The 50,945-nt window shown below is 40.5% G+C and overlaps 2 protein-coding genes across 5 annotated transcripts; one reads left to right on the top strand and one right to left on the bottom strand.

Moving 5' to 3' along the window:
* Window positions 1–8,349: 8,349 nt before the first annotated feature.
* On the top strand, window positions 8,350–24,345 carry LOC139766530 (uncharacterized). 4 transcript variants are annotated; one of them, XM_071695307.1, is made up of 7 exons: window positions 8,350–8,432; window positions 9,816–9,910; window positions 12,492–13,103; window positions 13,975–14,268; window positions 16,035–16,163; window positions 20,638–20,737; window positions 23,621–24,345. In XM_071695307.1, exons 1-7 carry the CDS (start codon window positions 8,414–8,416, stop codon window positions 23,650–23,652), a joined length of 1,281 nt encoding a protein of 426 aa, XP_071551408.1. In that variant the 5' UTR covers window positions 8,350–8,413; the 3' UTR covers window positions 23,653–24,345. The 4 variants fall into 4 exon arrangements, with proteins under 4 accessions (XP_071551408.1, XP_071551405.1, XP_071551406.1 ...); XM_071695304.1 differs by having other exon boundaries at window positions 20,638–24,345; XM_071695305.1 differs by having other exon boundaries at window positions 8,393–8,517; window positions 20,638–24,345.
* A 3,724-nt stretch (window positions 24,346–28,069) lies between these two features.
* LOC139766529 (amidophosphoribosyltransferase-like) lies at window positions 28,070–47,372 on the bottom strand. Its single transcript, XM_071695303.1, has 10 exons — window positions 46,626–47,372; window positions 43,989–44,110; window positions 42,751–42,899; window positions 39,816–40,068; window positions 37,944–38,032; window positions 37,316–37,520; window positions 35,736–35,863; window positions 34,224–34,445; window positions 30,796–30,916; window positions 28,070–28,997 (listed from the first exon to the last, which is right to left on the bottom strand). The coding sequence occupies exons 1-10, from the start codon at window positions 46,895–46,897 to the stop codon at window positions 28,858–28,860; spliced, it is 1,701 nt and encodes a 566-aa protein (XP_071551404.1). The 5' UTR covers window positions 46,898–47,372; the 3' UTR covers window positions 28,070–28,857.
* Between the last annotated feature and the right edge of the window lie 3,573 nt (window positions 47,373–50,945).

The following is a 50,945-nucleotide window of genomic DNA, read 5'->3' as shown; positions in this document are numbered from 1 at the left end:
CCATGTTACGCATGACAACGGGACAATCATGGGTTCATCATATTCCATGAAGGCCTTCATGCCCACGATGCAAACTACCATGAACAAGACACCGAACTGGCGCCATTACCTTATGACTTGTGTGGTGTCCCGGCCGGGGGACTTAAACTACGGCAGGAAGTTCACATATGTCAATGGAAAGGTCGAGGGTAGTGTGTCGCACGCGGAAAACCTGACGGGGCTGACGAAGGGTGACGCCGTAACGCGAAGGGTTACATCACTCCTTCAAGGGGCCTTACGCAGGCAAAACGTTTATTGTCGAGACCAATAATAAATAACCCACCAGTGATGGGGGTGAGGGAGGGAGGGTCATAGTGAGTGAGTCAGGCTCGCGTGAAGCTGACTCTCGCCTGCTGCCGGTACCGCCACCCAACCTTTCCTACGGCATGACGTCATCCGAACGCCCTACGTAAATACGTTCGGGAGTAGCGTCGCTGCTGACGCGTGACTGCTGACGTGTTCCAGCTCTTCTTGTGATGTGGCAGACACGGTACTTTTACCGTGATACGCTGAGGTACCCCCAATGGTAACCTCACCTCAGCTAGGGTACTGTGGTAGAGCCAGGGTACTGTAGTATTTACCGGTACTTAGGTTACTGTGGTGTATACCGGTACCTCACAGCCAAGGTACTGATGGTACAAACTGAAGAACAAAAGAGTACAAAAATAGATGTAGTTCCAAAATTACAGAAAATTCATAGATGAAAATATAGAATAAAAAAAACTGAGCACAGTTAGAAATGATGATATATAGATATATGACCTTAAAAATTATTTCTATACATAAAAATGATTTCTATTTCTATGTCAATGATACATAGATATATGATCTTAAAAATGATTTCTATACATAAAAATGATTTCTATTTCTATGTCAATGATGATATATAGATATATGATCTTAAAAATGATTTCTAAACATAAAAATGATTTCTATTTCTATGTTAATGATGATATATAGATATATGATCTTAAAAATGATTTCTATACATAAAAATGATTTCCATTTCTATGTCATTAACCCTAACTCACGCCATAGAAACTTTGCTGTGGCCAGCACGTTGTAGAAGGCGATTAAAAGGGGAGGGAGCGGGGGACTGGAAATCCTTCCCTCCAGCTTTTACTTTTCCAAAAGAAGGAACAGAGAAGGGGGCCAAGTGAGGATATTCCCTCAAAGGCTCAGTCCTCTGTTCTTAACGCTACCTCGCTAACGTGGCAAATGGCGAATACTATGATAAAGAAGGCGACTAAAGGGGACGGGGGCGGGGGGGCTAGAAACCCTCCCCTCCTTGTATTTTAACTTTCTAAAATGGGAAACAGAAGAAGGAGTCACGCGAGGAGTGCTCATCCTCCTCGAAGGCTCAGATTAAGGTGTCTAAATGTGTGTGGATCTAACCGAGAAAAAAGGAGAGATATGTAGTATGTTTGAGGAAGGAACCTGTACATGTGTTTATATGTATATATCTGGGTATATATATATATATATATATATATATATATATATATATATATATATATATATATATATATATATATATATATATATATACGTACGTTGAGATGTATAGGTATGTATATGTGCGTGTGTGGACGTGTATGTATATACATGTGTATATGGGTGGGTTGGGCCATTCTTTCGTCTGTTTCCTTGCGCTACCTCGCTAACGCGGGAGACAGCGACAAAGTATAATAGATAAATAGATAAATATATATTGTACTATTCGTCTTTAAGGGAATATCCCCTTTCCCCAGGGATGATATATATATATATATATATATATATATATATATATATATATATATATATATATATATATATATATATATATATATATATTCAACTGTCTGTCTTGTACTGAGAATAACAACCTTGCTATAGAAAACAGACGTGTTACCGGAAGAGCGTTTAGCATGATGGGGTAATGAGGGCCAGTTTGACGTAGTGGGGATGTACTGTAAGGCGGCCTGACGTAGAAGGGAGGTAATAATGCAAGGCGGTCTGACGTAGTAGTGAGGTAATGTGAGGTTGTCTGACGTAGTAGTGAGGTTGTCTGACGTAGTAGTGAGGTAATGTGAGGTTGTCTGACGTAGTAGTGAGGAAATGTGAGGTTGTCTGACGTTTGGTGTAGAAGTTTCGATTGGTGTGATAATGGTTTTGATTTTTGTAGTCGTTGGTGTAGTAGTGTTGATTGGTGTGGTGTTGGTTGTGATGGTGGTGGTCGTTGGTGTAGGAGTGGTTGGTGTGGTGGTGGTTGTGATGGTGGTAGTCGTTGGTGTAGTAGTGGTTGGTGTGGTGGTGGTTGTGATGGTGGTAGTCGTTGGTGTAGTAATGGTTGGTGTGGTGGTGGTTGTGATAGTGGTGGTCGTTGGTGTAGTAATGGTTGGTGTGGTGGTGGTTGTGATAGTGGTGGTCGTTGGTGTAGTAATGGTTGGTGTGGTGGTGGTCGTTGGTGTAGTAGTGGTTGGTGTGGTGGTGGTCGTTGGTGTAGTAGTGGTTGGTCTGGTGGTGGTCGTTGGTGTAGTAGTGGTTGGTGTGGTGGTGGTCGTTGGTGTAGTAATGGTTGGTGTTGTGGTGGTCGTTGGTGTAGTAGTGGTTGGTGTGGTGGTGGTCGTTGGTGTAGTAATGGTTGGTGTGGTTGTGGTCGTTGGTGTAGTAGTGGTTGGTGTGGTGGTGGTCGTTGGTGTAGTAGTGGTTGGTGTGGTGGTGGTCGTTGGTGTAGTAGTGGTTGGTGTGGTGGTGGTCGTTGGTGTAGTAGTGGTTGGTGTGGTGGTGGTCGTTGGTGTAGTAGTGGTTGGTGTGGTGGTGGTCGTTGGTGTAGTAGTGGTTGGTGTGGTGGTGGTCGTTGGTGTAGTAGTGGTTGGTGTGGTGGTGGTCGTTGGTGTAGTAGTGGTTGGTGTGGTGGTGGTCGTTGGTGTAGTAGTGGTTGGTGTGGTGGTGGTCGTTGGTGTAGTAATGGTTGGTGTGGTGGTGGTCGTTGGTGTAGTAGTGGTTGGTGTGGTGGTGGTCGTTGGTGTAGTAGTGGTTGGTGTGGTGGTGGTCGTTGGTGTAGTAGTGGTTGGTGTGGTGGTGGTCGTTGGTGTAGTAGTGGTTGGTGTGGTGGTGGTCGTTGGTGTAGTAGTGGTTGGTGTGGTGGTGGTCGTTGGTGTAGTAGTGGTTGGTGTGGTGGTGGTCGTTGGTGTAGTAGTGGTTGGTGTGGTGGTGGTCGTTGGTGTAGTAGTGGTTGGTGTGGTGGTGGTCGTTGGTGTAGTAGTGGTTGGTGTGGTGGTGGTCGTTGGTGTAGTAGTGGTTGGTGTGGTGGTAGTCGTTGGTGTAGTAGTGGTTGGTGTGGTGGTATCGGCGGTTGGTATGGTGATGATGGCTGTAACTGGCGTAGCGGTGGTGATGGTTAGTGTGGTGGTAGGTATTTGGTGTTTTACAATAACTTCCCGTGGTGGAATAACTACCATTTGATTTTATTTACGATCATTTTGATTTGTCTTAGTAAATAAATACATTTATTTCTGTGGTAGCCATCGAGCTGTGGAGCAGGAGGGGGGTAAACAATGCCGTTGTCAACAACACTTGTCAGCCTTCCAAGACGCGTTCATCAGTCAATAGTTCCTCATCACAAACAATTATTCCACGTAAGTTATTACCTGAATTATCACCATTATGATCGTCACCAATGTCAACAATATAAGCATTCCATGGTCCAGATAAATACTGCATTAATTATTAAGTTACATAAGAAGTCACTAACATAATTACTCTTGTACCTGGCAGCGGGGTAAAACCTGTCGTGAATGGTAATACCTTTAGTCACATTCCACCATGCTCGCTGCCTGCTATTTCCTACAATGTTTTAGGCCAATCATCGCTAGTCTGACTCATCCTCTTCCAAAATTCATCTTCCTCTCCGTCATGAAAAGCACATGACGGCAGCACGACGCTGCTTGCTCCTCATGGGTCATAGCCAAACACAGACATCCTACCATTCTATGACGAAAAAGTTGGGTTGAAATATAGGCTTCAGTTTTCCCGATTTTAAGAACGTTTTCTGGACTTCTGAACGACCCTACGCATGTAGGATACAGTCCTGGCCAATACAAGAACAACATCAGACGTATTGACACAGTGGGTATTATTAGAGGTTGTAAAAATAGAACTCGACTGAACGTAGTAAAACAAATGTGTGTTATTGTCAATTGAATGCTGGGCGGAGGGTCAAACATTAAAAGGACGGGTCAGGAGGGGTCATAACAAGTCAGATGGGTCAGGTGGGGTCATAGAGCAGCAGAATGAATGGGTCAGGTAGGAGGGGTCAGGTGGGGGTCATACAGCAGTGGGAGAGGTCAGGTGGGGTCATACAGCAGTGGGAGGGGTCAGGTGGGATCATACAGCAGTGGGAGGGGTCAGGTGAGGTCATACAGCAGTGGGAGGAATTCAGTAAGGTCATACAGCAGTGGGAGGGGTCAGGTGGGGGTCATACAGCAGTGGGAGGGGTCAGGTGGAGGTTGAGGGAGGTAGTACGCTGCATGAGGAACCGAGGGACGGCGTTAAGTCCGTCTCTAAACACTTGGATAATGATGGTGGGTGGCGTGGGGTCAAGTAAGGCACAAGGCACGTCAAGGTCTCTGTCGTCCGAAAGAAAGAGACTTGGGGGGGGGGGAGGAACACCGCGAGATATGGAGGATGGTGCGGGTTATGAAGTGGTTGTGGTGCGGGTTATGAAGTGGTTGTGGTGCTGGTTATGAAGTGGTTGTGGTGCTGGTTATGAAGTGGTTGTGGTGCGGGTTATGAAGTGGTTGTGGTGCTGGTTATGAAGTGGTTGTGGTGCTGGTTATGAAGTGGTTGTGGTGCAGTTTATGAAGTGACTGTGATGTTTGGTTATCAAGTGGTTGTGGTAAGGGTTATGAAGTGGTTGTTGTGAGGGTTATGAAGTGCTTGTGGTGCATATAGTGAAGATATATGGTGCAAGTTATGAAGTGGTTGTGGTGCAGGTAATAAAGTGTTGTGGTGCAGGTTATGAAGTGGTTGTAGTGCAGGTTATGTTGTGGTTGTGGTGCATGTCATGGAGTGGTTGTGGTGAGGATATGAAGTGGTTGTGATGTGGGTTATGTATAATGTGGTTGAGGTGTGGGTTATGAAGTGGTTGTGATGCAGGTTTTGAAGTGGTTGTGTAGGTTATGAAGTGGTTGTGGTGTGGGTTATGAAGTGGTTGTGGTGCAGGCTTTGAAATGGTTGTGGTCCAGGTTATGAAGTGGTTGTAGTGTGGGTTATGAAGTGGTTGTATTGCAGGTTATGAAGTGGTTGTAGTGCGGGTTATGAAGTGGTTGTGGTGCGGGTTATGAAGTGGTTGTGGTGCGGGTTATGAAGTGATTGTGGCGCAGGTTATGAAGTAGGTGTGATGCGGGTTATGAAGTGGTTGTGGTGCGGGTTATGGAGTGGTTGTGGTGCAGGTTATGAAGTGGGTGTGGTGCGGGTTATGAAGCACTTACTATGATAATCATATTCAGTTGGGATACGCCATATAAACATAAATTCACTTTACCTGGATATACGCATCTTTACCACCCTCATTTTCACCCAATCTTCATCTTCACTCCCATGTCATCTTCAATTCATATTCACTACCACCCTCATTTCGACCCAATCTTCATCTTCACTTCCGTATCATCTTCATTTCATATTCAAACCACGCCCTCATCTTCACTCCATCATTATCTTCACCGCAGCCTCATATTCACACCACCATTATCTTCACTGTATCCTCGTGATTACTTCATCCACATTTTCAGTTCATCCTCATCTTCACTCCATAAGCATCATTATCTTTACTACATCATCCTTCATCCTCATGTTTACTACGCCCTCATCTTCACTCGATCCTCATCTTCACTACACCCTCATTTTCACTTAGTCCTCATCTTCACTCCACCCTCATCTTTAATACACCTTCATTTTGATCCTCTTCTTTATCCTCATCTTCTACACCCTCTTCACTCAACCTTCATCTTCACTCCATCCTTATCTTCACCTACCTAACCCTTGCCTCAGTGGTTGGTAGACACAGTGGTGGTATGGTTGTAACGGTTGTAATGGAAGTTATGGTAATGGATGTAGTGTCTCATGTTGGTGTGAGAAATGGTTGTTGTCCCTGGTTATGACGAGAGTTGTGGTAATGGTTATAGTGTGTCATGGGAGTATAAGAAGTTATGATTGTTATGGTTATAAAGGAGAGTTATGGTAATGGTTTTAGTCTCAAGTTGTTACAAGAATTGGTGGTTGTAGCAGTTATAACTATAGTTGTGGTAATAGTTGTGAAGGTTGTGTCTTTGTATAAGGGTTGTCATGGGAATGGTTATAGTGTTTCTAACCGGTATGAGATGTGGTGGTTATAGTTGTTATAACAGTTGTGGTAATGGTTATAGTGTCATCATGATGGCAAATAGTGGTTGTGGCAGTTATAAAGGGAGTTGTAGTAATTGATTAAAGTCACATGATGGTGTAAGAAGTGGTGGTTGTAGTGTCTCATGATGGTGCAGTAAGTGGTGGTTATAGTGTCTCATGAAAGTGCAAGTTGTGGTGGTGGTTGTGTCTCATGATGCTTCACGAAGTGGTGGTTGAAGTGTCTCATGATAGAGCACGTTATGATGGTTGTAGTGGCTCTTGATGGTGCAATAAGTGGTAATTGTAGTGTCTTGTGATAGTGCAAGTTGTGGTGGTTGTAGTGTCTCCTGACGGTGTAGTAAGTAAGTGGTGGTGGTTGTTTCTCGTGATGGTGCAAGAAGTGGTGGTTGTAGTGTCTCATGACATTGCAAGTTGTGGTGGTTGTACTGTCTCATGATGGTGTATTAAGTGGTGGTTGTAGGTTGTAGTGTCTCATGAAAGTGCGAGTTGTGGTAGTTGTAGTCTCATGATGTTGCAATCAGTAGTGGTTGTTGTTTCACATGATGATGCAAGAAGTGACTGTTGCCTCACGATAGCCTGAACAGGGAGTGACGTAACCTTCCTGAGGTATCTTCGCTTGCCCCTTCCATGACCTACGTGGCTGTGGGGTAAATATGTTGGGTCGGTGGTACTACCCTATTACCTCACCTATGCACCTCACCCCTATGCCTACCCCACCCATGTACCTTACCTCTCCACCTCACCTCTGTAACTCACCTTTCTACCTCACCACTGTGCCTCACCTCTCTACCTCACCACTGTACCTCACCTTTCTACCTCACCACTGTACCTCACCTTTCTACCTCACCACTGTACCTCACCTCTCTACCTCACCACTGTACCTCACCTTTCTACCTCACCACTGTACCTCACCTTTTTACCTCACCACTGTACCTCACCTCTCTACCTCACCACTGTGCCTCACCTTTCTACCTCACCACTGTACCTCACCTCTCTACCTCACCACTGTACCTCACCTCTCTACCTCACTCCTATACCTCACCTCTCCACCTCACCCTTGTACCTAACTTCTCTAACTCATACCTCAACCTCACACGTTTAACGTGTGAGGGAGGTGTGTGTGTGTGTGCTTTTCTTGTCCTATAAAGTTCCAGACTTGACTTGATTTTTATATCTCGTGTCCACTTTTCTTTTCTGTTTCATTTCTGTGTTGTCTTATCACTTTCATTATAGTACCGTATTCTTATCTGTAGAAGATAACATTCCGTTGCTGTTATCCACTTACATTTCCCCAAAGTTTTCATTCCACGTATTTAATCGTGCAAGTTGGTACATTTCTTATCCATTATGGAACATGGCAGTGAGTTCATGTCCCCCATCCATCCCTAATTCATGCAAGTATTGTGGACGGTTCCTGTCTGTGTCTCAGACACTTGTCATGTGTCTCTCATTGATACACTTAATACAGGTCCTTCGTCTTGATACACGTCGTCGTACATTGACCCATAAAAAAATGTCAAGTAGATATGTTTGTATTAGACAAGTAGATCATTTTTTATGGCATGATTTAGGTGTTAATAATCCTCATGTGCTTGTAAATAATTAGTAGTTACTTTAAATACATGTTTGTAAATAATTAGTAGTTACTTTATATACACTGGTGTCGTCTCTCCTCAGTTCTCTGGTGGTAGTCAGTTACTTAATCTGGTTCAGTATATTCTTCTTTTATTTTCTTCTGTTCCTTGTGTCGTCGGTCATTTTTTGTATTCATTATGAGGATCACATTTGATTATCTTCTATTTCTAAAAGGATTTACATGCTCTACTCGGTGTAATATCTACATATGTACTTTATATATGGATTCTGCCAAAGCCAGACCTAGACAAGTAGAGGGACACGTCAGTTTTCGTACTCGTACGAAGACCTATCAATGACGTCATAAACCACAACAAACAAATGTATCGTACATACTAGGTGCCGCTTCATGACAACATTATCAACCTGTGAGTACATGGCCTTGTACTAGTGTATTCCTTGCACTGGTGTAGCCTTGTACTGATGTAGCATTGTAGAGACTGTGACACACAGGTACGTGCGAGAGGGGGATCACCCGCTGTTGCTTCTGCTGCGGGAGAGGGGGATCACCCGCTCTTTGCTTCTGCTGCGAGCCAGGTACAGAGTTAAGCCCAGGTCCTGCCAGGTTCTGAGACGAGACCAAGTCATGTGCCAGATTTTGAGACAAGACTTGGTCCAGCCAGATACTTAGGTGAGATCAGGTACTGAAACAAGGTCAGGTTCAGTCAAGTATTAAGACGGAAGACCGGGTCTTTCCAGGTTTTATCAAAATCAGGTCCTGCAAGGTACTAATACAAGACCAGGTTCAACCAGGTATTGAGACTAGTCCAGGTCCTGCCAGGCAAAGAGTCAAGACCAGGTCCTTCCAGGTACTGAGACAAGACCAGTTCTTGCCATGTATTGAAACACAACCCCGTCCTGCTAAATGGATAATGGGAGAAGACCAGATCCTGACAAGTACAATCATTGTCCCGCCTTATAGTGAGATGTGTCCGGGTCCTGCTGAATACTGAGACAAAAATAGGTCCTGCCTGGTAATAAGAGACGACAAGGTCCCACCAGATGGTGATTCTTCTGCAGTTCATTTAGTCTACCAACTTCCACACTTTTTTTTTTTTTTTTTACCATAAACCATGAACATTCTGAGTTTTTGTACCCTTATAGATTTTATCCTTTCAAAATGAGAGAGATAACTATTTCTTTTCCTACACCTGGAAGCTTTGTAATGCTCTACCCTTTCATATTTCTCATAGTAACTAACTCCTGGCACATTTTGAAAGACAGGTTTTTGCTTCCCCAAATATTCATACTTTCCCTTGTCTCTTCCTTTTCCCCTGTCAAAATCCTCTCCATATTCTAAATGATGTAGACTTTTATCAGTGACTGGAGCATCCAACATAAAAGAATTAATAAGGTAAAAGTGAATTTAGACTTTTAATACCCACGAAGGACTACTTCATCATTGCTATTGGAGAGGAATGAGGACAGTATTGCTTTCGCCTTGGAATTGTGTTGGGAATTCTCAAAGAGGATGTTTTTTGAGATCAATCATGTGGTAAAGCTTTCCGTGAATGTAAAAGGGTTGAGTGTTCAGTACCTTCAGTGTGAAAGTTTTAGGTCAAAAGGAATTTGTTATGTACTGAATCAGTATCTGTTTTAAGAGAGATTATTAGTGTCCAAAGCACAGACAAAAAGGTTTAACTCATAAGTGTCTTGGGACCATGGTTTTAGGTAAATGTTACTTTTTCCCTACTAAGAATATTTTCTCGCCTCATTATACACTCGTGTGAAATTTGATGTTATATTTTCAGATGATTGTATCAAGATGGGTGATAGAATGCTTGTTTTGTCATGGAAGTACCACAGCCTCACATTTTCAAATGTGATCTCCAAACTCAGGGATAAGGTAGGTAGTAACCTTTCTTATGTAAATTTAGTGATTTTATCTTTTATAGAGATAAATTATTCACAAGCTCTTTGAGCATCATTAAGCCTAAGTAGATGTTTTTTGCTGGAAGCAAATCAGTTTTGCTGCTTAATTTAAAATTTTGAGTTTATAATGTTTGCAGTAGAACTGTACAAGCATCCATCTTATTTTGCTACGTGGTGAATACAGTAATTAATCACCTATTTGTACAGTATGGGGAGAGACTTCTACACTTGTAGGGCCCCATCTCCTGAACTTTTTTGTGTGATCAAGTAGCTTTTGAAACCTTTGTAAACAACGAGCATTCACTGCCTCGGTGGTTAGTTTTATTTAGAAAAATTTTAACCACTTTTTATTATAACTTGTGGTTAATTTGGTGCTGCATCTTTTGAAGAATTGAAGGTATTCATTGTCAACCAGCTAATTTGGAAACTTGAAGGCTGTTATCAGGTTCCCCTTCTCTCTCATGTCCTCCATTGTGGACGGCTTTGTAGTCTCTAGTTTTCTTAATTCAGGTACCATCCTAGTTGCTCTTCTCAGTATTCCCTTAATCAGATCTTTGTGATTCTTAAGGTACAGCGACCAGCCTTGTGAGGCAAAATTCAGTTTTGGTCTGATATGTGTAGTGAATAAGTTTATGAACATCTTGTGCATATATATGAATGATTCTCGTATTCCCCAGTAGACAGTTTACCTCTTTCACAGTTCTCTGGCAACAGATGAGATGCAGTGTCAATCCTTAGCTCTCTTTCACATGCAAATTCATGTACTGAATTTCCAGGTGGCTAATAATCACACCGAGGTCTTTCACTCTCCTAACCTCATCACCTCGCACTTACTTGGATTGAATCTCATCATCCAATCATTTGACCAACTTTCAGGGTCATATCTAGGGTATGGCAGGTGGGCAGGTGCCCTGGGCACCACTTGAAGGGGGTGCCACTCAGCAGGTTTGTTTTTTGACATATGCTACCCGAATGACATTTTTAACGGTTTGGTTTTGTGAGATGAAAAAGAAACTCGCTTACTTTTCAGCTATAGTAATATTTTACTACTATCAGTTGCATTACTGGTTCTATATTACAATTTTGATCAAATAAGTCTTTAAGAGTTTATATGAATTTAAGTTCGGCCCAACTCTTCAACAGTTTATAATTACACTGTATATATTTTTATATACATCCACTGTATGTACATTTTTAATCAAGCCAGGGGCACAATTTCAGTGCTTGCGATAGGCGCTATTTCCCCGAGATACACCCCTGCCAACTTTAGATGCATCATCATAATTCTTTATTTCTCTCATGATCTAGGCACCACCCACAAACATATTTAGTTGTGGTTCTAGTACATCAAGCAAGTCATTTGTATACACCAAGAGCAGCAGTGGATCCAAGGCCAAGCACTGTGGCATGCCACTTATAATTCCAACCCACTTCAATAATTTCACCTCTTACCTGCACTCCCTTACTGTAAGGTAGACTTCAAACCACTGAGTAGATCTACTGTTTTAATCATTCTACAACGAGGAACCATATAAAAGGCTTTCTGGCAGTCTAAGAATACATTCTACCTATCCTTCTCTTTGATCCAAGATGAAGCTTATCCTGTCAAAGAAGCTCAGAAGACTGTTTATGTTTTCCATTTAGAAAGTTTCTCCTTTGTAAGTAGTCATTCATTTGCTTTCTGATTATCTTATACAATGTTCTACAAACAACACTTGTTAGGGAGACTGACCTATAGTTAAGTGCAGTTTTTTGATCCCCTTTCTTCAAAATCCTTGGAACTACAGCGTCCACTAATAATTCATTGAGCAACGCCTCTGATGGTCTAGCAAGTCCTTCCACACATTTTTGCAGCACTTACAGGGAGCTTTCTTCAGGACCATGGTCTTTATATGGGTCATATTGTTTTGATAGCCTGATTATGTCACTTTTGTTTCCATTGCATTATGCATTCTTATAAGGTGGAAATACTGCCACTCTCGCTCTGGACAAAGTTAAGGTATATACACGATGATGTAGTGCCTTGAGAGTTTATTAAAAAACCTTCCTTCCTTGTCAAGAGCATGAGTGGCAGTATTTTCACCTCATAAGGATGCATGGTGCATCACAAGATCTGTGAATCAGTGAATGGTTATGGAGGAGATGTTATTTTAAGCTCATCTTTGCTTTGGAGTTAGTATATGTCAGTTTTTCAGTTTTACACCTTCATTTGACAGTGGCGGTAGCACAGAGGGAGGGCTGGAGCTTCTCCACTTTGAAAAGCAAGGGGGCTCAGCCTCCCATTCTTTAAGACTTACTTGTATAGAATGCAGTATGCAGTATGTTGTGAAAGCTTTTGCTCCAGTGATACACACACACACACACACACACACACACACACACACACACACACACACACTTTTTAAAATCTGCCACTGCCCCTGTTAGATGTTCCTTTGAATTCTTGTGGAACCAGCTCTTGTGCAGGTCACCAGATTTTTGCTGTAATACAGCTTATCTCTTCTGTAGCTTGATGGTAAGATTTTATACTTTCCTAATTACAATTTTTTTTTCAGGAAAACTATACCGATGTGACGGTAGCATGTGAAGGCAAGTTCTACTATGCACATAAGCTGGTGCTTGCAGCATGCAGTGAATACTTTGAGGACATGTTTCAACATACATCCTGCAAGCATCCTATCGTTGTACTGAAAGATGTTGCATCTAAAGAACTAGAAGCTCTGCTGAGTTATATGTATGCAGGTGTTGCAAGTGTGGCACAGAATGACCTTGCAAGTCTCATCAGGGCTGCAGAGGCTCTACGTATCAAAGGCTTGGCAGTACCAGATGATAATGAAACTCAAGACTGTGGCAGCTCAAGTAATAACGAGACCAATCCAAAGCCCAAGAGAAGAAGAAAAGAGGAGAGTACTGTACCAACAGCACCAGTTTCTGAAACAGCCTCAAATAGTTGTGAAAACCAAGAGGAATGTTCACAGTCAGGCACACAGAGTGAGCAAGCAAGATATTATGTGGGCAGTGAACAGTTAGATGAGGCAAGTGAGGAAGATGCACCTCAGAGATTAAATCTTTCAGGTGACATTAGTGAAGAGCAAATACTTGAACCCCAGACTTCCCAACTAGCTGATAATTCTGAATTAGAGTGCACCCCTGATATGCCATTTAAGGTGAGTCATGTTACAGTACCACAGAAGTTACATCTCCTGTCTTTAAGATTTGCAAGTTCATAGTGTGCTGTTTAAACATTGGTTATATTTCTCTGAAAAAAGTAATTCAGGGTCATGTCTAAGGCTGTTGGAGGTAAAAAGTGCAGACATTACAGGTGGGCACCATCGAGGATTTTTTATACTAGTACACTCAATTCCGTTTCCCACTTTTGTGAAGTAGCATGAGAGAAACAGGTGAATACACTCCCTTCCCGACATACTTCTGAGTTCTATTCTGACCAACCTGTTAGGTCTCAAAATGGACATAAGTCGGACACATGTTAACATGGCATGGAGAATTCATATACCTGTGTAGCATTCTTTTATTCAACTGTTTCTATCATGATTATCTAATTTTTTATTAACCGGCTTTATTATATGATTCTGTAACTTCTTTAATACCTTTCATTTAAGATTCTTTAGTTCATATTTCATCATTTCTCTTTTGTAATTTATATTTTTTCTTGGTCATGTACGGATGGTCATAAGTAGGTGTAATGGCCTCTTTTGCATACATCTAGTTTCTGGCCTTCATTTTCATGTATATGTAGTGAAGCTTGTGTCTACTATTCATATCAGAGATTCACTGACTACTCCATGTTTTACCTTGGTTGCTTCATATGCCCTTGTTCAACCTGTGAGGTGCACATCATCCCTCATATACATCATCATTCCAGTTCTCTCTCTCTAGTACACACCTCTCACCATCATGACTGAAATGTAGACACAGTAATAAGTATTTCTTTTTTAGGATTATTGTGTGGAGGACAGAAAAATTTATGTAAAAAAGTGTTGAATACTCATAACAATTATAAAATATTTTTGATTCCAGGAAATATTTGATGAAACCTTAGTAAAGGAGGAACTACCGGAGAACTGTGATGACAAGCACGACCTATCATTTCATAGTGAAATAGATTACCATCCCTTATCCGACAGTATGAGGCTAAGTGGTGAGAGCAAAGAAGTCTTGGAGGATCACACGACTGAAAGTTTTCTTTGTAAATTTGAAGCCTCAGCCATGAACCACCATGGGAACCTGCCCCAAGACACCACTGGGCAGGTTGGTTCTCACCACCCAGACACTGATGCCCAACACAACCCAGGACCCTCCAGAGTGCAAGAGGTGGGTTAGTTAGTAGCTTTGAGACATTGGTATAGCATTTCTTAAGTAACTCCATGTATGGGAATGAATACCACATTGATAATTAAGAATATAGGTAACTGAAAAGCATGTTGCAATAAGCATTTTAGCTTCTTTTAGGCTCCATTAGGTAAGAATTTTACTCATCTTGTTGTATAGATTTACTGTTGATATCTGGCACAGTTTTTTATCTTAGTTGATAGATTAGTAGTGCAGTAGAGATGAAACACAGAATTATCAGTACTAGTGTATATCTTCGGTGAATAAATTGGATATTTCATAAGCTTTAAAACCAGGTTTTATTTCAGAGTTGAGAATTTTAGCTCCAGTCACTAGATTTAAATGATAAACTTTTATCTATGTTGTTAAGTAAATTGGACCAAGAAGATCATTGACTTTGGTTTCTTGCTGCAATAATTTTGTCTTGAATGAAAGAAACTGAAGATTTTTAGCTAGAATACCCACTAGTATCATCAAGATAGGTTCTACCTTCAGGCAGTAGGCTGTGAATACAAAAGGCAGCTGCAGTGTGAGCACAATAGCTTCTCACTTAATTTTCTTCCATGTTGGTAGGCACTGCTGCATTGCGAGTGCACAAGTACCATGATTATCAAAAAGGGGCAGGCAGATGTCTTCGTTTCTTGTGATAAGTGCCATCATTGCTATAATAACCACAGGAATGTTTAATTTCTCATCCTGACCATTTTGAGATTTGTTTAATGAGGCTGGTTTCAGATACAATATCTTTTTTATCCACACTTGGAATTTTGGTTATTGGTGATATGCAGTCTGCTGATTTTGTAAGAAACAATCTAAAAGTGTTGGAACCTCTCCCTCAACGACAGTAGTAATATCATCACACTAGGTGTGATGAGCAAAAAAAAAAAAAATGGGTCTACAGTGAATGAAGTTAAGATATTTGATCAGCATCAGTAAGAAGTAGCTTCTTGAGTTTTAGGGTCGTTCAAAGGCATGGCAATGTGTATAGCATGTTTATGTTTTGTTTTACCTAGTTTTTAAGCCTTCCAATAATTATCCATATTTCTGCTTCAGTGTTCTGTATGTTAGTGTTTAATGAAGCTGACTGATGCATTAGTAAGGGTTCTACCCAGGGTTGGATTAATGAGATGAAGCTTTTAAGGCCTCCATTTTGCATATCAATGAAATGGTAGACAGTAGGACATCTGTTGATTTCACAAGAGATATACCCAATGGGTATGTATGCATAGTGCAGTTAGAAAATATTATGTGACAGTAATTAACTGTAATCTCAAGAAATGGGTAAAATGTGTGCCCCTTTTTAGCATGGTGTCATTACAGTTAAGGCACTGATTTTCCTGGCCCATTTCACTCATAACCAAAAAGGAGACAAAATAGATATGTTTGTTCTTTACAGTAGAATAGGCTAATCCTACTGGCCACTCCACGTTGTTCCCAGCTGGAGTTGTGGTCAAGTGACAGGATCTTGCTCAAACTAAGGTTTGTTTTTAGGGGATGCTGCAGTTGCCTTTTGTGTTTACTACCTAGCTGGAAATAGTCTAGATATCTTGATCCGTTGAAAGAAGCTGTAGATGGATTTGGGGTGTTTATTTAGTTCTGGTTAGAATTTTTCCAATATGACCTTCAAGGAGATACATAGGAATGCTCATTCTAGCCTGTACTATACTCTACTAAAAATTAGTCTTTACCTTTTTTTTCATTTTATCCTTATAATATCAGATATATTGTTAACATACTGTATTCATCAGAACGCTGGTGGAAGCAGTTCTTACGATGGATTTCAAGGACTAGAGGCTTACAACTGTGAGAATCAACCAGAGTTGTACAGTCAGCTGACCAGTCAGCTGAATTTACCAAGCCAGCCTCCCCACCCACCGGTTAGTCTTACCACATCACATTTTATGTTGTGCTACTAAAGATGGGACATCAAATTGTCACTCATCCTTTTTAGTATTTTGTTTATGTCTTTTGTAGATACCAGAATGCTTTCAAAGACCTCCTTCCCATTTCATCTGATTGGTGTTGGGGCAATAGTATCATCCAGTGTGAAAACACTCTTGAATATCTGATTTAGCACTTCACTTCATTCTCAATAACTTTTTTCTGATTCTTCTCATTTAGCTGTTCACTTTATCCTCAACAGCTCTTTTTTTTCTGATTCTTATATCCTGATTAGCTGCTCTTCAGTTTTGTGATTGATTACGTATTTCTACTGTACATAGAGGGACTTTCACATCCATTGGGCCCCATCTCTAAAAAAATTTTAGTCATACTTTTTAAACTTTTGTGTAGTGTCTACATTCACCACATCCTCTTTCAGTTTATTCCATTCATTCACCACTCTTTTATTTAAAAAAGTACTTCTTTATGTCTCAACTTTTGTCATTGAATCTCATGTCATATCCCTGGTTGTCCTCTCTTTATATCTTTCAAAGAACTGTTCACTATCTACGTGATCAATCCAGTTCAAAACCTTAAAGGTTCTGGGATCTTTAAGGAATGTGTGGAAAGAGAGGATGCTCTCTGGGAGGGTGAAAATGGGTGTTTTTGAAGGTATAGCAGTCTGAGTGAAGTACGAATGCGAGGCATAGGCTAATGATGAGAATTGGAGAAGGGTGGATGCATTGGAAATTAAATGTTTGAGAACAATATGTAGTGTGTGGAGGGTTGATTAAGGAAGTAATAATAGGGTAAGAGAGAGATATGGTATTAAGAAGAGTATGTTGAGAGAGTTGAAGAGGGTATGCTGAAATGGTTTGGATATATGGAGATAAATGAGTTAAGATTAACAAAGAGGATATACATATGTGCCAGAAGTGGAGGGGACAAGGAGAAATAGACGATCAAATCGGAGATAGGATGGAATGAAAAAGATTTTTAGTACTCAGGCCTGAGCTTGCAAGAGGGTGAAAGGGTTGCATGGGATAGAGTGAATTGGGGTAGTATGGCATATGGAGGAGTAACATGCTGTCATTAAAATGAACTAGGTGAATGATATCTGTCTTTCTAAACATTTTTAATATCATTATACTTGATCTCCTTTTCCTGCATTAGCGAGGTAGCACCAAGAGACAGGCAAACAAAGACCCATCCACTCATATACATATTTATACACATATTCACCTTTCCTCACTCATTCTCCCAATGTCCAAACCATTTCAACAAACCCTCTTTTGTTCTCTCAACCACACTCATTTTATTTCCACACATCTCTCTTAAGCTTTCATTACTCACTCGATTAAACCACCTCACACCACATACTGTCCTTATATATTCCATATCCAATATATCCAGCCATGCCTCGCAACCATAAAATATTGTTGGAACTACTGTTCATTCAAACATACCCATTTTTGCTCTGTGAGATAATGTTCTCTCTTTCCACATTCTTCATCACTCCCATAACCATTGCCCTAAGGATAGGGGAGAAAGAATACTGCCCATGTATCCCTGCATGTCATAGGTGACTAAGGGGGAAGGGAGCAGGTAGCTGGAAATCCTCCCTTCCTATATTAATTTCCAAAAGAAAGAACACAGCAAGGAGTCAAGTGAGGATTTTTCCCTTTAAGGCAATGTCATCCGTTCTTGACACTGCCTCACTCATGTAGGAAATGGTGAGCATGTATGAAAAAATATATAAATAAATGAAAATATATATGTGTGTGTGTAGATAGAGGAAAAAGAATACTTCCCACATATTCCTAGCATGTTGCAGAAGGTGACTGAAGGGGGCTGGAAACCCTCCCCTTCTCGTATTTCAGTTTCTAAAAGAGGAAACAGGAGTTAGGTGGGGAGTGCTCATCTTCCTCAAAGGCTCAGATTGGAGTGTCTGAATGTAACCAAGATGAGAAGAAAGGAGAGATAGGTAGTATGTTTGAGGAAAGAAACCTGGATGTTCTGGCTTTGGACACGTGTCAAAATAAAAAGGTTTAAGAGATGATGAGAAATGATTGTGAAAACTAAGTAAAATGCCCATTTCCTGCAACCATAACCCCTCCCAACCTATATCATTGTGAATACAGTGATTCACAATGAAAAAAGTGAGCTAGAAAAACTTTGAAGACAAAAAGAATAGGAATTGTGTATGTAGCATGTTAAGATGTAAGACTAGCCCTAGAGCCTTGTTTTAACAAGTCAACAAGCTGAGTAGTCCTGAATTAGCAAACATAAGATGGATCTAGGCACCTAAGTAACACTTTTGTGAAGACTTCACTTTTTTCTTAGTTGGCTGCCATCTGCATCCTGGTCACTTCTTCCTTAGCTGGCTTCCAACTGCATCATAGTAATTACAATAGTACTACATTATAACATGCTACATTAGTTCTTCATAAGAGTGTTTGTGTTCAACAGTGTAAAATTCACTGTTTGAAACATTATACGGGTTAACTCATGACTCAACTTCTTTTATTTAGATTTTGGAAATACAGAACTTTCTTAAAATATTCCCTTGATATGGTATCCCTAAAAAGCTCACTGCACCCTTTTCTTATGTCCAAAAAAGGCAAGAAGAAATAATCACAGGTGTCACTTTTCTCAAAATGGACCATGTTTAAAAAAATGAGTTCCTTTTGTTGTTAACCTGAACCTTGCAACCTCAGGACCCCTTTTATGAGCCTCTTGCAGAATTCAGGAAGTCAGCCACATATACCGTTCAGGACTGTAGGTTATGAAGTGTCGTGATGTGTGATTTTCTGGGCAAGAATATAGCAGAACATTTGAGGAGCAGATGTTGTTTTTAGTGTGGAAGTTGCATTTTAGAAAGGAGAGGTCATGCGATATGCTGAATTGGTGTTTGTAGTGAAGAAGAGATGGTTGGTGTCCAGAGTGCAGAGTTGTGTGATTTTGTTTTTCTAGGAAGTAGTGTCAGATGGGTGTATTTTTGACGAAATGAAGTTCAAGATTAAGTTGGGAGGGGGTGATTTTTAGTATATGTCAAGTCATTTTAGTGTGCTTTATCTTGCTAATGCTTCCTAGGATGGGTGAGGGGGATGTCTGTAAGTATGGGGGTTTGGGAGTACATGTGAAACATAAATAACATAAGATCTGGTGGTCTGAGAAGAGGTTAGCATGCTGAAGGGCTGTTATGGTATCGTGTTCCTAATATTTATCAGTAGGTGTTAGATATATGAGGGGTTTGTTTGTGTCAAGTTTGGATAATGGTTGTGTTAGCTCATGCAAAATTAGGTGCTATTTTGTGGCACTGTATCGAAAGTATATTTGTTTTTATATTTTTAAGAGTGGGTGACCACGCAGGTGAAGCATAGTTTATAGTGTGACATATATATTATTTATAGAGGTATTGAGGAAAATTTTCTCATGATTAATTCTAAAGACATCTTATCCACCGTATGTTCTAAGAATTAAGAGCTTGCTAGATTTCCCGGACTTCATGATGGAAACTTCTGATCACAGATACACTGTTCATATATTAAACATGAATACCTCTGGAATACAGACCCATCATATGCCAGGCCTTCCTCCTCTGGATCATTCTACTCAGTCCCCATAACAATACCAAATTGACACAATTTCAAATCTGCATATAAGAAATATGCCTATATGCCTATTACTCGTGCCTCGACTGAGGTATTATTATGAATCAGTTTATAAATCACTTGAATTATCAGGTTCTTATGTACCTACAATACTTCCTCAACAGTGAATGCTTATCAAACTTCCTCTTAAAGTAGTCTTATTGTCACATTACCTTAATCATAAAATATGCATAACTTTTCAAAATTATTTTTTAGTATGTAAATCAGATATAAAGTTTTTATATTAAACAGAAGTAGCCTGATTCACTGTTCTGTATGATGTTCTTCATACAAATCAAATCCCAGGGCCAGACTGTTACTGCCCTAAGTATAGATATGTTATTTAGAAGCTGTACATGAGTTAATATCGTTTTATGTACTTAATGTTGTACTGTTCTGTTAATTTGGACAAATAAACCTAAAGTTTCTTTTAATATTATTATGACTCATACTACTTATATATTTGTACCTGCATTTTATTTTTGTCATGATAACTGATGAAGCAGAGCATTATTATTGTTATGAATGTTAATTAAAAAATTTTACTTTTGTTATCTGGAGTAATCAAACTTTTGGTGCTAGAAATGTCTCCCACATTATTATAAGACAGTATTAGTAATGTTCTTATGTTCATCTCAGTTTCAGCAAAGGTCTGGAATCATGAGATTCATTTTGTGTAAGTGTGGTTTGGAGCATTTGGGAAACACCTTAATGGTGCCACACCATATTTGATATGTTGTAAGACAGTAAGATTTTATCAAAATTTTTTACATAATATTAGACACTTAAAAGTTTAATTAGGTGATTTTCATTGCAGGTGAGGCTGAGCAATGGTAATGGGCTGGGTCGTCGTGGGAGAGCTGGTGGACCTTGGGCCAACCTTTCCCCAACAAGGAAGATGCACCGCTGTGTTCATTGTAATTATTCCACACCTTGGCATTCAGTCTTCATTAGGCATTGCCGTAGACATTCTGGGGAAAAGCCATTTTCATGTTCATTTTGTCCATTTCGATCTAGCCGTAAAAGTGTAGTAATTAGGCATTGTATGAGCAAACATACTTGAATTAATGTGTGTTGTCATCATTGAAAAATATTACATTGATTATTTGTGCTCATTACTTTGGCAGTGTCTGTCATGTCTAATACTGTAAACCTGTTTTGGCAGTTTACAAGGATATGATTAATGATAATTGTTTCCTCAAGGTCTAAACACTGATTTCATTGAGGTGTTTCGGTGATTTGTGGTCATGTTATCGTTGTTGGTTATATATTTGTTACATAAGTAGTGACACGTGTTTCATAGTTGTAACATGTAGGGAGCTATGTACACACTGCATTCTTCACACATTATCTCATTGAAGTATTAGTAGAAATACTTTTTTTTATCATACTGCTTGTTATTATTAGCATCAGCAGTTGTATTTTAGGTATTTATATCACATTATATCACAAAAATGTTACATTTTGGTATAGTTATATGTTGATCAACAAATTAGTTTTCAGTGTTTGAGTTGTTTGCATCTTTGCATTTGTTATGAATGTTAATCCTTTGGTATTGTGAGAGGATGTTGAGTGTATGTTGATGGGGAAAGGTGGTGAATGTATGTTGTGGAAGGGTATTGAGCTTATGTTGGTGTGGGAGGATGTTGAGTGTATGTTGGTGTGGGAGGTTGTTGGGTGTATGTGGATATGAGAGGGTATTGAGTGTGTTTTATAGGGTGTTGTGTGTGATGGTGTGGGAAGGTGTGGAGTGTATGTTGGTGTGAGAGGGTATTGAGTGTATATTGGTTTGAGAGGGTGTTGAGTGTGGGTTGATGAGAGGGTCATGAATGTTTGATGATGTAGGAGGGTGTTGATTGTACATTAGTGTGGATTGAATTGGATTATAAAATTTAGGCTTATATGCCAAGTGCTGGAGCATTTAAGGCTATTCAGTATTCACAACAGTTTAGGATATTCTATCCTAGAAATTCATTTTAACTCAAACAAATGACATTTTCCATTTTGATAGATCAAGAAGGGAAGAACGTAAAGTATAGAAGCAGAAATAGCCTACATATGTTGGTGTGAGAGCTCAAGCTTGACCTTTGTAGCATGGTTGAATCTACCAGGGAAAGGAAAATCTCTGCTGCCATAGCTCAAACCATCACTGCTCCACACAATCCCCACCACCGCGTTAAGGTCCATGTAGATTGGGGGGTACACGTTAGTATGGTAGAATGTTGAGTGCATGTTTTTATGGGAGGGTGTTTACTGTATATTGGTGTGGGATAGTGTTGTTTATGTTGTTGTGGGAGGATGTTTAGTGTATGTTTTCGTGGGAGGGTGGTGTCTATATATATTGGTGTTGGAGGATGTTGAATGTATGTAGGTATGGGAGGGTGTTGAGTGTATGTAGGTGTGGGAAGGTGTTAAGTGTATTTAGGTATACGGGAGTACTGAGTGTATGTTGGTGTAGGAGGATGTTGAGTGTGTGATGGAGTAGGAGGGTACTGAGTGTATGTTGGTGTAGGAGGATGCTGAGAGTATGGATGGTGCAAGAGGATTTTGAGTGTATATTGGCTTAGGAGTGTTTTGAGAGTATGCTGGTGTGGCAGAGTGTTGAGTATATGTTGGTGAAGGAGGGTGTTTAGTAATTACCTGTAATTATTTACTTATTTGAACTGTGTGAGAAGGGAGATGTACACCTGTAGGGCCCCATCTCTTAAACATTCTTTACTGTCATACAATCTTAAATTTTTGTATGCTGTCTGCATTCATCATATCATTCATTCTTTTCCGTGCATCCTCCACCCTTATACTATATTTCATAACATCTGTATGAGCAGGTATCTTAGTTTCTCATTATGTCCTTTCGTTGCTCCATCCATGAATCTCTCAAAGAACTGTTCACTGTCCACATTGTTAGTCTCTTCTAAAAACTTAGACATTACAGAACTCCACTTACGTAAGGATGCACCAAGAGTGAAAAGTCTTATTCAGCAAGGCTGTATTATTATCAGTTGACAAGAGTCAGCATGGTCTTGTCAAGGAGCTTCTCACTCCAAAGGAGTCCATCTTTTTCCTGCTTCTGGTTGTAGTGAAGCCTTGGTGCTGCAGGACACCCATAAAGGTGTCCTGGGGTTATATAAGCAGTGAAATTCTCTTCTAACAGAGATTCCTGAGAAGCCATATTCTATTACACCCTGAGTTTTTCCAGGGGCATTAGAAATTCACAAATAAGTATGTGTGCTGTAAACTTACCTTGCTCCAACATTGATTATATATGTTGTAGGTCACTATTTCAGTGCTAGAGATTTTCAGGTACTAGCAAGGACATCTCTGAATCAGAAGGAAATAGTTCTAGGGGTGAATCTGGAATCACCTGAATCATCATCTGGTCATAAATGGGGTTGGAAGTGCTGAGAGTGGGTAGGGAAGCTGCTGGAGGTGAAAGCTGCATTTGTTCACTATTGTCCTTGTCCACCTTCCAGGCTTATGAGGCTTTAGTGAGTCCTGCTGCATCTTAACCGGGCTGAACATGATCCTCACAGATTCATTCCCGGTTTTGACCCCTGATGTTCTTTTGGTTAGTAAACCTGAGAAAGATGTCAGTGGCAGCCAAAGCATAATATGAATTCACTTTAACAGGGTCAGGAACATCCTCCTCCAACTGATTAAGTGAGGTGTTGGTATCCAGGCAGGTCAGCATTATCCTTCAACCTCTGTTCAATTTCTTCCCCTTGCCCATTGTTTCCAGCTTGACTGATGACTTGAGTAAAATCTTCTGGCAGAAATTCCTCAGTCAGGCTTCTCTTCAGGTTTCAGCGCCACCTTATTCCTGCCATGTTGAAGGGTGTCTTCAGGAACATAAACATGTTAATACAAGCTCCTGCTGTACCTTATTGAGCAACTGAAAGGAACAGGATTTTAAACTAATGGTTGGTGATAAAAATCAATTTTTGTTGTAGCTGACATGGGTAGACAAAGGGTAATAATTGAGCAAAATATTCATATACAGTAAGGGAAGTGGGAGTAGGTATAAAGACCAAAGATCAAATGGTTGCACAGAATAAGGGGCCGACAGATGCATAAGAGTAAAACTAAAGATTAATTTGATTTGCAATAGCCTTTTGTTTTTCATCCAGAATCTGTTTGGGCTCATCTGGTGAGACTTAGATTAGGGATATAGACACTTTATTTGCAAATTTTTGAAAATGACAATAAAGTTATATTATCTTTTAACGTGGAATATACATATTTCCAGAATGTTCTTTTCTACAAATGCCTCATATCTCCTGTATGAGAGTATTTCAGTATAAGGACATAAAACTTTTCATTTTATGGTATTTTTCTGCATTTAAATATTTATTCGTGTTTAGCAGTTATATCTGTATCTTTGTATCTCTGCTAATACTGTGGCAAATTAAACATTACATTCTGGTCATGATTGTATAATGCTGTCTGACTTGCCCTCGTTTGGTACACTTTCTTGTCATATATATTAGTTTTGTTATTGCCTAGTCATAAATGTTCAGAGAATATAGTGTTACCCATTTTTAATCGTCCCTATCATACGTACAGTGTGTCCACGTATTGTGGTTAAGGATGGCTTCGTTTAAGTTAGTTTCTCAAACTGCAATCAGTAGATTCCATCCAAATGTCCTGTGGGTGACAGAGGTGCATGATGTTTTTTCCAGCTGTGCTGGTATGCTGCTAGAGGCATCTGTAGATAATTGATGGAAATAACCATCAGCTGGGATTTTAAACATAGGTGGGAAGCTTTAATTCATCACATGATGATGAAGGCAGGGCCATAAGGTTCTTCACAAGATGAAGAGAACAGTTTACTGGGTAATGATATGTGTGAGTCATCTTTTCAGCACAAAGTTTTCTGAGTCATTGATGAAACAGCAACTTGTAGTTCTTTTCAGGTAACAACTGAGAATAGTACTTTGTCTTCACAACAGTAACAGCAGAAGATCCAGTTTCATGCAATGAGGATGTCATCAAAGGTAGAAGTGCATTCATAGTCTCCTCTGATAAGATCAGGTACTCCATTTTGGCCTGCAGCCAGAATTCAGAAAGATTTTCTGGATCAAATGCCTGTCGTAATAAATCATCAGTTGATAAGTGTGCGAGTTGTTCATGTTGTCAGTCCAAAGACATTGTTAGCAGCAAGTGGATTTCATATCCATTCAAGTTTGGAGATGCAAATATCCTCAAAATAAAATGAAAACTGCCTCTGTAAAGCTGAATATTCATGTTTTCAGTCAGTGGTTCATTACTGGTTTTCATTTCACTGCTTTAAAGAAATCCTTCTAATATAAGGAACATGTCAGACTTCTTTTTTTCTCTGTGTTTTCTTTCCATAGGTGTAGTTTTCTCATGAATACATTATCATTCTGGGTCTGCATATTGATTTAGAACTTTGCACTGACATTCAAATGGCAATGAAATAAAAAAAAAATTAATATCAACCATTTACTTCTAAATTTGATGTATGATCTTGCATTTCAGCACAAAGTTTCCTGAATTATGAAGTCATTAACGAAAGTTACTCATTGGTCTATTATCAAACGAGAATGTTGCCTTGCTTTCATGACAGCAACAGTAGAAACCCACTTTCATTCAAGTAGGATGTCACAAGTAGAAGAGTACTCATGGCATTGTTTGACATGATGGGATACTCCTTTTTAACGTGCAGCCAAAACTTATATATAGAGACTTCCTGGATCAAAGATCTCTCACAACACACCATCTCTCAGTAAGTCTTTGAGTTGTACTTATTCACAAGTTGTCAATCCAAAGACAGTATCTGCAGTAAATGGATCTCTAATCTATTCATGTTTAGAGACATGTTCATCTTTAGAATTAATGAAAACTACTTCAGTTAAGTGTTTGTGTATTCAATACACATTCCATTTTTGGCTTTCAATACTCTGAAGAAAATGTTCTAGTTTCTCTTGATAATTGAAGTTTTCTCATAAGTGCATTCACTTTATCACTCTAGGTCCACATATTAATTTAAGGACCTTGTATTGACAATCAAATTGTAGTATCTTTTTCATTGTTCATCCTCTTTGAAAAGATGGTTTCTCCATGCACCTCCTTCTAGTTTCCCCCCTTTTCTTTGACACCCCCCCAGCTTTTGATACATATATACTATCTTAGTCATCCAAACCATTTCAGCACACCCTCATCAGCTCTCTCATACATATTCCTCTTACCCTATCAATTCTTATTTGATTAACCCTCCTGACACCACATACTGTCCTCAGACATTTACATTCCGACACATTTCCCCTTTCCTTTGGATTTTTGTTTAAGGCCCATGCCTTGCATCCCCATATAGCACCACTGACACTATTATACCATCAAACAGACCCATCTTTGCCCTTATTAAAGATACCATGACCTTCCTTTCCACACACTCCTCAATGCTCCCTCTCAAGACTTTTGCCCCCTCACCCACCCACTGGCTCATTTCAGCTCCCATGGTTCAATTCAGTGTCATATCCAATTTCAGGTATCTTAAACACTACACTTTGTCTAAGTTTTTGCCACTCAAATACACACTCCAAATAACCTCTCTTTTCAATGCTGAACCAAATAACCATGCTATTATTCACATATATACTCTCAGCCCTCTTTATACATACATACATACATACGTCTTTTATCTCATTCTTCTATCTCCCCAGACAATGTGTCATTACATGAAAGTGCACTTAGGAAAATATCATGTTTCATTTTCCTGAGGATTTTTGCAAATACTAGATCACACACACCACTGTGACCTCGTGCAATATACTTATGAGGTAGCACCAGTGACAGACATAGAAAGGCTACATTTGCTCACATCCATTCTATAGCTGTCATGTGTAACGTACCGAGACCATAAGCTCTCTATCCACTACCAGGCCCCACAGACCTTTCCATGGTCAGTCCATTGACAGCAGCTGACCCATGTATACCATATTATTCTAATTCACTTCATCCCATGCACACCTTTCACCCCCTGCATGTTCAGGCCCTGATCATTCGAAATCTTTTTCACTGTTTTCCATCTCCTAGTTCCCTCAACTTTGGACATATATCCTCTTTGTCAACCTTTCCTCACTCGTTCTCTTCATATGTCCTCTTCAGCTATCTTATCCACACTCTTTTTCTTACCACATATCTATTACTCCACAGACCTCATTTTGTCCTCAAACATTTCATTTCCAACACATTCACCCTCCCCTGCACAGCCTTATCTATAGCCCATGCCTCACATCCATGTAACATTGTTCGGACTACTAATCCTTCAAACATATCCATTTTTGCCCTCCTAGATAACATTCTGTGTTTCCACATGTTCTTCAGTGCTCCCAGAACCTTTGCTCCCTTCCCCAAATTATGATTGACCTCTGCTTCCATGGTTCCATTGCTGCCATGTCCACTACCAGATTTATAACACATCACTTCCTTCAGTTTTTCTCCGTTCAAAATCACATTCTAACAAACCTGTCCCTCAACCCTGAAAAACCTACTAACCTTTCTTTTATTCACAATTACCCTTAACTTCCTCCTTTCACACACACTTTCAAGCTCAGTCTCCTCCAACTAACGCAGTTTTGCTGTATCATCAGCAAACAACAACCGACTCACTACCCAGGCCCTCTCATCCCCTACAGGCTGCATATTCACCCCTATCTGCAAGACTTGCATTTACATCCCTCACCATCCCATTCACAAACAAATTGAACAACCATGGGGACATTACACACCATGTCACAAACCCATCTTCACTTGGAACCATTCACTCTCCTTTCTTCTTACTCACACACCTACCTTACATCCTTGATAAAAACTTGTCACTGCTTCTGGCAGCTTTCCTCCCTCACTGTGTAGTTTTAAAACCTTCCATAAGGCATCTCTATCAACCCTATTGCAAGCTTTCTCCAGATCCATAAATGCCAAATGCAAACCCATCTGTTTATGTATTTCCCACACATTCTTTATAGCAACCAACAAATCTACACATCCTCTACCACTTCTGAGACCACACTGTTTCTTCCCAGTCTGATGCTCTACACATGCCCTACTCTACGGGTTGCCATGAGAGAGCATGAGTCAGATGGTAGAGCTATAACAATCACGACATATAATACCATTACTCGAGTTGATATGGTAGTCTGCTGTTTAATTTTTCAAACTGCCAAAAAGTGTGACCTCCAGCATGCCTCCTGGACAAAATTAATGCTTTGAATCATAAAACACCCAAGAGGAAGAAAGATACCTTTACTAACTTAGATATATAATTTAACTGACTATCATCACACCAAAGTATCACTTACTAGTCTTCTACACATTCTTATACACCAAAGTATCCTTCAGAATACTACTTTTCATTTCCCACCAACTACTAATATTTTTCACTTCTTTTTAAAGTGGTGCCCTTCTACTTTATTCCCTTCTTTACCTTTGCTCTTCTTACCGAGTACATCACCTCAATCCATCATGGTGACTGTTGCACTTCAAAAACTAGTATGTTGATATATTTAGCTGACATTTCAAAGTTGCTCTTATATCTGAATATGTGAAAGTGTGGAGATGGTCAGCAAGGCAAATGCCAGGCAAAGCCTTCACAGATACCAGCCCGCCATAAGATAATGCAACAAAGTATAGGTATGGTAAGTACACCAAATACTTAGTAAAGCCACCACAGATGTACCTGCCCTAAGATATTTGGAAATGTGAAGGTGTGGAGATGGTAATTACACCTAATGCTAGGGAAAGCCTCCACAGATGCCACCCTGCCCTAAGTGTTGGATAAAGCATACCTGATACTGACTCAATGTTTGACAAGAGAGTAAACTGTTAAGTGATATGCTTAAATATATGGAATTTTTGCATCCATCCAAAACATGCAACTGTAGCCTAAGTACATGAGATCTAAGCTGTCTATAAAAGATTTAATGCAAAAGTGACAGACAGTTGTCAACAGAACAAGGGCCATGCTATCATGATGATACAGAAAAAAAATGCATTTGCTCATTAAACATGAGTCTTGCTACCATTCGAGATGTACAGGATACTTTCCATCAAGGCAAGCAGTGCAGTGACCAGATGGTGTACAGTTCTTACTCATGATGCCTTCCTTCACTGCCTTCACAAGGCCATCAATACTCAAGTATGCCAGGCTGTTTGCTCCTGAGAAGAAAAGTTACTAAAATAAGTAATTAACCAAGTATCAGAGAAGTTATATGGCAAGGTTTCCACTTCTGAATAGTGTGAAATGCAGTATACAGCTCCACCTATCTATATCTCTGACACTCCTTCCCTTGGCTACATATTACATTATGTTACTAAATGCCTACTTATACCATTATGTTAGGTACTGGCTACTTCTCGAATTTGATTATATACTGGCTGCTTATACTGCTTTATTAAGATATGGCCATATATGCCATTACGGTAATTTTTTCTTAAGTTTGCCTATTCCTGCATTAGCAAGTTAGTTAGCACCACAAACAGATGAAGGATGGCCTCATTTTCAAACATCCACTTTCTAGCTGTGATGCATAAAGTACCTCATGTGCCCTATATACCACATTGCTCCAATTCTTTCTATACCTTGCACAAATCTTACCCTACTGCATGTTCAGCTCTCTCGATCACGCTCTGCTCACTACCACAGGTCGCTCCAAGACCCTTTCATAGACACTGTAATTCCTGACACAATCATCACTACTTAAACCATGTATCATCCTTGAGCATTTAATTTCCAACACAGCCACCCTGTCCCATTCTTTTGCATTTAAAGCCCATACAGCACTGACCTCGACTAACACCAACTACAGCATCAAATATCCCTTTCTTTGTCTTTAATAACAGTGACATTTCTCTCCACATATTCATCAATTCACCCAAAACCTTTGCTTCCTCACACACCCTATGGCTCACTTCAACTTCCATGGTTCCGTTTGTTGCCACATCCTCTCTAAGCATCTAAAACATTCCACTTCCTCCAAGGTCTCTCCATCCAAACTCAATTCCAAATTACATGCATCTTTTTACTGCTACACCTAATAACCTTGCTTTTTTTCACGTTTACTCCTTTCAGACATTCTCCCAAACTCAGACACTAACTCCTGCAGTTTCTATCTTGAATCTGCTACTATCCCTGTGTCATCAGCAAAGAACAACTGACACCTCCTGGGCTCCCTTACACCTCAACAGACCTCAAATCTGCCTTTCTCTTCAGTACCTTTCATATATCTTCCCCACTACCCCAACCATAATTAACTTAGAAAGCCATGGTGACCTCATACATCTGCCACAGACCTACTTTCACCTGGAACCACTCACTCTTTAGAAAGCCATGGTGACCTCATACATCTGCCACAGACCTACTTTCACCTGGAACCACTCACTCTCCTCTCTACAAGCTCGTATACATACCTTACTCTCATGATAAAAGTTCCTCACTGCTGCTAATAGCTTTCCTCCTATACATATGTTCATAACACCTTCCACAAAGCATCTTTAGCAACCCTACCACGTGCTATCTCCAGACCCATACATGCCAAATACAAATCTTTGTTTCTTTAAGTATTTCTCAAACACATCCTTCAAAGCAAACACTTATGCCACACATCCTCCTGAAACCATATTGTTCCTCCCCAATCTGATATTCTGTGCATGCCATCACCTTCTCAATCATCATTCTTCCATACAACTTATCTGGTACATTTAAAAACTTTACCCCTGTCATTCAAACACTCAACTTTGTCCCCCTTGTCTTTATATAATGGTACTGTACAGGAAAAACAAATGATCAAGTTAATGAATGTCCTTTAAAGTCCTCCTCCATTTCTCCACCGCTTCCCCAGAACTTCATCATATCAATGACTTATTGGCTCATTCTTTATACATATCCTTTGCACAACCCTCCAACACCTTCATCAACAGAACATGACAAGTATCCAGATAAGTATCCTTTCCTTACCAATGAAGCTTGCAAGTTCGTGTGGTGGCTTCTTGTTGGCAATAAGCTCTCCTCGAGTTGGAATATTGATGCCCATGTAACATGGATGGTGAATAGGAGGTGATGCAATACGAATGTGGACCTGAAAAATGCACTATATCAGTATAGCAGTTTGTGATTGTCATATCAAACATATCACATCAATCAATGAATAAACTTTAAGGAAGATAACTCATTCATAATTCTCTAAATATTGTGCTCTTTGATAATTTTTGGCATACCACATTCAAAGGGATTAAACCAGAGGTGCTTTCATGTATCTAGAAAGAATTCCTCACAAATGAAATGATTACATTCTGCACATTCACACTGAAATGAGTGTCATGAGGATATTTGTGAAGTAAGCTTTGAATGTATAAGAATAAACCTGAAAAGATATGAAAAATGATTACAGTAACCAGCAAGGAAAGAAGAAACTAATAAATTTGTGACTATTTTATGCTGTACTATGTGAAGAAAACTTGGGAACTACAACTGCATTACAGAAATAGTCAAGACGTGTTCCATAAGGACAAAAGTCTATCTTTGCTCATGGCATAATCTTGAGAAGCAGACTTTAGTAGCAGCACATATATTTATTGGTGTTAACAGACTTCGCCTAATTGAGATTACACAAACAAATGCTTCCCTAAATACCTCCTATTTCTCACCCATCCCCAGAGCTCTGTTTACTCTCAACTTTTGCCATTCTACACCCAATCTCCCCTAGTAGTTCTTCACACAGGTCTCTTTTCCAAGCTCACCTATCTCGCTCATATCATTTCCTCTTTTCTAAAAACCTTTACAAATCTTCACCCATGCCTTCACCAGGTAATGGTAACCACCAGCTGCCCCTCTCAGCATATTCACATCCAAGAATCTCTCTTGCACACACCTATCAAGCAGTATATAATCCAATACCAATCTTTCCTACTCACATGAGTTTGTATATCCCTTTTAAACCAGATATTCCCAATCACCAGTCGATTTTCAGCACACCGAGTCCACAAGCTGTTCACCATTTCCATTCACCTTACCCATAATCTCATGCATCAAAACTGCTGAATCACTCAGCTGTTCCCAAAACAATGACCTCTCTTCATCATCCTTCTCATGGGCAAATGCATATGCACTAATAATCACCCATCTCTTCTCAAACTCCTCTTTCATTTTCACCCACATCAGTTGGAAGCTTACTTCCTTTCACTCTCAAACATTCCCACAAGTCCTGTTTTAGCAGTAGTGGTACTCCTTCCTTAGCTTTTACCCTTACACCAACCCCTGACTTTACCCCTAAGATAATTCCAAACTGTTCTTCCTCATTATTCTTGAGCTTAATTTCACCCAGAACTAGAAAATCCAGTTTCCTTTCCTCAAACAAAATACCTAGCTCTCCTGTCTTATATTGGTTGCCACCACACCCATTCAGAAACTCCAGGCTGACGCTTCGAGGAGCATGAGCATTCCTTGCTTGGCTCCTTCTTCTGTTCCATCTTTTAAAAACTGAAACACAAGAAAGGGAGAGTTTCCAGCCCCTGCTCCCACTCCTCTTAGTTACCCATTATAATGTGTAAGGAATATGTGGATAGAATTATTTCTCCTATATCCCCCAGGATACATATTTCTTTCACATATTTTCAATTTCCCACATTCATGAGGTAGTGCCAAGAACAGGGATAAAGAAAAGGCCTTGTTTGCTCAGACCCATGCTCTAGCTGTCATGTGTAATGCACCAAAACCAAAGCCTCCTATCCACAATATTCCCAGGATCCATGTCTGAAGGGGTCCTGGTGTTACTTAAGACCCCATTTCCAATGGCTCCTGTAGCATCCCAAGGCTGCATTCTATTCAGTAGCAGGGCACAATGGACTTATGATGGGATAAGTTCTTTGATGAGACTGTACTTTGTTTATCAACTGATGCTGAAACAATCTTGCCAAAAGTGACATTTCAATCATGTAATCTAAAGCAGGCAAAGTTTGGTAACACCAGTAAATATATATGGTGTTACCGGAGTCTACCTACTACTCAAGGTTATGCCACACGATAAAAGGCACCTATGATGAGGCTTTATCATTGTAAGTTGACAAAACACAGTACAGTCTCGTTGAAGAACTTCTCTCTTCAAAGAAGTCCATCCTTTCCCTGCTACTGAGTGTGGCACAGCCTTGGACTGAAAAAGCCCCAGGAAAAGGTTTCCTGGGAAACACTACGATCCTTGAAAAAAGGGCTCATGCGAAGAGATACATGAATAGGTGAAAAATGGCAAAAGATGAAAGAAAATAAAAGTAAGGGAATGGAAAAAGAACTAAAGGCATTTAGGTAAGCAGTTTTAAACTGTGTTGAAGAATTATGGAAGGTGGGATGTGGGCTTTTTCAAAGGGTAGTGAGCTGTGGGATGAGGAAATAAAGTTGTCAGTGAAAGAAAATAGCAAGTTGTATGGTTGTTACCTGGGAAGGGGTGAGAGTGATAGGGAGAGTGCACAATAGGAAGGGGCAGGAGGTTAAGAGGAAGATAAGAGAATGACAAACTCATGGGTTGTTTGTGAAAGAACCTGGAAGTTGACATCTCCCCTATCCTGTCTCTTAATTTAAGGAGAGGAGTAGAGGAGATAAACTCTGCTGCATAATAATGAAATTGAATTGCATGCTGTTTACATCCTACAGTAGGCCAAAACTAAAATATGCTGCTCAAGTTTGGTCCTTACACTTAAAGAAGCACAGAGAACCAATAGAGAGGGTCCAGAGGAGGGCAACAAAGATGGTACCAGAATTTAGGGCTGAGTTACAAGGAAAGATAACTTAAATTTGTCCATTATGGAAGAGAAAAGAGTGAGGCCTGAATAAATCACGACCTTTAAGTTTTTAAACCAGCATGATGACAAAGACAGTGAACAGTTCTTTAAAAGATGCATACAAAGAACAACCAGAGGCCATAAAATGAAAGTAATCAGGATTTTGTTCAGAAAGAAGTAAAGAATTGCTTTTCTAGTCTTAAAGTAGCAAATGGACGTCCATGGTGTAGCGGTTAGCATTGCTGACCATGACACATGGGCCACCCATAGTTGAGCACATAGGTTCAAATCCTGGTTGTGGCAGTCAGTCCATGGTCAATCCGACTGTTCATCCACCTCTAGGGGTTGGTCAATAAAATGGATGTGGGTACCTGGCTCAGGCCAGGGTATACAAATAGCACTAATGGGATGGCCTTGATTAGCACCTCAGTTGCCCATGCTGTCTCAGCTATATATATAAAAAAAAAAAAAAGTGAATGTGGGCAACATAAAAAAGTTTAAAAAGTTGTAAGATAAAAGAGAAAGTTCAAGAGACAGGGTCCTATGAGTGAAAAGCTACCTCACCAGACAGCACAAATAGGTTATTCTAAGCAGGTAATACCACGTTATACATACCTCCCGAGCTCCAGCATGTCGGAGAAGTCTTATGATAGGACCCACAGTGGTACCCCTCACTATGGAGTCATCCACTAGTACAACTCTTCGGCCAACAAGATTTTCAGTCAAAGCACCAAATTTCTTAGCAACAGCAAGCTGCCTTGAGCGAGTGTCAGGTTGTATGAAGCTTCGTCCAACATACCGATTCTTACATAAAACTTCAACATATGGGATGCCAGACTGTCACAAATAAAGAAATCATTAGAAAATATCTTGAAAAAGCTGAAGATTAATAGCTTCAGTTCTTTTCTTTACTCATTGTTATAGCTTTCTTCTCTTTCAATTACAGCTAAGCTCTGAAGAGGGCTTTTGTCCATGAGTGTAGAGTAAGACATCCTAAAGTGACTAAACCAACAGCAACCTCTCTAAAATATAATATGTAGACCCTAGTCTGACCTGATAAGTTCAGGTTAATATGTTAATATATCTCAACATGTCTGATGATTGGAAAAAGGCAATCATTATATTGCTCTGAAGCATAAATGTAAATGGCATTAAATGATTATATATGTTAAAGAAGGGTAAGCTTTCTTGGAGCACTTAGCAAGATGTATTTTATGGCAAAATTGAGCTTGACTATATTAAAATAATTAATGAAATCCTTGTAGGTAAAGAAAAAGTTAGATTTAGGAATGGAAAATAATAAGGCACACAATCTGGTTAACTTAAATGCCTCTGAAACCTAATTTCTGCCCTACTCTTTCTGTCCCTAACACCCTGTCATAACTTTCATATCTTTTTTGACATATGTAATCCACCACACAATGCTTATAATAAACATACCTGATATCAGTCTAATGTATATCCTGTATTGAAAATCCCATAATTTGCAAATAGCTATGTCTATCTCTAAGAGACTGGGAGTCCCGTTCACATGGAGGAAATTCTCTCCTGAGCAGTTGCTCTGATTATACAAAAGGTTGATCTGTCCACACTCACATTTGGAGAAATTCTAGACCTACATAATTACTAAACAGAGTTGCATCCAAAGCACTCCAACTTACCAACTCCCTCATTTAATGGAGATTTTTTGGCTGAGGTCCAAAAAGATTCATTAGTAGAGAAAGCAGTCAAATCAGCACACTTTCATTTTATGAAGGTGCTCTTGACTCTATGAAGAACTTTGCAGTGATTCCAAGGAAAAATACAAACACAGTAGGTTTCAGATGGGAAGAGTTTCAAGGCCCAGTGTACTCCATCACTGATGTAACTGACATCAGAGCAGAAGCAATCAAACTATGACTGGGGGCAAAAAGAAAATTTGGTTGATAGGATACAGGACTCATCCCAGCCAAATAACCTCCTACATGCATTCAGTACAATGCATGGCACCTCAAGCAGTGAAGCAGTACCTGTGGTAGGGAAACTCAGAGAAGAGCTCTCCCCAAGTGTCTTAGTGCAAAGGTAAGATGCTAAGACTGCTCATCATATCTTTCCAAAATATAAGGACATATAAATTTCGTGAAATACCTGCAAGGAGAATCCCATAGCTGCTGGTGTAGCTGACTCGGGCACGGTGGAAATTATATCAGCTTCCACAGGTGCCTCTAGAGCTAACTGCCTCCCACATCGCTGCCGAACACTATACACTTGTTGACCTGAAGTATGACAACCCTGATAGAGATTTCTCTAATGAGGAAAATTTGAGATGTGCAACCATACTTATTCTATCATATTTTGCTTGAAAGGAATAAAGCCCCACACAGAATCATGTCACTGTAATGAACCTGCTGTAGATGACCAATTAACAGTAGCATTTTGTTTACTATTCTTAAAGTTGGAAATGTGTGAAACTACTAAAAACTATAAAAAGGACAGAGTAATGAGGATTAGGTCAAGGAGGGGAATCATGAACTCACTAAAATAATGATGAAAAACTCAAAACAAATGACATCTACAAATGCATTGTATCTTAGAAAGCTTGGCACTTTTCAAGTTACTTGGATGTTGAATAAAATCACTAATATTAGTCCAATTCTCATAAAATTGAATGCAGATGCTGTACAGAGGTAAGTTTATTATAAGTCCAGTGACCATTTTTAAATAAATATAATCCTATTGATAACATAATAAAGTAGATCGCAAAAATTAAGGGAGTTTTGTCCGTTGAAACATTTGTGTGCTTCTCCAGACAGAATTTTGTTATTATAAACTTATGTTACTGTTTCAGTTAAGTGATGAACCTGACATGATTAATCTGTGGGTTAATAGCATAAGTCAATAAGATGTTACCAGACTACGCCTTCTTGAGGTTACACCAGAAGTGAAAAGTCACCTTTGGTAAGGCTGTATCACAGGAAGTAGAGTCTTGTCTAAGAACTTCTTACTCCAAAGGCATCTACTCTCCCCTACTACAGGAAGTAATGCCACCAAATGATGGGTAATACCACAACTTTTTCATACAAACTGGTCCTGGATAACTATAAATATAAAAATAACTGAAACAGTCAGTTAAATAAGCATCTATACATTTTTTTTCGAGGTATTAAAAGGGTCAGATTAATTGTAATAACATATAAATCATCATTAATACTGGGTAAGTTTATTGTATACTGTACAGCTCAAGGAGGAAACAGTCTCAATGTTTCACACTGTTATGCCCCTGGTACCTTGCACTTCTCACTAAGACTCTGTAAGTGAGGCATGCTAGATAAGTTAGGTTGATGGGTATGATAAGAGAATCAGATAGTAGCAAAGTTAATAAGACTGGCTAAGAAAGCAAAAAGAAAAAAGTAAGATACACTTATGGAAGTCCACCCCCCATGGTTTCATCTGCTGCCACATCCACTCATAGGCACCTAAAGCACTCCATGTTCCCCAATTAACTCAAATCATCATCTTATCCCCTCACTGCACCTCATTACTTTACTTCTGTCCACATTTACTCTCAACTTTCTCCCTTCACACACTCTCAATCTTTTGAAATTTCTCTCTGGATTGTGCCATCAAAGCCATGTCATCTGCAAATGAATGAAAATCTCAAGAAATTTCACTAAAGATATAAAAGAAATGAAAAATGGAGTTAATACACGAGAATACACCATACATACCTTCAAATATGGAATCAGCTCGAGCAAAGTAAACGTACTCAAATATACAAAACGCAGGAGGTGGGGCTTGGAGGATGTCAACATGGTCTGTGTGGTCTGGATCCTCGTGCGCAACACTGATTGGCTTGACAATCTTTGGGCGGGGCACAATATCTAATGATCGAACACCCTCTGGACTCAGCTCTACAATCTCCCCTGGGTAAACCTATGGAGATAAAACCCAGAAAAGTTATACATACACAATGCCATAAATGTATATGTCTAATTTCAAAACGAAGACAACATCAGGGATTAAAATGAAGTGCCTAGGAACCTGGGAAAGAAGAGAACATAAAGGCAATACATTTTGAAAATCATAACATCCGAGCTGTAGATAGACTATATTCATAAGAATGATTTCCACTAGGTCTTTAAACTGTTTCAAAGTCTGATGAGAAGTGTTTGCTTTATAACATGTTACAATGTTTCAGTAAACTGAAGCATTCCTGTGGAAAAATATCAGAACAAAACAGAAACCTACCATGTGCTTTAATCTCCCAGTATTCTTTCCTGAAAAACTTATGAATGGTAAACTTTTCTTTGGTACATCTTTATTGCAAAGGAACATAACAAAAATAAATGCACTAACCTCTCTCAGGAGTGTCGCACCAACAGATTCAAAGGCACAAGACTCTGAACTGATGACCCAACCTAAAGGCCTGGGGGAATCCATCTCATCTGTGTGATAAAAATCAATCACAGTCATCCATCATAGGCTTAGGGAATCTGGCACATTTGTGTCACTAAGATCTATCACAGTCATCTGTTACAGGCTTGGGGGAATCCATCTCATGTCAAAGATCTAACATCTATGACTGGAATCTATGGTTGGGAAATCCCTTGTGGAACTACAGAACATCTGAAGATACATCAATTCTAGATAGGGCTATCATTCATTCGGCAGTCTGTTCCACTAAAGGACAATGCCACAATTGTTCCACACTTAATGCACAGGGGCTTACAATATACTTTTTCACTTCTAGGGATAACCAATCACACTCTTAGATTAGGAATCTCTAAGGAACATTTTTTTTACATGCCCTTCTCACACACCATCCCAACATTTGGGTAAATGTTCCATCGAGTTCAAGACTTATGTAGTTAAAAATGGCGGTGGAAAGCACCTTTCAAGCAGATACTACCATAATACATGAACTTTCAGGTGGTTCTCTTTGCCATGGGCAAAGGCCAAATGCCCTTCTATCAACCAGATTCATAAAAGCCCAATCTAACTAAGTGCAGAAATCTAACTTACGCACCATTTTCTTTTGAAAATAGATCTTTCTGATGATCAGCTGCAAGATGTAATCAAATTATCCTTCCATGTCTGCATTCTAGAGACACCATCCATTTCTCAACTAATTCCTGATGAATTATTCTTGTCTAATTCTTGCAACCAGTTCTCTACCTTTAACCTAAATACAATAAAATGTTACAATACTTTCCTTTGTTCAAAAATTTATTGCATAAGCTGAAACAAAAAATTTACCCTTGCTTCACACTTCAGCAGCTTATACTTAAAGATTCCTCCTCTCCCATGATATATGACAGCGAAAAAGTACATATACTAAAATTACTTAACAAGCACTAAACAATCACCTTCCAAACCCAGTCTTAAATACCACACCAACAGACTTACATTCATCTAACACCATACTCCCACACATGTATAAATTACCCTTCCATGTCTGCATTCTAGACAGCTTTCATCTCTCTAGTGCTACAAACACTGATTCAGTATATCATAAGACCCCTCATGCCCAAAATGGAGCTTACACAATGAACCCTTATTTCTCATTCATTTGTGCCTTCCCCCAAAAAGCGTCACACAACATTTTCAAGAAGTGGAAGAGGCAGGCTTCCTGAACACTGCTGGAATCCCACAGAATGGACTCCTTACTCTGGCACCTATTAACCTTCTGCTAGAGTAGCTTATTCTTCTCCCTTACGTTTCACTTCTCTTTGCTTTTTTCTTCATTTATTCAACTGTACCATCCACTGGCAGAAAGAGGATGAACAAATAATTAATTCTCGAACACTATCATTTCTTCTTCTGAAGCATTCAGATTTTCCCTCTAAACTCTTAAATGATCAAATAATTTTCTAATATCTCTGATCTTCTCTTTTCACCATGTAACATTTCACATCTTGTTCAACTTCATGTGGAATTTGAATCATAAAATATTCTTCAAATCCTTACCTACTCAGATTCTGGTCATATCATACTTGCATACACCTTATCTTTGAACATCTAAATATAATGCAAATCCATGCCTTTCTATATTGTGCTGTGATATGCCTCGCCTAACAATATGTGTATAATTACATCATAGTTGATGAGAGTTGTACCATTTAAATTTACTTTGCAAACTGATGTCTCTTACTGCAATCACTGTGTCAACCAGGATCACTAGAAATGAAATATTGAATTTTGTGACCCAAATAACCTCTGTATTCTTACCATTAAAATCCCCTACAGGCATGAGTCGACCTATACACAGAGGTCGGTTACCAAATGGATCCCTCACACCAAACAACTTGTCCTCATGCAGCAATACCAGAGAGTAAGCAGTAGGAGTAGCTTCCATGAGATGCCGGATACGAGCACCCCAATCAGGGCCAGCTTTCTCACCTCTAGGGGGTAGTTGTGACAACATCTGTGTTATTAGCTCAGAGTCTGACTGTGTGGATAGACCAATACCTCGATCCAAAACCTGCCAAAAAAGTAATTTTTTTATTTTAACGATTCTGGTACAAAGTCAAGGTAAAAATAAAATAATTAAAGGTGTTTCCCACAGATGGACAAAAATTGGCAAAACTTGATATACCAAAAAGTGTTCAGAGCCATCAAACAACCACAGCTACTGAAATACAGTATGTTACAGACACTTGAATCTTGGCAAGACACTAAGGTAATTAAATAGCATGAAACCATTTAAAACCAGTACATAACCAGCCCTTCATCCTCCACTCTTACTCTCTATCTCTCTCTCTCCCCTCCCCACTGTCCACTGAGACTGAGTCTTCCTCATATTTCTATTCAAAATTACATTTCTTCACCAAGCTAGTTCAAACATGACAGCTGCTTGTCATCGTCACCCAAACCCAACAAAATCTGTCTATATATACTATGGATTGGTAAGAAAGGACCTAGATGGGAGCACGAGTGACATCCTCCTGTTATAGTGATCTCTCAATACCTTAGGTTTCTGCAGGCTATTTAGAGATAGAGGTGATATAAGGAATTTATATACCTCTATTGAGTAAGTGAAACATTAGCTCCTTCAACTGCAGGCAGGAACATACAACGTACAGGATTCAGCTATGGTGATCACTCATACATCATTACATGGAAGAAGTGTGGGTGAAAATTTATAAAGATTTTCAGAAAAGAGAAAATGTTATGGAGAAGAGAGTGGTTACAGTGAGAAAGCTTGTGAAAGAGACTCGAGTAAAGAAATACCAGGAGGGATTATGTGTTAGACTATGTTTTTGGACATGAAAGCTCATAAAGACTTGTGTAAAGAAATACCAGGAGATTAAGTGTTAGACTTTGTTTTTGGACTACCAAACAGCCTCATTGAAAGCAGATGAAAAAGTAAGATTTGCAGGTAGAAATAAAAGGGTGGGCTTATTCACTGGACTGAAGACTATCCTATTGGAAGGGAGCAAAGAACATAAGTAAGAGGTGCATCCTCAAAGTGGGCTGGGGTTACAAATGGCATGCAGCTATGTTCAGTGTTGGGCCCACTGCTATTCCTGATACATGTAAACGACTTGCTGAAGGACTCGAACATATCTTGACATATATCAGAATATGAAATTGTTCCCATGTAAATCAACCTAAACAAATTTGCCAGTACATGCCCAAGAGTGGAACCCAGGCTACCAAGAACAAAGGAATGTCCAGTGGTACACTGCCCACCTGCTGTTCTCAATTACATGGGTTTGACTTGCGGGCATGCTCAGGTAAAATTGTTTGGATATATCAACAAGCTTACAGACTGCTATGGTCATGAGAGAAATGCAGAATTCTGATGATTGCATCAGTCTACAGGGTGATCTGGACAAAGTCCATAAACTGGTCAGATAAATGGATTAATAGATTCATCCTAAGTAAGTACAGAGTAACGAAGATGAGACAAAGCAAAAGAAGGCCTCAGTGTGATTATTACCAATCAGGAAATTAATTACATGAATCTGCATTTGAAAGAGACTAAGAGCATCAACAATGTGCCATGGCTACACATAGGGATAATTGTGAAAGAGGCAAACTGTCTGCTGGTAAATATAAGAATTGCATTAAGTATATGGAAAAGGACATGTTCGGTAAATCATTCACTACATATATATTGGAACGAACTGGATTATACCTTGCAAGTCTGGTCACCACAGCAAAAGAGGCTAAAAGATTTGATTGAAAGGGTACAGAAAAGAATAACTAAGATGGTACATGAATCAAACAAATGGAGCTATAATGAGTGACTGAATATTACAAAGCTGTCCACTATAGATAAAAGAGAAAGGGAGACCTGATAACAGCCTTCAAGTTTCTAAATCACCTGAAGATACTGATAGTAAACTATGCAGCACCTCATTACTCAGAGGCTGTAAGAAAAAGCTGGGTAAAATGCTAGTCAGAAAAGATATTAAGACATACTGGTTTGGGCAGTGAATGGTTGGAATAAACTAACCAATGAGACAATAAATGCTTTTTGTTTACAAAGGTTTTAAAGGCTGCATGATGACTTCAAAAGTTCAAGAGATACGGCCCTATGAGTGCAGAGCTTTCTCCCCACACTGTGCAAATAAAGTAGGTAAAAAATATATAATTACACAACAAACATATATAGAAAATACTATGGAACAGAATAACACTTATCATGCTAATGCAGGGGTCAGCAACTCTCATTTTCATATTGCATGTGGCCAGGAATTATAAATATAAGACCAGGACAATGACATGCAAAATATGTGAAGTGCAGATGGCAGGCATAAGATGACCAAGTTTGCTTTAATTAATTGCATTTTTAATAAACAAGAAATGAACAATAGCAAAGGGGAGGTGAGGATACAAGAAGGGTGAATGACTGTCAAAGAAATGCATTACATCATCATGAATGGGTCCTGACTTTTCTTGACCCTTATTTATTACACCTTGCCTACAACCTAAAATTGTGCTAGCTCATTTTTTTTTTTGTACATCTGAATGCACAACACAGTTCTGCACTTCTGACAGATCATTTCATGTTTTAATCCTCTGATGTGGGTTTTGACATGCTTTATGATTAATGCTTGTGGCAGTTGCATCCAATCACTAATTGCTTCTTAGTAAAGTGACTGACTGGTTCATGAAGGTTGCAGACCCCTGTGCTAATGTGTCACCAAGAACATACAGTTTTGCGCAGGGCAACAGCATTGATGAGTTCCCCATTGTGAGCAGTAGCCAATGGCCCATGGCGTGTATGTACCATGAAGGGCTGGGTGTTGCTGGGGTCACGACCTCCTGCAGTTGAGTAACGGGAGTGTCCAACACCCACATTACCTGCAGTAAGTAATTCAGAAAGTTGTAGATTATCCAACCGAAGACATAAGAAATTATGTTGTACATGCTATAATGACAAATAAAAAGAGTTACTGATATGTTACTTAACAACAACAAAAGTTATCAACAATATATAAAACAAGTTAACTGCAAACTGCATGTGATAAATCGTACAAATACAATCTACTATTTAAACTACTATGAAGTCAACAGCAGACAAGAAGTGCTTTTCAAGGATACTTCTCTTAATAGGGAATGAGGTTTTAAAAAAGAGAAAGCAAATGTGAGACAATACATCTAACAGAAAGCTCCCCAGTTATATCAACTTGCACATAATACTTTACTGTATCTCACAATAAGCTTTAAAGGCAAGGTTTTATAAGAGTAAAGACTTTTTTCTGACATGCCATTTCAGGAAATAAACATCAGCAGAATATCCACATTCTAAAAATGCTTTGAGAAAAGAGTCTGACTAAATGGGGGGAGGCTTCCTTTGATCACAAGAAAACAAAATTACCATATTATTTACTGTTGTCATTGGTGATCGGAACTCTTTAAGTCCTTCAGTTTTATTCTGTAACTTTAACCAAATTACAAACTGCATTTTACCTAAATTTTCATAAATACTTGCTTTGTTTTGAAAGTTCAAACAATACTCAGCCATCATAAATGCCCAAACCAGACCACTAATACTTAGCCACATTCCTGCATAAGCCATACCCCTAACTTCTCAGCCATACTTTTACACTATACAACCATCACCTTCTTTATCTATCCATAACCTTACATTATCTTACGCAAGCATACCCTTCTCTACCCATCCATACCCTGACACTATCTTACCCAAGCACACCCTTTTCAAACCATCACAGATGCTTACAATGTCCCCACCACCTAAAACAACCCTACACTCCCTGATCAAACCCCATCACACTTAATCATCCTTACTTCCTACCCAGTCTCAACACAACCCAACCATGCCACCACAAAATCCATCCACAACTCCCACTACCAAACTACACCCCAAAATACTGAACTAACACTTCTAACAAAAAATGCACTCATCCAACATGCCTTCAGATTACTTACCAGTAAGTTTGTTCAGTTTTTCGTCATTAAAGATGGAAGCCACAAGTCCATCACCCTTATGGTAATGGAACTGTGTAGTGCCACAGCCTTGACTGGTAACAATGCCAGCACTCTCCTGACCTCTGAAACAACAGCATCAACTCAGCAGACTTTACAAATTTATGTAAATAAACATATGAACACATCTGCTTTCTAAGTAAAATATCAACTTTGATTAATATTCTTTTGGGCATTACTACTGAGGAACAATGAACCAGTTCTTCCCTTACTTACTGCTGCATCATCTCTTTGACTGATACCAAGGACCCCTGCCAGTCAGCCCAATGAATGGAAACTCATAAAAGCTGTGAGACAGAGATCTGGGCTCTGTGAACCCAACAGACCCCGAGGAGTGTGTCATTAACTATGTTAGAGGAATACCACATACTTAGAAGTGACAGTATCAGTGTTGGAGGGCCACCAGAGAATGAGGAGCATCAGTATTTGTGTTGGAAGGCCTCGAGACCCAGTGTCAGTGTATGTGTTGGAGGTCCACCAAGCCCAGGGGAGTGTCAGTACCTGAGTTGGAAGGACACCAGACCCTAGAGAGTGCTAGTTCTTGTGTTGTAGGGCCAACATAACCTGAAGTGACAGTTCCTGCATTGGAAGGCCAACAGACCTTGGCAAGTGGCATTACCTGTCTTGCAGAGCCACCAGACCCTGAGAAATGACAGTATCTGTGTTGCATAATTATCATATCATTATCATCAAATCCTGGGGAGTGTCAGTACTTGTGTTGTTGGGCCACCAAACCCTGGAGAGTGACAATACCTGTGTTGTAGGGCCACCAAACCCTGCAGTGTAACAGCACCTGTGTTGGAGGGCAATCATACCCTTGGGAGAATCAGTTCCTGCACTGGAGGGCCACCAAACCCTGAAGAGTGACAGTACCGTGTTGGAGGGCTATCATACTGAGGGGAGAATCACTTCCTGAAGTGGAAGGCCACCAGACATAAGGGAGTGACAGTACCTGTGTTGCAGTCACCATATCCTTGGGAGTGTCAGTACCTGTGTTGGAGGAGTACCAGACCCAGGAGAGTGAGTGTCTGTGATGGAGGGTCATCAAAACATGGAGTGTGTCAGTACTTGTGCTGGGAGACCATCACACCTTGAGAAGTGAGAGCACCTGTGTTGGAGAGTCATCAAACGCTGAAGAGTGACAGCATCTGTATTGGAGGACTACCAGACCATAAGGAGTGAAAGCAATGTGTTAGAGTGCCACTAAACTCTGGGGAGTGTCAATCCTGTATCTGAAGGCCATCAATTCCTTGAGAGTAACAATACCTGTATTGGAAGGCCACCAGATCCTGGTGAGTGACAGAACCTATGTTGGAGGGCCACAAGAACCTCAGGAGTGTCAGTACCTATGCTGGAGGGCCAACAGACCCTGAGTGTCGGTTCCCGTGTTGGAGTTCCACCAAACCCTGGGGAGTGATAATACCTGTGTTGAAGGACAAACAGACCCTACAGAGTGATAGCACCTATGTTTGAGGACGACCAGAACGTGAAGAGTGTCAGTGCCTGTGGTGGAGGACTACACCCTAGGGAATGATAGCACCTGTGTTGGACTGGAGGACCACCAGACCCCGGGAAGAGTCACAGTACCTGTGTTGGAGGGTCATCAAACCGTGGGGAGTCAGCACCTGCATTGGTGTGCCATCAGACCCTGGGGTGTGACAGTGCCTGTGTTGGTCGACAACTAAACCATGGGGTGTGACAGTACCTGTGATGGTAGGCCACTAGACCCTGATGTGTGACAGTACCTGTGTTAGTGGGCCACCAGACCCCGGGGTGTGACAGTACCTGTGTTAGTGGGCCACCAGACCCCGGGGTGTGACAGTACCTGTGTTAGTGGGCCACCAGGCCTCGGGGTGTGACAGTACCTGCGTGGTGGGCCACCAGACCCAGGGGTGTGATAGTACCTATGCTGGTGGGCCACCAGACCCCAGGGGTGTGATAGAACCTGTGTTGGTGGGCCACTAGACCTTGTAGAAAGTACCTGTGTTGGAGGGTCATCAGAAGTTTGGGAGTTACACCACCTGTGTTAGTGGGCTTTCAGACCCTGGGAAGTGACAGTACTTATGTTGGAGGGCCGCCAGACCTTAGGGAGTGACAGCAACTGTGTTGGTGGCCTATCAAACCCCAAAGAGCGACAAAACCTGTGTTGGATGGCCACTAAACTCTGGGGAGTGACAGTATCCGTGTTGGAGGGCCGCTAAACCCTGGGCAATAACAGTATCTGTATTGGAGCGCCACTAGACCCTGAGAGGTGTCAGTCCCTGTATTTGAAGGGCAACAATCCCTGGGGAGTGTCAGTACCTGTGCTGGAGGGCCAACAGACCCTGGGGGAATGACAGCATCTGTAATGGAGGACCATTAGAGCCCGGGGAGTGTCTGTCCCTGTGTTGGAGGACCACCAGACCTGGGTGTGAGAGTACCTGTTTTGGGGGACCATCAGACCCTGGGGAGTGATAGTCCCTATGTTGAAGGGCCACCGGACCCTAATGAGAGACATTACCCGTGTAGGAGGGCCACCAGACCCTGAGGAGTGACATTACCTGTGTTGAAGGGTCACCAGGTCCTGAGGGATGACATTACCTGTGTTGAAGGGCCACCAGACCTAAGTAGATAACATGAGCAACACTGACGGTGCTCGGGGAGGAGTCCTTCGCAAGAACACACCCAAACACTCCGCAAGCCTCCCGTAGATCCTCTTCAGCATCCTCCAGGTCCAGGTTTCCCCAGGTCATACTAGGTCTTGACCCAGAGCTGTTGTATTCTGAGGCACTAGCGTCCTCTGAGGAGGTACTTGATGTCCAGGTCTGTGTAGGGTCGTCTTGGATACTGGCCGGGTTGTCCAAGGTCGCCATGGCTGACGACCAAATCTGGTCATGCAAGAAATACTATTTGAGTAATCAAATTTCTGTTCGACGTCCCACACGGCCTACTAGGACTCCACTGCAAATCTACCGACATGATGCGAGTCTTCCATTTTCATCGTAGTTTCCATGAATGATCTTCACGTCGATCTTCCAACCACAACTTCGTTCACAGGATGAAACACTAAATTCAAGACACGAGATAAATTCCACACTTCCAACTGTTCACATTCATCTACATCAACAGGTTTCAGACTACATGTATCCATTCATAATACCGAAACACTTGTCCTACGATGCACTAGTTCAACACATTTATATAAATCGATCTTCCCGGGTGTCAAGAACGACCTCAGTCAGCACACTATATTAGGTAAGGCAGGGAGGTCTTCTTGGACGACCTCACTACCACCTCTTTCGAGGCGAATTAACTGGCCAGCCAGGCGGTACGGCCATGCCTACCCGCTCCTCTCCTGGGCCGCACATCATCGTCGGCCATTTAGCACAATTATCGTACCAAGGTGTCTATCCCATGTAGGAAGGGAATCAATGTCTGGGGAGCACTTGGTACAGTTTATCCTGCCTTCTCCATGCAGGAAGCTAGTAAATGGCGAGGGATCACTTGGTATATAGTTTATTCAATTCTTTACCCATATGGTGGTATTTTGTAAGATGGGCCCAGAGTACATAGCGTGTTTCAAAGAAACATACACTTGAACTAGCAGTTATATAACATATTTTCTCAAAACTAAGTACTTGAGCTATATTAATATCAGTGCAGGGTTTTCAAGTTATAGTTGTAACATGAGTTGTACATCTCTCGTCACGAGTGTTAGAATCATTCTACGTATTTCATCCTTTTCAGTAAATCTATTAATTCTATTTCACTGCGGTTATCTCAAAGGTGTACATTTCATTATTCTATGTTAATTGTTATGATATTATGTGACGCTTCTTACATAGACACATCAAACATTGTCCTCTTCACAAGAACGTTATGAAATAGAAATACATTAACATAGAACCAACTATAATTCACGTACCAACACAGAAACAAAGAAAAAAATCTTAAGAAACTGTTTTACGAACAGAGAAGGAAACCAATTATATTTACGACAACGTGGAAGCTGCATGCAAACACCCGCCACTAATTGCAACACAAGGATTCTTTTAGTTTAATTTTACTACATATGACAAAATCATATAGATAACCTTTACCTCAAAAGTATGAAGGGAAAATATCTTTATTCGCTGATGAGATGAAACCGCGTTAAAGATTTTTAATGTACTTAATTTTTCGAACTCAATTCTTTATTCTTTCAGTGACGTTCCAACCCCACTGAAGATGAAACAGATCATACATTCCCACCAACACTTGTAGTTGATGATACAATGTCTTAACCATACAATGTTCCTGTGTTACAGTGACTGGGTGGAAGTAAATGTGGACACTACATTTATGGCAACTTTCTGACAGAAAATCTACTGTGGTTGGATACTGTCACCTGATCCCTCTCCACTGAACAGACGTACTGTTTTTTGTTTTAATCACCGGTTGAGATAATTGGTTCCCTTTCCTGTTGTTTGTGGAAACCTTGGCCATACCGTGAAACCATGCTGGACTGTTACATTATTCAGGGCCAGAGTTGTGGCCAGGTCGAAGCACAGGCGATGTGGTGTTACACCAGAGTCACGCGTGGAGGAACAATGACCGTGTCCACATACACAAGGACCCAGCCTTTGAAAAATGAACAATAACAGTGTTCACACACACCAGGACCCAGCCTTGCTTACTTCACTTTTATTTTATGTTTGACCCTGAGCTCTGTGGTTCCCATCACTGGTTGTTACAGGGCGTTACAACGACAAGAACGAATCAAGGTGCACGTTCTGGTTTGTATCTGCTAACAAGAGACTTTATGGTTATTATAGCGATTGGCTTAATTTACCCGAGTGTGTACTGAGACACACTGTAGCCTGTCATCTACTAACACACAGTGTAGCCTATGGCCTACTGTAGCCTGTCATCTACTAACACACAGTGTAGCCTGTGACCTACTGTAGCCTGTCATCTACTAACACACAGTGTAGCCTGTGACTTACTGTAGCCTGTCATCTACTAACACAGTGTAGCCTGTCATCTACTAACACATTGTAGCCTGTGACCTACTGTAGCCTGTCATCTACTAACACAGTGTAGCCTGTGACCTACTAACACACTAGCCTATCATCTGCTATGACACACTGCAAACTATCATCTTTTAGAAATCTACTCTTGACATTATTTTTTTTTCCCTTTGCCATAACGTGACGTCTGAAAACCACATAAAATAACAAACTGTAATTGCTGTTGTATGTCAGCCTAGAAAAACAATATATATATATATATATATATATATATATATATATATATATATATATATATATATATATATATATATATATATATGTTCTCATGTCAACACTGGGTAGACGGGTTCTGTAAAATGGTGTCATGACACAGGAACTGGAAACACTAGAGAGTTTCTGTTGCAGTATATGGTATTACCACACATTGGACTGTATACCTCCTGTGCCAGTCCTTAGAATCATGTTCACCGGTTCTCTATATAAGACTCTTCTGATCAGTGTCAGGCAAGAGTTTTACGGAACTCTCTTAAACGGTGTCACACCTGTGTTGTGGAGACATCACACTATCCTGTTGTGCAGCCTTCTTTCACACCTGTGGCACACCTGTGTTGTGGAGCCTTCACACTATCCTGTTGTGCAGCCTTCTTTCACACCTGTTGTCTTGTAGATCAATCACCTGTTCTCTTGTAGACCCATCCCTCATACCTGTTGTGGGGGCATTGACACTTGTGTTGCTGTAGAGCCTTTCTTCACGCATATTCCTATGTAGAGCCCTCTTTCACACCTATACAGCTCTATGTGGAGCCTTCTTTCACACCTATACAGTTCTATGTAGAGCCTTCCTTCACACCTATACAGTTCTATCTAGAGCCTTCTTTGACACCTATACAGTTCTGAGTGTCTTTACACCTGAACTCTTGTAGAGCCTTCCATCACACATGTATTGCTGTAGATCTACGTCTCCTCTCACATGTGATGTTGCAGAGCCTTTCTTCACACCTGTTCTACTGTAGAGGATTTCTTAACACCAGGGCGTGTACTTAGGGAAGCGCTCCCACAATGCTGGGGAAGGAGTCCCCAAGTACCCGGGCCATCCTGCTGGGGCGGGTACCGGGGTACTCCCGCTCTACCATGCTAGGGCCGATACTGGGGGACTCCCGCCCCCATGGTGCCAGGGCGAGTATTGGAGTCCTCCTCCCTCTCCTCTACTGTGCTGGGAAAACACTTGCCGGGGGCCAGGCCGGCTGGGCTCCTGGGGACGAATGGTTTCACCCAACCAGAGTTTCAAGGTTGAAGAGGTGGCCGGGAAGCCGTCCTAAAGCTGGTTTGGTCCTGTGTTGTTCGCTGAAGAAGTAGTTAAAATTTCGCCCCCTTGTACATATACCACCAACAATACCACAAAATTAAACCTTACTCCATGACCAACCTGTTTCACCTCACTCCACGACCGTCAGCCTAGCCTCACGCCACGACCACCTAGCCTAGCCTCACTCCTCGCTCAGCCAGCCTAGCCTCATTCCACGATCAAGCATCCTAGTTTCACTCCATGATCATCCAACCTAGTAAACCTCAACTTACCATCCAGTCATGACCATCCACACTGTCATCCTGCCTTGCCTTACGATGTTACTACCCAGACCCAACTTAACCCCACTTCATTCACCATCTAGCCTAGCCTCAGTCTATGACCAATCTAGCCAGGCCTCACTCTATACCTGTCCAGTTTATTTTCACTCCATAACAGGAGTTCCACTCCCGGACCCCATCGAGAACATGAGGCGTTCACCCCAGGACATCAAGGCTGTTGAGCCAATGACTTGAGTTCAAATTCCGGTGTTGGTTTAAGACGGCCACACAGTACAAGTCAATGCGCATTATTCATGCAATGACTGATACTCTCAGTGCTAAA

This window comes from Panulirus ornatus, chromosome 58 (genome assembly GCF_036320965.1).
Source record: "Panulirus ornatus isolate Po-2019 chromosome 58, ASM3632096v1, whole genome shotgun sequence".
NCBI classification, from domain to species: domain Eukaryota; kingdom Metazoa; phylum Arthropoda; class Malacostraca; order Decapoda; family Palinuridae; genus Panulirus; species Panulirus ornatus.
Note: the sequence above shows the minus strand (reverse complement) of the source record. Positions and strands in the feature narration are given on the sequence as shown.

What these genes read in the sequence shown, in the direction of transcription:
- LOC139766530 (XM_071695304.1), top strand. An exon ending in TCTCCAAACTCAGGGATAAG is followed by an intron (nt 9,911 to 12,491) that starts GTAGGTAGTAAC and finishes TTTTTTTTTCAG; the next exon opens with GAAAACTATACCGATGTGAC. An exon ending in CCCCTGATATGCCATTTAAG is followed by an intron (nt 13,104 to 13,974) that starts GTGAGTCATGTT and finishes TTTTGATTCCAG; the next exon opens with GAAATATTTGATGAAACCTT.
- LOC139766529 (XM_071695303.1), bottom strand. Translation starts at nt 46,897, where the DNA reads ATGGCGACCTTGGACAACCCGGCCAGTATCCAAGACGACCCTACACAG. An exon ending in AGCTGATTCCATATTTGAAG is followed by an intron (nt 35,864 to 37,315) that starts GTATGTATGGTG and finishes GTCATACTTCAG; the next exon opens with GTCAACAAGTGTATAGTGTT. An exon ending in GACATGCTGGAGCTCGGGAG is followed by an intron (nt 30,917 to 34,223) that starts GTATGTATAACG and finishes TGCATTTTTCAG; the next exon opens with GTCCACATTCGTATTGCATC.